Below are 72,089 nucleotides of genomic sequence, written 5' to 3'. Positions count from 1 at the left end.
AGCTACGGCTAGATCACAACATATCAACCTCAAACAAGCATGGCAAAAGTGCAAAAGATAACAGGATCACAGACTTGGTGAAAAACTGGACATGGCAGAAAACAGCATCAGGTAGCAATGTAAAAAGCATGAACTCAACATGCTATAGGAACTTAACATAGCAAAACAAGGCATGGCAGTGTTCTACTAAATGCATATAACAAAAGTCCCTTACTGACCATAAGCCAAAAAGGACCAGAAGATATGATGGCAAGCATGTAAACATAGCAAGTTTCGTTATCAGGTTTCAAACTTGGCAGAAAACAGAGCATGGCAGAAATAATAACATGTAGGCCTCTTTGTGAGCTTGATGCACTCACTACAGAGCAATGCATGACAAACCAAGCACATGTACAGCAAGATGACATGTTTATGAAGCTATCCATGGCAAGAACAATTGCATAGCATGTATGGATCAACTACAATAAGCTTGGCAAAATTGCATATCATGTTAAGAATCTGCCAGAAATATTTTATAGCAAAAGTAGAGCAAGATTGAGTCATGCTATGGCACTCCATAATTGCAAGCAAGGGCAGGAATGGATCAATTACAACTATAGCTACAAAACATCCTTACTGAACATCTCCAAAATATGCATGGATCTCTCTGTAGCATCAAGTTTACATGGCAACAAAATAACAGCAGACAAGGACTTAGAGAAATCACCGTGTCCCTGAAATCAGAAACATTACGGAGCCTACTTTGCATGCTTGTGCTAGTCACCAAAGAGATCACCAAAATACATGGCATACACCACTAGAAAGATGGCATGGCATACTTCAAAACACATGTAGAGCTCATGCCCATAAGATGCACAGAATAAATGATACAAAAATGACAAATCTCCAAGTTCTGATAAGAACCAGAGGATAACAGCAACTAGCCCTCTTCCAACAGAGATTTTGGCATCAAGATGACCTCTAATGAACATGGTGCAATTGAACAAAATGTAGAGCATCACGAGACGAACAATTTGAGATATTACACGCACGAATCGGAGCTACATGCAAGGAGTTATGGCATCACGAACATGGCAAGATGCTGTAAAAATGTCAAAGACTTCGAAAAACGGAGGGGGTCTCGGGTCAACCTTATCCTTTGACCAGATCGGGATCGAGGGCTGGCTCGGGCATGGGCTCGCGGTGGCCGGAGCTCTCGCCGGAGGCTTGCCGGAGGGGAGGAGGGAGCGGCGCCGGCGCGGTGGGGGAGAGGAACCGGCGGAGGGAGGCGACGGCGGCGGCGCACGGTCGCCGACGGGAGGAGCGGCGCGGGCGCGGCGGCGGTCGCCGGAGCTCCGGGCGGCGGCGGTCGGCAACACCGGCGGTCGGGCGCGGGAGGCGGCGGAGGCAGAGGGCGAGCGGCGGCGCGGGTGAGGAGGCTCGGGCCGCGGGGGCCCGCGGCGGGCCGGGCGGGCCGGCGCGGTGGAGGCGGCGGCGGCGACATGTGGCGCGTGCCGATTCGCCGGGCGGCGCGGGCGGACGTGTCCGGCGGCGCGAGGTGGACGGAGCTAGGGTTGGACTGAGATCGTTTTTCGGGGGAGATGCAAATATATAGGTAGAGGGAGCTAGGAGAGTCCAAATGAGGTGCAGTTTTCGCCCACACGATCGTGATCGAACGACCTAGAGCATGGAAGAGAGTTTGGTGGGTTTTGGGCTGGTTTTTGAGGGGTTTTTTGCTGGGCACTCAAATGGACTTTGCGGATGCCCGGTTAACCGTTGGAGTACCAAACGACCTCCAAATGGAAGGAAACTTGACCGGTGGTTTCCGGGTGGTATACTAGGGCCACTTGACAAGCCTCAGTCCATTCCGAGAAAGTTTGACACCCGCACACGAAAGAAAATGAAAGGGGTGCACCAGGGAAGATAGGAGCGCCGGATTGCAAAACGGACAACGGGGAAAATGCTCGGATGCATGAGACGAACACGTATGCAAATGCAATGCACATGATGACATGATATGAAATGCATGACATGAACAAAAGCAAAACGAGAAACAAAACCCGACCACGAAGGGAATATCATAGCACATAGCCGAAAATGGCAAGAGTCGGAGTTACAAATATGGGAAGTTACATCCGGGGTGTTACACCAGGAGAGGGGGCGTGCCCTGGTGGGTTGTGCCCACCCAGGTGCCCCTCTCCGGCAGGTCTTGGATCCAGAAATTCTTATTATTGATATAAAAAATCCTCGCAAAGTTTCGTTCCATTCCGACAACTTTTATTCTGGACAAAAACAACACCATGGTAGTTCTGCTGAAAACAGCGTCAGTCCGGGGTTAGTTTCATTCAAATCATGCAAATTAGAGTCCAAAACAAGAGGAAAAGCGTTCGGAAAAGTAGATACGTTGGAGACGTATCAACTCCCCCAAGCTTAAACCTTTGCTTGTCCTCAAGCAATTCAGTTGATAAACTGAAAGTGAAAAAGAAAAACTTTTACGAACTCTTTTGCTCTTGTTTGCATAAATAAGCTTAAACAACACCAAGGTTTTCAGCCAACATTATAACTAACCATGCCAACAATAACTCTCAAAGATTATAATGACTCATATCAATGACATAATCAGCTAGCGAGCAATAATAAGGTATCTCAAACGGCAACATGTTGTCAAAACAACCATGATATAATATGACAATAGTGGTATCTTGCTAGCCCTTTCTGAGACCACAAAACATAAATGCAGAGCACCTCCAAAGTTCAAGCAGCGACTAAACATTGTAATTCATGTTAGAAAAGATCCAGTCATGATGCACCCAACATTAGCTACACATAATGCATAAATCATGACAACTGTGCTCTCTCAGTTTCTGGCACTTGTTTTAAGAAGGTGATGACACAACATAGAAGTAAATAGATAGTCCCTTCGCAGACGGAAGCAGTGATTTGCAGAGGTGCAAGAGCTCAAGTTTTAAAATAGAGATAAATGATATTTTGAGACATGCACCCTTCTCATTTACTTCACGACCATCCGTTATCAACATCTTCCATGCTAAGCACGCTAGTGGCGGTTCCCAGGCGATAAAAGTAAAGGTTTTGACTCCATTGGGAGTTTTTGTTTGATTATTCAAGAGATTAACTCTTTTTCATGTTTGCAGTTTGGGTCTGGGCATCCCTATTACCACCCTTTTCTCATGCGATGGCGAGTGAATAAACACTCGACCTGAGAATAACCCACTTAACATGGAAGATATCGACCACCTCCTGTCGTTCCATGAACGATCCAGGCACACAAAAAGGATAATTTTTAGAAGTTTTTAGAGGTGGCACATGGAAATTTACTTAGGACGGTAGGGTAATACCGCATATAGGTAGGTATGGTGGACTCATCTGGAATAACTTTGGGTTCAAGGTTTTTGATGTACAAGCAGAATTCCCACTTAGTACAGGCGAAGGTCAGCAATTAGGTTGAGAAGCGGCCAGCTAGAGAGCAACAACGATCATAACCATGCATTATGCATAAGTAACATTGGACACTAGCATGCGTAGGATATGAACACCATGAACATAAATATCATAGAGGCTATGTTGGTTTTGATTCAACTACATGCATGAACATGTGCCAAGTCAAGCCACTTGAACATTCAGAGGAGGATACCATATCATCATACTACATCACAATCATTTTAATGCTATGTTGATATCCAAGATAAATCATTATCAACTCCCAACTACTTATGCATGGCATACTATAATCTCTACTTGTCATTGCAGACATGTTTAATCATAATGGGTTGAATCATGGATACTAGGTTAAACATATTTACACAAACAGAACAAGTCAAGTTCATACCAGTTTCTCTCTGCCACGGCCAGTTCATCAAATATCTTCATTATTGCCTTTCACTTGCACGACCGAACGATATGAAAATAATAATAGTTCAAGAGTGCCGTGGACTAAGCTGGAATCTGCAAACATTTTATTCAATAGGAGAAGACAAGGTAAAATGTGCTCTTTATTAGTTCAGCAATTATTCATATGAGAGCCACCCAACATTTTCATCGTGGTCTTCTCCTCGGTACAACTCGAATAAAAGGAAAAGAAATTCAAAGAAACACACTGAAATATTTTTGGAGTTTTTAGTTTTCTTGAACATGCAAATAAAAGAGAAAAGCAAAAACAAGAAAAACTATTTACACGGGAAAGCTCCCTTCAAGCAAAAGAAGAACAAGGAAATCTTTTTGGGTTTTTCTTTTTAGTGCTACTACTAAGCATGCATAGAACGTAAATTACTAAAACTAATTTTTTTGGTTTTTTCTAAAGTTTTTCAAACACACAAGAAGAAAGAAAGAAAATAAATCTAAGCATGGATGATACAATGAAAAAGTGTGAACACCGACAAATAGGATGATATGTAGACATGAATGTAATGTCGGTGAGAAACACGTACTCCCCCAAGCTTAGGCTTTTGGCCTAAGTTGGTAATCAATCAGTAGCCTAGAGGGTAGTAGTCGGCGTGGTAGCTCACTGAGGCTCTTGGTGCGGACGCCTCGGCCTGCCGTGCTGCCTCTACTGCTGCGGTGTGAGCTCGGGCCTCGCTCTCGAGAACAAAATATCTTCCTTTGTTGTGATAGTCAAAAAGAGCAGGCGCAGGCAAATATGTGTGCACAACAGAATTTTGGTTAAACAATAGATTATAAGTGAAGTTATCAACCTTTCCCTTGAGAATCTTATGTTCTTTTAAAGTGTCAAAATCTAAATATTGTGTGGGTAGGATAGGGTCAAAGGGCAAAGGTGAAACACCCAGCCCTCGTGCTAAACGCGTGGAATAAATTCCACCATAGAACCAGCCACTGTTAGCATTATGCTGAAGTCTACATGCAACAATAGCTCCAAGGTTATAGTCTCCTTCACCAGTGAGAGCGGTGCGTATGAGGCTCAAGTCTGGAGCACAAAGCGTACTACAGTCCTGCTTGCCTACTATACATTTCCCGTTGAACAATGCAAAGTACTAAATCGCGGGAAAATGAATGCTCTTTATTCTACCTTGTGCCACTCCCCTTCTTTCACCATAACAGAGACTAGTCAAAAATGTTTCGAACTCAGCCTTTGGTGGTTTGTCAAACGAACCCCAAAATGGAAGCTTGCAGTGATAAGCAAAATTCTCTAGTGAGATGGTAAATGGCCTATCATAAAGCATAAAGGACACTCTAGACTCACGGGGAAAGAATTTAAACTCTTTGACAAATGATTTAGTGAGAAGTTGGCGTTGTTCACACTTATCTGAAAGGTAGGGACCGAGACCGGCATTGTGAACATATTTCTCAAATTCCTCCTTAATGCCCACACGCATCATATATTGCAAGGCCATAAGCATGTTTTGGTGGTGGCATCTCGTGTGGAACTTTCACTTGGTTCAACATAAGATCGGCGAGCAGAACTGTCACTAGAGGATGCCCCCGAGGATCGTCTCCTCGAAGAACTCCTTCCAAATAGGTTCATCATGTCCGCGTACAATTTTCTGAAAATAAAATTTCGGGGTGACAAAAATTTATCAACAAAACTTCATAAAATTGATAGAAACTACTCATAGGGATACATAGAGGCCATAGCAAGCATTCAGCCTACTTAGAACACTAAGAATTCAACATGCAAGCCCATCTACAGCAGCACCAAGAGTAGCTAATTATTCCAAATATATACCACTAAAACAAAAACTAATTAGACAAACGGTGGAGTCACATACCAAGCAACAACCCCCCGAAACAGTTTCGGAAACAGAGCTTCGAGAAAAGAGATCGAAATCCACGGGTTTGAGAGCAAGAACACGGGAGAGAGAGCAATGGAGATTTTTTTTCTGGGGGTAAGTGATGATGTGGGATGAAGAGGTAAGTGAGGGCGCCCACATGGGGACCACAACCCACCAAGGAACGCCTGGGGGTCCTGGCGCGCCCAGGTGGGTTGTGCCCATCTGGTGCACCTCCCTCTGATATTATTTGCACCATAAATTCAGAAATATTCAGAAAAAATCGTATTAAATTTTCAGGGCATTCTGAGAACTTTTATTTTTGGGTCATTTTTTATTGCACTGGAAATTCAGAAAACAGATAAAACATGGCATTTTATTTTATTTTACTAGTAAAAACAGAAAACAAAAGGTAGGGACAGAAGGTAGTGCTTACTAAATTCATCAACTTCATACCTCTCAAAAATGATTCATTAATAAGGTTGATCAGGTCTTATTAACAACCACTTTCGATTAGCATGAAACCGAAGAACTTCCGTAAATCACTAAGTTACCTCAATGGGGATATGCATTTCCCCAACAATAAGTACTTCATATTTGTTTTTGACAGTAGGTAGAGGTATTTGAAAACTTCCAATAGTGATTGTCGCAGATTTTTCAATAACATTAATACCATTCACTTGGAATTGTTTCTTCGGAAAGTGCACCGTATGCTCATTACCATTAATATGAAAAGTGACCTTGCTTTTATTGCAATCAATAACAGCCCTTGCAGTATTCAAGAAGGGTCTACCAAGGATAATTGACATGTTGTCGTCCTCGGGCATCTCAAGTATAACAAAGTCAGTCAAAATAGTAACATTAGCAACAACAACGGGCACATCCTCACAAATACCGATAGGTATGGCAGTTGATTTGTCAGCCATTTGCACAGATATTTCAGTAGGTGTGAGTTTATTCAAATCAAGTCTTTTATATAAAGAGAAAGGCATAACATAACACCTGCTCCTAAATCACACAAAGCAGTTTTCACATAATTCTTTTTGATAGAGCAAGGTATAGTTGGTATTCCCGGATCTCCAAGTTTTTTAGGTACTCCATCTTTAAAAGTATAATTAGCAAGCATAGTGGAGATTTTAGCTTCCCGTATTTTTCTCTTATTAGTGATGATTTCTATCATATACTTTGCATAAGGAGGCATTTTAAGGATATCCGTCAAGCGAGTACGCAAAAAGACTGGCCTCAGCATTTCAGCAAAGCATTCAAATTCTTCATCATCTTTCTTTTTAGTTGACTTGGGTGGAAAAGGCATAGGTTTTTGAACCCACGGTTCTCTTTCTTTACCGTATTTTCTAGCAATGAAGTCTCTTTTGTCATATATTTTATTCTTAGGTTGTGGGTTATCAAGATCAGCAGGTGGTTCTATCTCAACATCATTGTCTGGTTCTTTATCATTAGTTGGTTGAGTGTCTTCATGAACCTCATCATTATATTTTTCATTATCACTAGGTGAGTGTTCATTACCAGACTGAGTTTCAGCATCAGAGATAGAAGTTTCATTTTCATTATCAGGAGGTTTTTCTATTTCACGTTCACTAGAAGCATGCAAAGTCCTATCATTTTTCTTTTTCTTTTTCTTTTTAGAAGGACTAGGTGCAGTGGTGTTATTTCTTTGTGAATCTTGTTCAATTATTTTTGGGTGTCCCTCGGGATAAAGTGGTTCCTGAGTCATTTTACCTCCTCTAGTTGCAGCTCTGACAGCAAAGTCATGCATATTATGATTCATTTCATCAAGCAATTCTCTTTGTGATTTAGCAACTTGTTCTAACTGAGTTTGAACCATAGAAGCATGTTTTCCAATACCTCTAACATCATTTGAGATTCTAAATAACAATTCACTCAAGCGAGCAATCATATCAGAATTATATTTCAATTGTTTCATAACACTTGCATTGAAGTGATCTTGTTTTCTAATGTAGTTTTCAAACTCATAAAGGCATTGGCTAGGATGCATATTGTGAGGATTGTCATTATCATTGAACTTCATAAGAGAATTTACCTCTACCACCTTAGGCACCGGTGGTGTATTAAGCCCATGTATTTCTTAAATAGGAGGTAAATTTTTAACATCTTCAGCTTTAATACCTTTTTCCTTCATAGATTTCTTTGCCTCTTGCATATCTTCGGGACTGAGATATAATATACCCCTCTTCTTCGGAGTGGGTTTAGGCGGTGGTTCAGGAAGAGTCCAATCATCATAATTTTTCAATATGTTATTCAATAATTCTTCAGCTTGTCCAACAGTTCGTTCCCTGAAAACACAACCAGCACAACTATCTAGGAAGTCCCTAGAAGCATCGGTTAGTCCATTATAGAAGATATCAAGTATTTCATTTTCTTAAGAGGATGATCAGGCAAAGCATTAAGTAACTGGCAAAGCCTCCCCCAAGCTTGTGGGAGACTCTCTTCTTTAGTTTGCACAAAGTTAAATATTTCCTGCAAGGCAGCTTGTTTCTTATGAGCAAGAAAATATTTTTCAGAGAAGTAATAAATCATATCCTGGGGACTACGCACACAACCAGGAGCAAGAGTATTGTACCAAGCTTTAGCATCACCCTTTAATGAGAAAGGAAATAATTTGAGAATAAAGTAATAACGAGTTTTCTCATCATGAGTAAAAAGGGTGGCTATGTCATTCAGCTTAGTGAGATGTGCCACAACAGTTTCAGTTTCATAACCATGGAAAGGATCAGATTCAACCAAAGTGATTAACTCTGGATCGACAGAGAATTCATAATCCTTATCATCAATAAAGATAGGTGAAGTAGCAAACTTAGGATCACATTTCATTCTAGCATTCAGAGACTTTTCTTTATACTTGCATAATAATTTCTCTAGTTCATCTCTATCTTTACAAGCAAGAATATCTCTAGTTGTCTCCTCATTCATAACATAACCTTCCAGTACCTTAGGCAATTCATATCTAGGAAGGCTAGTTCTAGCGGGCGTTTCAGAAGATTCAGTTTCAAGCTCATCATCAGATTCAACAACATCATGTTGTATTACTCTAGCAATTTGTGCATCAAGAAATTCACCAAGTGGCACGTCATCATTATCAAGCAAGGTACTAGCATCATCATAAGCATTATCCATAGCATAAGTAGCATCATCAATAACTTGCGACATATCAGAATTAATAGCATGTGGAGGTGTTGCAAGTTTACTCATAACAGAAGGTGAATCTAAAGCAGAACTGGATGGCAGTTCCTTACCTCCCCTCGTCCTTGAGGGAAATATCTTAGTCTTAGGATCCTTTAGATTATTCATAGTGATAAATTGATAATAATCCCAAGTGACTCAACAAATATAGCTATGCTCCTCGGCAACGGGGCCAGAAAAAGGTCTTGATAACCCACAAGTATAGGGGATCGCAACAGTTTTCGAGGGTAGAGTATTCAACCCAGATTTATAGATTCAACACAAGGGGAGCCAAAGAATATTTGACATTATTAGCAGCTGAGTTGTCAATTCAACCACACCTGGAGATTAATTATCTGCAGCAAGTAATCAGTAGCAAAGTAATGTGATAGTTTTTATAGTAGTAGCAGTAGTAACGGTAACGGTAACAGTGATAGCAGTAGTTTTGTAGCAAGTGTAACAGTGATGATAGCAGTAGTAACTTAGCAGAAACAATATAAGATAAATTCGTAGGCATTGGATCGGTGACTCGTTGGATGATATTCATCATGTGACAGTTATAACCTAGGGCGATACGGCACTAGCTCCAGTTCATCGATATAATGTAGGCATGTATTCCGTAAATAGTCATACGTGCTTTATTAAAAGAACTTGCATGACATCTTTTGTCCTACCCTCCCGTGGCAGCGGGGTCCATATTGGAAACTAAGGGATATTAACGCCTCCTTTTAATAGAGAACCGGAACAAGGCATTAAAACATAGTGAATACATGAACTCCTCAAACTACGGTCATCACCGGGAGTGGGCCCGGTTGTTGTCACTCCGGGGTTGCCGGATCATAACACGTAGTAGGTCACTATAACTTGTAAGATCAGATCTAAAACATGGATATAATGATGATAACATAAACGGTTCAGATCTGAGTTCATGGCACCCGGGCCCAAAGTGACAAGCATTAAGAATAGCAAAGTCATAGCAACATCAATCTAAGAACATAGTGGATACTAGGGATCAAGCCCTAACAAAACTAACTCGATTACATGATGAATCTCATCCAACTCCTCACCGACCAGCGAGCCTATGAAGGAATTACTCACTCCCGGTGGGGAGCATCATGGAATTGGCGATGGAGAAGGGTTGGTGATGACGAAGAACGAAGATCCCCCTCTTTGGAGCCCCAAACGAACTCCAGATCTGCGATCCCGAGGAAGAATAGGGCTTGGTGGCGGCTCCGTCTCGTGGAACGCGATAATTCTTTCTCCCTGATTTTTTCTAGAATAATGTGATTTTATAGCGTCGGAATCAGGGTCTGTGGGGCCACCAGGTGGGGACAACCCACCTGGGTGCGCCAGGAGAGGGGGCGCGCCCTGGTGGGTTGTGCCCACCCAGGTGCCACTCTTCGGCAGGTCTTGGCTCCAGAAATTCTTATTATTGATATAAAAAATCCTCGCAAAGTTTTGTTCCATTCCGAGAACTTTTATTTCTGCACAAAAACAACACCATGGTAGTTCTGCTGAAAACAGCGTTAGTCCGGGGTTAGTTTCATTCAAATCATGCAAATTAGAGTCCAAAACAAGAGGAAAAGCGTTAGGAAAAGTAGATACGTTGGAGTCGTATCAAATCCGCGAGGGGATCTTCCCTTGCGGGGTCGTGAATCCACTTGGGATCTTTTCCGCGGAGGCCTCGGTCTCCAATGGAGTATATGTCAAGTGGATGAGCAATGCTCTCTCTCTCTCTCTCTCTCAAATGAGCTAAACTATTGCTAACCCTAGAAAAGTGGAGGTGGAGTCATTTATATAGGCTAGAGGGACAAAAGGGTACATGGGCTTCGGCCCAAAACGCACACGCAGGTGGTTGTCCGGATGATTTGGATGGTGGCCCGGATGATCCAGGTGTAAGGGGTCCAGATGATCCGGGCGGCCATCCGGATCGTCTGGATGTGTCGCAGCCGTCGAGGGGGGTCCGGATGACCGGGAAATGGTCCGGACGTGTGAGTGGTTTTGGATGATCCAGGTGTCGGTCCGGCTTCGCGGGGAGGCTTGCTGGTCTCGGGTGCCACTTATCCGGATCATCCGGGCTGGGGCCGGATCATCCGGACAATGGTCCGGATCGTCCGGGCAAGTGCAGACTTGGCCCTTTTCTTCTCCATCTTCACGTTCCACTTCTCCCTTCGGTTGATCTTGCTCCTTAGCTTCTTCATGGCTAACTCCTTGGTACCTGAGTATGCAAAGTGTCTCCGTTTGAGGTAGTAGCCATGTCTCATGCGTTTCAAAGGAGAATTGTGAGAGGAGAGATGTCACCTCGGTTTCGAGAGCTCTTGCACGTGCACGAGTCATAGGTCCACTTGGCACTTGGTGAGACGATGATAGGTCCATGGGGATGACCTTGGGATGCTCTGCATCATCTCCCCCCCCCCCGGGGAAGATCCGACCTCGGGTCGAAATCCTCGTCACCATGGTAGGGAGAGAGATCCTTGATGTTGAAGATATCGCTCACATTGTACTTGTCGCGTGGGATGTCAATCTTGTAGGTGTTGTTGTTGTAGCATTGGAGCACCTTGAAGGGTCCATTGGCTCGAGGAAAAGCTTGGACTTGCGTTCGTTGGGAAAGCGGTCCTTGTGAAGGTGTAGCCACACAAGATCTCGAATGTGGAATACCATTGGTTGCTTGTTGATGTTGAGCTTGGTCGCGAGGCGTTGTACTTGGCGCTCGATGGTGTGCCTTGTATCTTCAAGCACCTTCTTGAGATAGCTCGCTCTAGCGCTCGCGTCCATGTTGATGCGCTCTTGTAGTGGTAGAGGTAGAATGTCCAATGGGGACAAAGGATTGAAGCCATAGACGACCTCAATGGGGGACTTGCAGGTAGTCGAATGTCTTGCACAGTTGTAGGCGTACTCGACGATGGGTAAGCACTCCTCCCACTCCTTGATGTTTTTCCTGATTAACACGCGTAGGAGAGTGGATAGTGTCCGGTTCGTGGCCTCCGTTTGGACGTCGGTTTGTGGATGGTATGCTGAGGGAAATATGAGCTTGATTCCGAGCTTGGCGCATACTGTCTTCCAAAAGTAGCTTAGGAATTTGACGTCGTAGTCCGACACGATAGTCTTGGGCACTCCATGTAGACGCAAGATTTCCCTACAAAAGACATTGGCAACATGTGAAGCATCGTCTATCTTGTTGCATGGAATAAAATGTGCCATCTTAGAAAAAGGTCCACAACAACAAACATGGAATCCTTTCCATTCTGTGTTCTAGGCAAACCAAGCACAAATTCCATACTAATATATTCTCATGGATGATACGGGATAGGAAGGGGCATATTGAGACCATGGGATTGAGCTTTAGACTTAGCTTTGCGACATGTAGAGCATCGGTTGGTGTAGCGAGAGACGTTATGGAACATCTTGGGCCAAAAGTAGTTCTTGGAGAGCGTAGTGAATGTCTTGTTGCGTCCAAAGTGACCCATAAGTCCTCCACCATGAGCCTCTTGCAAAAGCAACAAACGAAGAGAGGACTCGGGGATACATAGTTTGTTAGCTCTCATAAGATACTCATCATTGATGTAATATCGTTCCCAAGATGTATGCGTCAAACATTTGGCATATGGAATAGCAAAAGTAGGATCATGCGCATACAAGTCTTTTATGTGCTCAAAGCCAATAACATTCAATTCAACTTTAGTGACAAGCATGCATTTGCGGGAAAGAACATCTTCCACAACATTCTCTTTACCTTTAGTGTACTTGATGACATAAGGAAAAGACTCGATAAACTCACTCCATTTGGCATGTCGCTTATTCAATTTAGTTTGAGCCTTAAGGTATTTAAGCGTTTCATGGTCCATATGGATGACAAATTCATGAGGGCGAAGATAATGTTCCCACTCATGCAAGACTCGCACTAAAGCATATAGCTCTTTGTCATAGATGGGGTAATTGAGTTCGCTCCGGAAAGTCTTTCACTAAAATAAGCAATTGGGCGCTTCTCTTGCATTAACACACCTCCTATACCATTGCCACTAGCGTCGCAATGAACTTCAAAAGATTTATCAAAATTGGGCAAAGCAAGCAAAGGAGCATGTGTAAGCAAATTCTTAAGCTCATGAAATGCAGCATCTTGGGATGTTCCCCAAACAAATGGTGCATTCTTTTTACTCAAGGCATGCAAAGGGGATGCAATAGTGCTAAAGTCCTTAACGAATCTACGATAGAAACCGGCTAGGCCAAGAAACTACGCACTTGTTGCAAGTTAGTTGGTTGTGGCCATTTTTTAATAGCATCAATTTTAGCTTCATCTACATGAACACCCTTAGGTGACACAACAAAGCCCAAGAAAACAAGCTTATCAACACCAAAAAGGCATTTGTCCATATTAGCATAAAGGCGCTCTTTTCTTAGAGTTTGTAAAATGGTTCTAAGATGGGTGGCATGATCTTCTAGAGACATGCTAAACACACGAATATCATCAAAGTAGATCACAACAAATACACCAATGTAAGGCCGAAGAACATAATGCATCACAAGCATAAAAGTGTCGGGTGCTTCGGATAAGCCCATAGGCATAACTAGCCATTCATACAAGTCAAACTTGGTTTTGAAAGCGGTTTTCCATTCATCACCTTCTTGAATGCGGATTTGGTAATAGCCACTTTTAAGATCAATTTTAGAGAAGATGGTGGCTCCGCTAAGCTCATCTAGCATATCGTCAGGGCGAGGAATAGGATATCGATAACGAACGGTGATAGCATTGATGGGACGGCAATCGGAACACATGCGAAAAGTACCATCTTTCTTGGGCAGAAGAATAACCGGTACGGCATAAGAACTTAAGCTTTCACGTACATGCCCATTGTCAATGAGTTGTTGTACTTGCCGTTGTATTTCCTTAGTTTCTTCGGGGTTGACGCGGCAGGGTGCCTTGTTCAGTAGCGGTGCGCCGGGAATGAGGTCGATTCGGTGTCCGATGCCGCATAGTGGGGGTAGACCCCGAGGTAGCTCATCGGGGAATACGTCCTTGAATTCCTGCAATAGAGAAGACAACACTAAAGGTAGATGGTGAGAGGTGTTAGTCCTTGCCGCTTCATCCTTGCACACTAGGACATAGTGCATAACACTTGATGGGTTCTCACACACTTCTCTCATCTCACTTTTGGTGGCGCATAGCACTAAGTTTTTCTTGTCGCTCATCATGGAGGCACTCGATTTAGGCTTGTGGCGCTCACTCTCTTTTTGGTAGTTCACTCTCTCACTATTCTCTCCATGATGGGTGGTTGCTTGCTTATCGGCGATCACTTGGCTTGGTGACATAGGCTGTAGGACATACTCCTTCCCTTTAATCTTGAAGTTATAGTGATTGGTTCTTCCATTGTGGATGACACCGCGGTCGAATTGCCAAGGACATCCAAGTAGGAGGTGGCAAACAGACATAGGAACCACATCACACTCCAAAGTGTCTTCGTATGCACCAATCTTGAAGGAGACTTGAACGGTGTGCTCCACTTGGATGGTGTCGGAGTCGCTAAGCTATTAGACCTTGTAGGGAAGAGGATGTTTCATCTTGACCAATTGTAGCTTGGAACATAGCTCTTCACTTGCCAAATTGTGGCAACTTCCTCCGCCGATGATGACCTTCACAGAACGCCCCTTGATGCCAGCCTTGCTGTGGAAGATATGGCATCGTTGGTGTTCGTCTTGGTGATGTTGACGTGTCAAGACCTTGGAGACAACGAGAGCGGGGTCGAATCTGTTGGGAACCGGGGTACCCAGACTTGCCTACCTGCGGCCCACGGCGTGGCAACATCAGCGGCCTGGTACGGCCCATCTTCGGCATCAACAACACAAGACCCTCGCGAGGGGCCAAGCCTCGCAAGGCAGACGACGCCAAGACCTCCAGAGGGAGCGGCCGCCCTAGGCTGGCTCCTGAGGAGCGGAGATTCCTATGCAGACGCCCACCTTGTGAGGTTAAGGTGATGGAAGCCATGACGACCAAGGCCAGGCGGGCGCCAGCGGGCGCAGTACAACAGGTTTCCTCTTTGGTGCTAAAGAGGCAAGCGCACGCGCGGAGCCCCGAGGAATCAGGCAAAGGTTTCCATTTCCGTGCTACAAGACCAAGACCGCCAGGATGGCAGGACGGAGGTCATCGCCGAGCCCACCACGGCGTCACGGCCAGAAGCTTTGCACGCGAAGACCACCTTTCATCAGGATAAGATGTATTGTTTGTCTCCCTTCAAACTTGGCCATTGTGGGATCCCTTCCCGCCTTAATTTTGAGGGAAGAGGACCAAGGCCACTATAAATATAGCTTAGCCACCACCATAGAGGGGGACGGAGGGATCAGACCATCCGAACACCCACACCAGCTCACACCAAGAACACACCTCCTGAGGTTGTTCTTCCTCTGTACTAGTTCATCCTCAGCCCACTTTGATGCTAATCCACCACAAAGCAGGAGCAGGGTATTACACCGCAAGGTGGCCCGAACCTGGGTAAACTGTCGTGTCCCATTCCTTTCCAGTTCATCGAGTTAGGCCATGAGATCGACGAGTTGGCAGACTAAGGAGATTGAGTTCTTCGCACGCACCCCAGAGTTCGAATCTTTCTTGGGTCTGCGGAGCCCCGAATCTGACATTTGGCGCGCCAGGTAGGGTGCGTCAAAGATTCACCTCCTCGCCTACTGTGCCTCGCCCTCGCTATTTGGTTCCCAAGGCGGGCGTCGCTCCACTGGCCGGTCCGCCAAGTGTGTTTGGGAGCGCTGCGGGCCACCGGGATTTCTCCCCCACCTTGCGGCAGGTGCGTTGGCCGCCGAAGTTCAGGCCGGAGCTGCGGCCTCGATACGATGGCATGGCAGATCCGGCGGGGTTCCTCTAGGCGTATGCGGAGGCTGTCTGGGCGGCCGGCAGCGACGACAAGGCCATGGCGAATTGGCTCCCTATGGCCCTTGCGGATGAGCCACGGGCCTGGCTCCTCGGCTTGCCGGAATCCACAGTGGCCTCCTGGGAAGAGCTCTGCGGCCTCTTCATCGTGTGCTTCACGGCGCCGGCCCCCACGCCGCCGCGGCCATCCTCGGTGGGTCGCAGGCGCCGGCTTCGGACCGCCATGTCAAGTAGTTCTTCCCCAAGTGGGTGTCGCCCACGCGCAGCGGGGAGCCCCCCCCCCCCCAGGCTGGGTGGCGCCTAAAGTCGACCTCACCTTCGACTCAAGGGACCACCCCGAGACCACGGGCAGTGCCGGCGTGCTGCCTATGCTCTGCACCCCACCATCTGCAACACGACGGTCACCAGGACCCTCATCAACGGCGGCACCGGGCTCAACGTCCTCTCCGTCGAAGCGTTCGGCCTGCTTCATGTGCCCCACGGCCGGCTCCGCCCCACCAAGCCTTTCTCCGGGGTCGTTGAAGGATCCACCTGCCCCCTAGGGCAGATCCGCCTCCCCGTCACCTTTGGCACACGCGACAATTACCGCACCGAGCTCATCGACTTCTACATCGCCCGCGTTGGCCTCCCATACAATGCCATTCTCGGGTACCCGGCCCTGGCCAAGTTCATGGTGGCAACCCATCCTGGCTACAACCTCATGAAGATGCCGGGAAGCAGCAACGTCCTCACCGTGGCGGGGGATACGAAGGATGCGCTCCCGGCCCTCAAGCTCGCCTTCAGGGCCACGGCGGCCGTGCGGCCAAGCGGGGAGGGGGCTCCGGAGGGCCCGGGGGCTGCACCAGCAAAGAAGAAGCAGTTGTTCTCTCAAGATCGGGCCGAAATGAAGCAGGTGTCGGTTGATGAAGTCGGGGGATTGGGCTCTACCTTCACCATAGGCGCTGGCCTCCCTCCAGACTAGGAAGAGGCGCTGGTCAGCTTCCTCCGCGCGAACAAGGACGTGTTTGCATGAGAAGCGGCGGACCTGGTCGGGGTCCCGCGCGGGGTAATCGAGCACCACCTGATGGTGTGCCCCAACACACGCCCATTAAAGCAGAAGGCGCGGCGGCGAGCCCCGGAGAAGCAGTCGTTCGTCGTCCAGGAGACCCGCAAGCTGCAGGAGGCCGGCGTCATTTGAGAAGTGCGGCACCCAGATTGGCTCGCGAACCTATTTATCGTCCCCAAGAAGGGCGGGAAGGAGCGCATGTGCGTCGATTTCACCAACCTCAATAAGGCATGTCCTCAAGACCCTTTCCCTCTCCCGCGCATCGACCAGATCATCGACTCCACCGCCGTGTGCGATTTACTCTGCTTCCTAGACGCCTTCTCGGGCTATCACCAAATCAAGATGGCGGTGCAGGATGTTGAGAAGACGGCTTTTCTGACCCCGTGCGGGGTGTACTGCTACACCTGCATGCCGTTTGGGTTGTTTAATGCGGGAGCAACAATCCAACGGCTGATGCACATCGCCCTGGGTCAGCAGCTCGGGAGGAACGCTGAGGCATACGTCGATGACATAGTGGGGAAATCTCGGAAAGCAAGAACCCTTATCGAAGATCTGGAGGAGACGTTCGCTAGCCTGCGCAAAGTGAACCTGCGGCTCAACCCGGAAAAATGTGTGTTTGGCGTCCCGTCTGGCAAGCTGCTGGGTTTCCTGGTGTCGCACAGAGGGATCGAGGCCAACCCGGAGAAGGTCAAGGCCATAAAAAGGATGAGTCCGCCGCAAACCCTGTCGGCGTCCTAGGAACGGGGGTGCCCAGACTTGCCTGCCTGCGGCCCGTGGCGTGGCTCCATCAACGGCCCGGTATGGCCCAGCTTCAACTGCAACGACTCAAGACCCTCGCGAGGGGCCAAGCCTCGCGAGGCGGACGACACAAGACCTCCCTGGGGGCAGCCTCACTAGGCTGGCTCCCGAGGAGCGGAGATATCTATGCAAGGTGCACCTCGCGAGGTTCACATGAAGTGAGCCATGACGACCAAGGCCAGGTGAGCGCCAGCGGGCACAGTGTACCAGTTTCCTCTTTGGTGCTAAGGAGGCAAGCGCAGGCGCGTTGTCCCGAGGAATCAAGCAAAGGTTTCCATTCCGGTGCAACGAGACCAAGACCGCCAAGACGGCAGGACGGAGGTCATCGCGGAGCCCACTGCAGCGTCACCACCAGAGCCTTTTGCAGGCGAAGACTACTTTTGTCAGGATAGCTTGTACTAGTTGTCTCCCTTCAAATTTGGCCGCTGTCGGATCCCTTCCCGCCTACATTTTGGGAAGAGAACCAATGCCACTATAAATAGGACTAGCCACCACCATGGGGAGGGGATCCATTCCACCCTGACCACCTCACTAGCTCATCGAGCCCAAGAACACCTCACCTCCCGAGGCTGTTCCACCACTGTACTAGTTCATCCTCAGCCCCTCAAGGCAATCCACCACAAAGCTGGAGTAGGATATTACACCGCAAGGTGGCCCGAACCAGGATAAATCCCTGTGTCTCTTGTCCTTTGGGTTCATCGAGCTAGGCCATGGGATCGTTGAGCGGGCAGACTGGGAACAGAGAGTTCTTCGTATGCACCCTAGAGTGCGAACCTCTCAAGGTTCTGCGGAACCCCGAATCCGACATTTGGCGCCCCAGGTAGGGGTGCGCCGAAGCCTCTTTTCCGTCAGTCGACGCACCACCGCTCCATTGCTTCCATGGCTATTGCCCGTCGAGCCCGTGCTGAGCGTCGAGTCGCTCTCGCCGCTCGCGTCGCCCAGACGGCGCCCGTCGGCGGGCCTCCCCGTCGTTCTCCATCACCCGCTGCCAACGCCGCCACCGGCCCGGCGGGGCACGAGCAGCAAGCTTCGTCTCTGCACCCCTCCGTCGGAGGGACGGACGCACCGCCACCCCGTCGCTGACTTCGGCAGGATCGTCATCTCACACTCGACGCGGGCCGGCGGACGCGCAGGCCACGCTGCTCATAGCGCGCGAGCTCCTACGCTACCGCCATGTCGACGACCTCTACGAAGACTGGCTGGACCGCATCGCCGAGCTCGTCAGCGCCGCTGGGGGCTCTCCTGCACCGTCCCTCTCGCTACCTCGCCCGCCTCCCGCCGCGGGCGACATAGCCCATGGATCGCCTCCACCACCTACCCGTCAAGACGTCGTCCTCAGGCCGAGGCGCGCGGCCCCGCGGTGCGACCTACCGCACAGGGCGCCCGCACACGAAGAAGAAAGCTGCCAGGAGGTTCAGCGGCCGCAAGAAGGTGCTCCAGCGCTCCCTGCACCACCGCGTCAAGACCGCGCGCCACTTGTGGTGGTGGCGCGCGAGTACCAAGGCCAGGCTCCGCCTCCATGACGGGCTCCAGTGACCACCGCGGGCTGCCGTGCCTTCACCCCTGAGCTACGCAGCGTCGTCTGGCTGGGCAAGTTCAAGCCCGACCTGCCTCCACGCTACGATGGCACCCCCGAACCTGCGGAGTTCCTGCAGCTCTACGAGCTGAGCATCATGGCGGCCAGCAGCGACGAGAAGGTCATGCCGAACTAGTTCCCCATGGCCCTCAAGGATGGCGCGCGTTCGTGGCTCCTGAACCTGCCTGCGGGATCGATCTCCTCCTGGGGCGAGATGTGTGAGTGTTTTGTCGCCGACTTCCTGGGGACGCGCGACCACCCGCCTACCGCGGGTGACCTGCGGCGCATCAAGTAGCAGCCAGGGGAGACCCTGCAGAAGTACATCCAGCGCTTCAACAGCGTTCACCTCAAGATCCCCAAGGTCTCAGACGAGGCCATCATCTCGGCGTTCTCCGATGGTGTCCGCGATGTCAAGATGAAGGAGGAGCTCGCCATCCACGAGGACCTGTGCACGGCTCTGGAGATGTTCAACATGGCAACCAAGTGCGCGAGAGCTGAGGAGGGGCGCCTCTCCCTCCTTGAGCTCCTCGCGGCCGACCAGAAGACAAGAAGGCCAAGGTCAAGGACATGAAGCGCAAGGGGGATGTCGTGCTCGCGGCAGAGCTAGACATGAAGCGCAGCTGCGACCACCCAGAATCATCCAAGGGCAGCCGTCCTTTCTGTGTCTTCCACAACGTGCACAGCCACAACACCAATGACTGTCAAGAGGTCAGGGCCATACGTGACGGACGCCTTGGTCGACGCCCTGAGCGCAATGATCGAGGCTACGGCCGTGGAGGAGGTCGAAGTGGAGGACGCTCGGACGACCGCGGCCCCCGCCAGGAGTGGCGCGACCAGCCTCGTGAGGACCGCTGGCAAGGCCAGCCCCGTGAGGGCGCTTGGAGAGACCAGCCTCGTGAGGACCGTCCTCAGGGCAATGCCGGCCTCCCTCCGCTGCCACCACCACCAAGAAGGAACGACGACCACCACCAGGATGAGGGGGCTAGAGGCTTTCAGGAGCCGCGCGCCATCACCTGCATCTTGGGCGGCGCTCAGGCCCCAGCCTCCCAGCGCATCTTCAAGCAGTTTGCTCGCGAGGTGAACGCGGCCCTCCCCAGGCTCGAGGCCACGCGTCATCTCAGGTGGTCCAAGTGCACCATAACCTTCAGCTCGTCCAACCAGCTCAAGTGCGCGGCAACTGCCGGCGCCCTCCCGATGCTCTGCTCGCCCATCATTAGCAATGTCCTTGTCACCAAGACCCTCATCGATGGCGGAGCGGGGCTCAATGTTCTTTCCATCGAGACGTTCAACCGCCTCCAAGTGCCATATGATCAGCTGCAGCCCACCAAGCCCTTCTCAGGAGTGACCGACGGCTCCACCACTCCGATAGGGCAAATTCGCCTCCCTGTCACCTTCGGCCAGCGCGACAACTACCGCACCGAGCTCATCGACTTCGACGTCGCCCACATACACCATCCGTACAACGCCATCCTTGGATATCTGGCCCTGGCCATGTTCATGGCGGCGACCCACCACGGCTACAACGTCCTCAAGATGCCAGGGAACCACGACATCATCACGATCGCTTGCGAGGAGAAGGACGCGGTGTGCTCCCTCGAGCGCGCCTACCAGGCTACGGCAATCGAAGACCCAGACCACGAAGGCGCCGTCTACCCCCCTGAGGCTGTCCCCAAGAAGAAGCAGCTGCCCCGCCAAGAACCTCAGGAGAGCGGTGTCTCCAACCACACCACCTCAGGACCTGCGCCCATGGATGGGGCGCCTCCAATCTCGCATAGGAAGGCGCGCCCAGCGCCCTCCTCGGGCTGGGCTCGGGGGCTCTCTTTTGGAGGGCCTCTGACTTAGCCAACATCACGAGGGAGGCGCTCGGGCACCACATGGAGGCATGCTTCATCGCACGCTTCCCTCATGAGGGCACGAGACACGGGGTGTCCGGTGCTCAGGAGTTCATCACCAGGACGACCGAGGAGCTTCAAGAGACGAGAGCCATGCGCGGCGACCGCCGCCTGCCACCTAACGCAGCTCCTTGTCCCGGCGAGGACAATGAGCTGCGCGTCTGCGTCAACATTCCAGGGCTCAACAGGGCCGCGTCCCAGGAACGTTTCTGGCCCTCGCACGCTGGCCGGTGTGAGGGTCCACCTCATAGCTATGTTCGCATGCCATTCGGCTTGCCAAACGCGGCTGTTACCTTCCAGCGTCGCCTGCGGAGCGTTTGGGCGGCTCAGGAGGCCAGGCACCACGCGGTCCTGGCGGAGATGGCGACGGTTCTTCATGAGCCTCCCGAGCCCCCAGAGCCTCCGAGGTTCAGGACCCAGGCGGCTCGTGAGGAGCAACTTCTTCGACACGCGTCTTCGGCTGCTCCAACATCTCTCCAGCAACGGTGCCTGGTGACATTTTCTGGTTCATTCAGTTGGGGGCGCCCCTCGGGCTGCATTATCCCCAGGTCGCATGGGCCTGTCCCTGCAACATATATCCTTTGCATCTTTAATTTACTCCATTGGGGGCGCCCCTCGGGCTGCATCATCCCCAGGCCGCATGGGTCCGTCCCTGCGGCGTGTATCGTTCTTGCATTTATCTGAACTAGCGTTACATCTATGATTATCTCTTACTTGCATGTTGCCCTTCGTGGCCTCCCGCATTGCTGACCGGCCTCCTACTCACCCCGCAACGGGAGCTACACATGTTGGCATGGCGCTTGTGCTCGGATCCGTCCCTGCAACGCTGACAAACCTGAGAGATCGAGCTCTGGCTCGCGGCCCGCCCCGCGCACGTCACCTCACCAGATCTTCAGTGCCTTCATCTTCTTGCGGAAAGATCAGCGACAGGACAACAAAAGTGATTATGAGCTATATTCTCTTCTCGAACTAACCTGCAGGAATCTCCGGATCTCAGCTACGGGTGGCCCCGCCGGCTGCCCCCTTTTCATGCGATTCGCTTGCGCGTTAAAGGGGGGCTCCCGAGCATCGCGCCTCAGGAGCCCCTACTGACTCTCCAGCCCTCACCCCCTGGCCTTGACCACGGCATCGCGACCTGGCATACCAGCGGTGGTTGAGCCTCGCTCGAGGGTCAGGACCCGAGGACGCAGATCATTTAGACGAGTAAGGAAGGGGGAAGTCGGCGTGAGCCTTACCTAGTAACACCGCCACCGAAGCACAAATCAGGCGCTGCGCAGGGAATCACCTCGGGCTCGTTAAGATAAGTCACATGTTCATGTTAGCGTGACGCCGCAGTTTGGAACTTTCGACTCTCGCAACCTTGCTCCGGCAATGCCACCTTCCTTTTCTGCCTTCAGGGAGCTTCTTGCACGCCAAAGGGGACCTCTTGAGCATCGCACCTCAGGAGCTCTTACCGGACCTTGGGCTGCTCACCTCCTGGCCTTGACCACGGCATCGCGACCTGGCATACCAACAACGGCTGAAGCTTGCCTGGGGACTGGGACCAGCCGGCGTAGAGTGCTAAGCTACCGCGAGGATGAAAAGGGGAGACAATGCCGACGCAAGATGCACAACCACAATCTTATAGTTGGAATAATAAGCATTGGAGCAAAAGCATTACGGGTTCTTTACACACCCCCACGGGGTTCGTCTCGATTCCTCACAGGGAACAAAAGAAGAAAAACCTCAAGGAGCCCTGACTACGGACGTTGCCCCCGACGCCATCATCAATAGTGGGCCACGAGAGGCCGACGCCAACCCCATCCAGGTCATCGACGATGATGGGCAGATGCCGCTGCCGCGCTCAGGGCACGGCGAGAGCTCGGTTGCGCGTAGCTGTCGTCGCTCGTCTCCGGAGAGTCGCTGGACTCCCAGGAGTCGTGCTGCTACTGTAGGAGCTGGCGGCTGGCCCGGTAGCGGGCCCGGCACCCGCAACCCCGCCACGCGGGCCGCTGCCTCTAGGGCAGCACTCCAGGCGGCGGCCCTCCTCGTCAAAAACCTTGAAGGACAGCACGGAGGTGCCATCGTACTCAAAGTGGATCACAAGGACTCCCTCCGCGCGGCAGGCGCGGGCGACCTCGCCCCATCCACGGGTCATGAAGATCTTGCCCGGGGGGACGACCTCGACCTCCACCCCCGTGGCCGGAGTGCAGCACCCGGCATGCTGCAACCACAGCTCAAGCGGCCCTCTCGGCGGCATCTCCTCGGCAAAAAACCGCGGGAGCTGGATCCACGTGCGCGGTGGCATCGCCGCCCACACCACGAACTCGCATGTGGAGCCCTCGGCGTGGGTTCGTGGGCCGGCGGCTCGTGCAACCTCAGCCTGGCCGCCACGGCCATGGCTTGCGCGGTGCGGGGCGCTTCCGCCTTCTCCGGACCCTTGCGCTTGGGCATACAGAGGGACCGGATAGCCAGGTGAAGGCCGCTCGTACCAAGGCCGCGTCACCTCCAGCCTCACGCCAGCGTCGCGGGGACGGCTGAACCTCTTCTTCGGCGGAAGTGGCCCCTGCTCCTTGCGAGGGTTTTTTCCTTCCTCCATGGCGGAGAACCTCCTAATCGGCGCCATGAGTATCGCGGCAACATGGCGAGGCAAGGAGAAAGAAGAAGGAGCAGGCGGTGAGAAGAATGAGATGAGCGAAGGGGGCTCCGCCCCTCTCCTCATTTATAGCAAAGAGGAGGCCAACCGATGGCCTCCACGATCGCACGTAATGATGAGTTTCCTCTCCATGCAGCAGAGTCTCGTCAAGTCGAATGGTTGCTGAGGCAGTGTGGAGAAGCGGAGGCGCCCACGTCCCATCAATCGCCATGCGTCGACTGAGGCCGCAGGCAGTTGGGGCCCGCGGCGCTCCACACTTGCCCTTTTGCTTCGCCTCGAAGCCAAGTTCGAGCGCGCCTTGGGCCCGGGGGCTACTGTCGGCGTCCTGGGAATGCGGGTGCCCAGACTTGCCTGCCTGCGGCCTGTGGCATGGCTCCATCAACGGCCCGGTAAGGCCCAGCTTCAGCTGCAACAACTCAAGACCCTCGCGAGGTGGACGACACCAAGACCTCCCTGGGGGCAGCCTCACTAGGCTGGCTTCCGAAGAGCGGAGATATCTATGCAAGGTGCACCTCGCGAGGTTCACATGACGTGAGCCATGACGACCAAGGTCGGGCGGGCGCCAGCGAGCGCGGTGTGCCAGTTTCCTCTTTGGTGCTAAGGAGGCAACCGCAGGCGCGGAGTCCCAAGGAATCAAGCAAAGGTTTCCATTCCGGTGCAACAAGACCAAGACCGCCAAGACGGCAGGATGGAGGTCATCGCGGAGCCCACTGCAGCGTCACCACCAGAGCCTTTTGCAGGCGAAGACTACTTTTGTCAGGATAGCTTGTACTAGTTGTCTCCCTTCAAATTTGGCCATTGTGGGATACCTTCCTGCCTACATTTTGGGAAGAGGACCAACGCCACTATAAATAGGACTAGCCACCACCATAGGGAGGGGATCCATTCCACCCTGACCACCTCACTAGCTCATCGAGCCCAAGAACACCTCACCTCCCGAGGCTGTTCCACCACTGTACTAGTTCATCCTCAGCCCCTCGAGGCAATCCACCACAAAGCTGGAGTAGGGTATTACACCGCAAGGTGGAATCCCTGTGTCTCTTGTCCTTTGGGTTCGTCGAGCTAGGCCGTGGGATCGTTCAGTGGGCAGACTGGGAAGAGAGAGTTCTTCGTACGCACCCGAGAGTTCGAACCTCTCAAGGGTCTGCGGAACCCCGAATCCGACAAACCCTCAAGGAGATGCAGAAGCTGGCGGGTTGCGTAACCTCGCTCAGGCATTTCGTCTCCAAGCTAGGAGAGCGCGCCCTCCCCTTCTTCAAGCTGATGAAAAAGAAGGGCCCGTTCGAGTGGACTCCGGAGGCTGACGTGGCCTTCCAAGACCTCAAGAGGTACCTCACCAGCCCACCGATGATGGTAGCACCACGCCCCCTTGAACCTTTGGTGCTTTACCTGGCCGCCACGCCTTACTCTGCCAGCACAGCGTCGGTGGCAGTCCGGGAGAAGCGTCTGGCCAAGGGCTCATGAAGCAGCACCTCGCACCCGGTCGAGACGCCACGGCCTCAGGACGGCGCTCCTGAGGCCTCGGCCGCCCCACCGGTCAGCGGGGCTCCTGAGGATGGCACCCCCGAGGCCATGACTGCCCCAACAGATGAGCAAGCTCCTAAGGTCCCCTAGTCTCAGGAGGTATAGGACCCCGTCGATGCCTCCACCCTCGTCGAACACCCAGTGTACTTCGTCAGCACGGTGCTGCGCGATGCGCGGGCGCTCTATCCCATGCCGCAAAAGCTTTTGCTCGCACTCCTCGTCGCCTCCCGAAAGCTGTGTCACTACTTCCAAGGCCACTCCATCAAGGTTGTCTCAGCTTACCCCTTGGAGAGGGTGCTCCGGAGCCCTAACGCCGCGGGAAGGGTCGCCGAATGGAACATTGAACTACAGGCGTTCCAGCTGGAGTTCAGCACCACCAGGATCTTCAAGGGTGCGGCCCTTGCCGATTTCGTGGCGGAATGGACTGACTTCCCCGACCGAGAAGTGGGCAAGGACCGTTCCCTAGCGCCCGGAAATGAAGCACCGAATGGTTGGGTCATGTACTTCGACGGTGCATTCGCGCGTAAGGGCGAGGGGGCTGGAGCCGTGCTCAACTCGCCCACCCAGGACAAGCTCTACTAAGTCGTGCAGCTCTGCTTCCAGCATGGCGAGAAGGTCTCCAACAACATCGCGAAATACGAAGGCCTAATCGCCGGCCTCAAGGCTGCGGCGGCTTTGGGGGTGAGTCGCCTCACCATAAGTGGCGACTCCCAGCTCGTTGTCAACTTCTCCAACAAGGCGTGCAAGCCAAAGGACGAGCACATGGAGGCATACCTCAAGGAGGTACGCAAAATTGAGAAACGATTATTGGGCTTGGAATTGCATCATGTGCCGCGTGGCATGAACAAAGAGGCAAACAACATCGCCAAGAGGGCATCCCGGAGTCTACCTCAGGAGCCTGGTGTCTTTGAGGAGCGGCTTTTCAAGCCGTCGGCAGCTCCTCCCGCCGTGGGACCAACATCGCTTCAAGAGGAGCTTCCCCCGGCACCCCTCTCAGGCGCCCTAGCTTGTGGCCAGACCTCGGGAGACTGCCTGCTCCTTGCGCTCGAGCCTCAGGAGGGGTGCTGGACCGAGGAGTTCAAGGCGTACCTACTCCAAGGCACCTTGTCGGAGAAGGAGGAAGACGCAAAGCGTGTGGCCCGCCAGGCCACTGCATACTGCATCCAGGACGGTGAGCTCTACCGAAAGCGGCCAAACAATGTTTCTCTATGATGCATCTCCAGGGAGCAGGGATGCGAGCTGTTGGCCGACATACACGATGAGGACTGCTGGCATCACTCCTCATCGCGCACCCTCGTGGGCAAGGCGTTCCGCAGCGGGTTCTACTGGCCCACGGTGCTCAATGATGCCACCGAGCTGGTAAGATCCCGTGACGCCTGTCGGTTCCATGCCAAGTAGATCCACCAGCCCGCTCAGGGCCTCTAGACCATCCCGCTCTCATGGCCGTTCGCGGTTTGGGGGCTGGACATCCTGGGCCCGTTACCTCGAGCGCCCGGGGGCTACCACTACCTCTACGTCGCCATAGACAAGTTCACCAAGTGGGCGGAGGTGGAGGCCATCCGCACCATCCCGGTCGGCTTGGCCGTCAAGTTCATCAAGGGCCTCGTGAGCCGCCTCGGGGTTCCTAACCGCATCATCACCGACAATGGCTCGCGGTTCACCAGCAACCTTTTCAAAACATATTGTGCAAACCTTGGAACGCAGATATGCTATGCTTCGGTGGCACACCCTCGGAGCAATGGCCAGGTTGAGCGCGCCAACGCAGAGGTCCTGAGAGGCCTCAAGGCGAGGACCTTCAAGAAGAAGCTCGAGGCCTGCGGTAGGGGCTGGCTCGATGAGCTCCAGTCTATGCTGTGGTCCATCCACACCATCACGACCAAGCCGACGGGCGAGACTCCATTATTCCTCGTCTACGGAGCCGAAGCGGTTCTCCCTCACGAGGTCAGGCATCGCTCCGCACGGGTCTTGGCGTTTGACGAGGCACGCCAGGACGCCTCGCGGGGGATGGACCTCGTGCTGGGGGAGGAACGCCGTCGCCAAGCCTCGCTCCGAGCAGCGAGGTATCAGCAGGCGTTGCGACGGTATCACTGTCGCAGCGTCCGCTCCAGGACGCTCGAGGTGGGTGATCTCGTCCTGAGGCGGGTGCTCTCCATGTGGGAGGGCCCGTTCAAGATCGCCTGTCTCTAGGCCTGGTGTCGCGTGCTTGGAGACGCAGGATGGGGTCCCCATCCAAAACGCTTGGAAGATCCAGCACCTCCGGAAGTTCTACCCATAAAGAAGGGCCCGCGCCTGTGAAGGTCTCCGCTCGTGACACTCTCACGTAATAATGAGTTGGGGCTGTACACGCCCCGGAGTCTCCTGAGTGCCGCCCCTGGGCCTCACAGGGGCTCCCACCCACATCCTAGTGGAGGCCCCATGCTCCGCGCTGGTGGGAAGACAAGAAGACTAGTCTAGGTGCCAGACGCGGCTATTCTTTTGCTTGCTTTCTGTAGCTAGTTTGCAACTTCTTGACTGAAATTTGGAGCTTTCGTGTCTTTCGTTTGCAAGGGTTGGAAAATTTCTCTCTTTTTGTTCGCTTTTCCAACCTTGTCTCAGGGAGAGCGGCAGTTGCCCGTCACTCTTCCTCGCGCGTCCCGCGCGCGGGGGCTAGGTACGGTGTGTACGCCTGGGCTCGACCGCGACCACACCTCGCCGAAACCTTGCCGCCCCAGCTTTGGCGCCCTTAATCCTCGCGAGACGCTCTCGAACGAGCTCACGAGCATGCGCGCCCTCTTAAGTCCGTGCCTCTGGGCATCGCGACATGGTGTACTAGCCACAACCAACCCACGCTCGGGGGCTCGCGCGAGGTAGGACGAGACGCCTCATGAGGCCTTCTAACCCTGCAGCTACACGACGCCTCCTGAGGCTCAGCGACTCTCGAGTCTTCAGGAAGGAGGCCCTTGGAAGATGCCCCTGGAAAGGCATGCCCTCGTGACATGGGAGTCTACCGCGAGCACATCGAGCTAAGTTACCCTAACCGCACCTAGTAGAGACACGGATATCATGGCATAATATAAAAATAAGCATAGCATAATGGCGCAAGCGCCATGGTTCATTACACGCCCCAACAGGGTGTTGGGGAACGTAGTAATTTCAAAAAAATTCCTACGCACACGCAAGATCATGGTGATGCATAGCAACGAGAGGGGAGAGTGTTGTCCACGTACCCTCGTAGACCGACAGCGGAAGCGTTATTGCAACGCGGTTGATGTAGTCGTACGTCTTCACGATCCGACCGATCAAGTACCGAACGTACGGCACCTCCGAGTTCTACACACGTTCAGCTCGATGACGTCCCTCGAACTCCGATCCAGCCGAGTGTTGAGGGAGAGTTTCGTCTGCACGACGGCGTGGTGACGATGATGATGTTCCACCGACACAGGGCTTCGCCTAAGCTCCGCAACGGTATTATCGAGGTGTAATTTGGTGGAGGGGGACACCGCACACGGCTAAGAGATCAATAGATCAATTGTTGTGTCTATGGGGTGCCCCCCTGCCCCCGTATATATAAAGGAGCAAGGGAGGAGGAGGCCGGCCCTAGGAGGGGGCGCACCAAGTGTGGAGTCCTACTAGGACTCCCTAGTCCTAGTAGGATTCCACCTCCCATATGGAATAGGAAAAGAGGAAGGGAAAAAGAGAAGGAAGGAAGGGGGCGCCCCCCTTCCCTAGTCCAATTCGGACCAGACCAAGGGGAGGGGTGCGGCCACCCTTGAGGCCCTTTTCCTTCTTTCCCGTATGGCCCAATAAGGCCCAATACGTATTCCCGTAACTCTCCGGTACTCCGAAAAATACCTGAATCACTCGGAACCTTTTCGAAGTCCGAATATAGTCGTCCAATATATCAATCTTTACGTCTCGACCATTTCGAGACTCCTCGTCATATCCCCGATCTCATCCAGGACTCCGAACTCCTTCGGTACATCAAAACTCAATAAAACTGTCATCGTAACGTTAAGCGTGCGGACCCTACGGGTTCGAGAACTATGTAGACATGACCGAGACACCTCTCCGGTCAATAACCAATAGCGGGACCTGGATGCCCATATTGGCTCCCACATATTCTACGAAGATCTTTATCGGTCAGACCGCATAACAACATACGTTGTTCCCTTTGTCATCGGTATGTTACTTGCCCGAGATTCGATCGTCGGTATCTCGATACCTAGTTCAATCTCGTTACCGGCAAGTCTCTTTACTCGTTCCGTAATACATCATCCCGCAACTAACTCATTAGTCACAATGCTTGCAAGGCTTATAGTGATGTGCATTACCGAGTGGGCCCAGAGATACCTCTCCGACAATCGGAGTGACAAATCCTAATCTCGAAATACGCCAACCCAACAAGTACCTTTGGAGACACCTGTAGAGCACCTTTATAATCACCCATTTACGTTGTGACGTTTGGTAGCACACAAAGTGTTCCTCCGGTAAACGGGAGTTGCATAATCTCATAGTCATAGGAACATGTATAAGTCATGAAGAAAGCAATAGCAACATACTAAACGATCGAGTGCTAAGCTAACGGAATGGGTCAAGTCAATCACGTCATTCTCCTAATGAGGTGATCCCGTTAATCAAATGACAACTCATGTCTATGGCTAGGAAACATAACCATCTTTGATTAACGAGCTAGTCAAGTAGAGGCATACTAGTGACACTCTGTTTGTCTATGTATTCACACATGTATTATGTTTCCGGTTAATACAATTCTAGCATGAATAATAAACATTTATCATGATATAAGGAAATATATAATACTTTATTATTGCCTCTAGGGCATATTTCTTCAGTCTCCCACTTGCACTAGAGTCAATAATCTAGTTCACATCGCCATGTGATTTAACATCAATAATTCACATCACCATGTGATTAACACCCATAGTTCACATCTCTATGTGACCAACACTCAAAGGGTTTACTAGAGTCAAGTTCACATCGCTATGTGATTAACACCCAAAGAGTACTAAGGTGTGATCATGTTTTGATTGTGAGATAATTTTAGTCAACGGGTCTGTCACATTCAGATCCGTAAGTATTTTGCAAATTTCTATGTTTACAATGCTCTGCACGGAGCTACTCTTAGCTAATTGCTCCCACTTTCAATATGTATCTAGACCGAGACTTAGAGTCATCTAGATTAGTGTCAAAACTTGCATCGACGTAACCCTTTACGACGAACCTTTTGTCACTTCCATAATCGAGAAACATATCCTTATTCCACTAAGGATAATTTTGACCGCTGTCCAGTGATCTACTCCTAGATCACTATTGTACTCCCTTGCCTAAATCAGTGTAGGGTATACAATAGATCTGGTACACAACATGGCATACTTTATAAAACCTATGGCCAAGGCATAGGGAATGACTTTCATTCTCTTTCTATCTTTTGCCGTGGTCGGGCTTTGAGTCTTTACTCAATTTCACACCTTGTAACACAGGCAAGAACTCTTTCTTTGACTGTTCTATTTTGAACTACTTCAAAATCTTGTTAAGGTATGTACTCATTGAAAAACTTATCAAGCGTCTTCATCTATCTCTATAGATCTTGAGGCTCAATATGTAAGCAGCTTCACCGAGGTCTTTCTTTGAAAAACTCCTTTCAAACACTCCTTTATGCTTTGCAGAATAATTCTACATTATTTCTGATCAACAATATGTCATTCACATATACTTATCAGAAATGTTGTAGTGCTCCCACTCACTTTCTTGTAAATACAGGCTTCACCGCAAGTCTGTATAAAACTATATCCTTTGATCAACTTATCAAAGCGTATTCCTACTCCGAGATGCTTGCACCAGTCCATAGATGGATCGCTGGAGCTTGCATATTTTGTTAGCACCTTTAGGATTGACAAAACCTTCTGGTTGTATCATATACAACTCTTCTTTAATAAATCCATTAAGGAATGCAATTTTGTTTATCCATTTGCCAGATTTCTTAAAATGCAGCAATTGCTAACATGATTCAGACAGACTTTAAGCATAGATACGAGTGAGAAACTCTCTCATCGTAGTCAACACCTTGAACTTGTCGAAAACCTTTTGCGACAATTCTAGCTTTGTAGATAGTAACACTACTATCAGCGTCTGTCTTCCTCTTGAAGATCCATTAATCTCAATGGCTCGCCGATCATCGGGCAAGTCAACCAAAGTCCATACTTTGTTCTTCATACATGGATCTTATCTCAGATTCCATGGCCTCAAGCCATTTTGCGGAATCTGGGCTCATCATCGCTTCCTCATAGTTCGTAGGTTCGTCATGGTCTCGTAATATAACCTCCAGAACAGGATTACCGTACCACTCTGGTGCGGATCTTACTCTGATTTACCTACGAGGTTTGGTAGTAACTTGATCTGAAGTTACATGATCATCATCATTAACTTCCTCACTAATTGGTGTAGGAGTCACAGGAACAGATTTCTGTGATGAACTACTTTCCAATAAGGGAGCAGGTACAGTTACCTCATCAAGTTCTACTTTCCTCCTACTCACTTCTTTCGAGAGAAAACTCATTCTCTAGAAAGGATCCATTCTTAGCAACGAATGTCTTGCCTTCGGATCTGTGATAGAAGTTGTACCCAACTGTCTCCTTTGGGTATCCTATGAAGACACATTTCTCCGATTTGGGTTTGAGCTTTATTAGGATGAAACTTTTTCATATGAGCATCGTAACCCCAAACTTTAAGAAACAACAACTTTGGTTTCTTGCCAAACCACAGTTCATAAGGCGTCGTCTCAACGGATTTTGATGGTGCCCTATTTAACGTGAATGCAGCTGTCTCTAATGCATAACCCCAAAAACGATAGTGGTAGATCGGTAAGAGACATCATATATCGCACCATATCTAATAAAGTACGGTTACGATGTTCGGACACACCATTACACCGTGGTGTTCCAGGTGGCGTGAGTAGTGAAACTATTTCACATTGTTTTAACTGAAGGCCAAACTCGTAATTCAAATACTCTTCTCCACGATCAGATCGTAGAAACTTTATTTTCTTGTTACGATGATTTTCCGCTTCACTCTGAAATTATATGAACTTTTCAAATGTTTCAGACTTCTGTTTCATTAAGCAGATATACCCATATATGCTCAAATCATCTGTGAAGATCAAAAAATAATGATACCTGCTACGAGCCTCAATATTCATCGGACCACATACATCTGTATGTATGATTTCCAACAAATCTGTTGCTCTCTCCATAGTTCTGGAGAACGGCGTTTTAGTCATCTTGCCCATGAGGCACAGTTCGCAAGCATCAAGTGATTCCAAAATCCCATCAGTATGGAGTTTCTTCATGCGCTTTACACCAATATGACCTAAACGGCAGTGCCACAAATAAGTTGCACTATCATTATTAACTTTGCATCTTTTGGCTTCAATATTATGAATATGTGTATCACTACGATCGAGATCCAACAAACCATTTTCGTTGGTGTGTATGACCATAGAAGGTTTTATTCATGGAAACAGAACAACAATTGTTCTCTAACTTAAATGAATAACCATATTGCAATAAACATGATCAAATCATATTCATGCTCAACGCAAACACCAAATAACACTTATTTAGTTTCAACACTAATCCCGAAAGTATAGGGAGTGTGCGATGATGATCATATCAATCTTGGAACTACTTCCAACACACATCGTCACCTCGCCTTTTACTAGTCTCTGTTTATTCTGCAACTCCCTGATTTGAGTTACTAATCTTTAGCAACTGAACCAGTATCAAATACTGAGGGGTTGCTATAAACACTAGTAAGTACACATCAATAACATGTATATCCAATATACCTTTGTTCACTTTGCCATCTTTCTTATCCACCAAATACTTGGGGTAGTTCCGCTTCCAGTGACCAGTCCCTTTGCAGTAGAAGCACTTAGTCTCAGGCTTAGGACCAGACTTAGGCTTCTTCACTTGAGCAGCAACTTGCTTGCCGTTCTTCTTGAAGTTCCCCTTCTTCCCTTTGCCCTTTTCTTGAAACTAGTGGTCTCGTCAACCATCAACACTTGATGTTTTTCTTGATTTCTACCTTCGTCGATTTCAGCATCACGAAGAGCTCGGGAATTACTTTCGTCATCCCTTGCATACTATAGTTCATCACGAAGTTCTACTAACTTGGTGATGGTGACTAGAGAATTCTGTCAATCACTATTTTATCTGGAAGATTAACTCCCACTTGATTCAAGCGATTGTAGTACCCAGACAATCTGAGCACATGCTCACTAGTTGAGCGATTCTCCTCCATTTTTTAGCTATAGAACTTGTTGGAGACTTCATATCTCTCAACTCAGGTATTTGCTTGAAATATTAACTTCAACTCCTGGAACATCTCATATGGTCCATGACGTTGAAAACGTCTTTGAAGTCCCGATTCTAAGCCGTTAAGCATGGTGCACTAAACTATCAAGTAGTCATCATATTGAGCTAGCCAAACGTTCATAACGTCTGCATCTGCACGAGTTTATCAGCACCGATACCCCCACGCATCGTGGCCGGTTCCCTCGGGGGTAGAAACTTAGCTTGGAGAAAGATCCCGTTGATCTTCGGGCTGGCCCTTGCCTATTGAAAGTATGGTGTCTCATAAATGCTTTGTTAATGCCTCTTATTCGTAGGATCGGTCCAAAGCGCGGCTGAGTCCTGCAATAGGTCTGTCACCTAGCGGTGCATCAAGGACATAATTCTTCTGTGCAGCAATGAGGATAATCCTCAGATCACGGATCCAATCCGCATCTTTGCTACTAACATCTTTCAACATAATTTTCTCTAGGAACATATCAAAATAATCATAGGGAAGCAACAACGCGAGCTATTGATCTACAACATAATTTGCAAAATACTATCAGGACTAAGTTCATGATAAATTCAAGTTCAATTAATCATATTACTTAAGAACTCCCACTTAGATAGATATCCCTCTAATCCTCTAAGTGATCACGTGATCCATATCAACTAAACCATGTCCGATCATCACGTGAGATGGAGTAGTTTCAATGGTGAACATCACTATGTTGATCATATCTACTATATGATTCACGCTCGACCTTTCGGTCTCCGTGTTCCGAGGCCATATCTGTTATATGCTAGGCTCGTCAAGTTTAACCTGAGTATTCCGCGTGTGCAACTGTTTTGCACCCGTTGTATTTGAACGTAGAGCCTATCACACCCGATCATCACGTGGTGTCTCAGCACGAAGAACTTTTGCAACGGTGCATACTCAGGGAGAACACTTATACTTTGATAATTTAGTGAATGATCATCTTATAATGCTACCGTCAAACAAAGCAAGATAAGATGCATAAAGGATTAACATCACATGCAATCAATATAAGTGATATGATATGGCCATCATCATCTTGTGCTTGTGATCTCCATCTCCGAAGCACCGTCATGATCACCATCGTCACCGGCGCGACACCTTGATCTCCATCATAGCATCGTTGTTGTCTCGCCAACTTATTGCTTTTACGACTATCGCTACCGCTTAGTGATAAAGTAAAACTATTACATGGCGATTGCATCTCATACAATAAAGCGACAACCATATGGCTCCTGCCAGTTGCCGATAACTCGGTTACAAAACATGATCATCTCATACAACACATTATATCACATCATGTCTTGACCATATCACATCACAACATGCCCTGCAAAAACAAGTTAGACGTCCTCTACTTTGTTGTTGCATATTTTACGTGGCTGCTACGGGCTTAGCAAGAACCGTTCTTACCTACGAATCAAAACCACAACGATAGTTTGTCAAGTTGGTGCTGTTTTAACCTTCGCAAGGACCGGGCGTAGCCACACTCTGTTCAACTAAAGTGAGAGAGACAGACACCCGCCGGTCACCTTTAAGCAACGAGTGCTCGCAACGGTGAAACCAGTCTCGCGTAAGCGTACGCGTAATGTCGGTCCGGGCCGCTTCATCTCACAATACCGCTGAACCAAAGTATGACATGCTGGTAAGCAGTATGACTTATATCGCCCACAACTCACTTGTGTTCTACTCGTGCATAGCATCAACGCATAAAACCAGGCTCTGATACAATTGTTGGGGAACATAGTAATTTCAAAAAAATTCCTACGCACACGCAAGATCATGGTGATGCATAGCAACGAGAGGGGAGAGTGTTGTCCACGTACCCTCGTAGACCGACAGCGGAAGCGTTATTGCAACGCGGTTGATGTAGTCGTACGTCTTCACGATCCGACCGATCAAGTACCGAACGTACGGCACCTCCGAGTTCTACACACGTTCAGCTCGATGACGTCCCTCGAACTCCGATCCAGCCGAGTGTTGAGGGAGAGTTTCGTCTGCACGACGGCGTGGTGACGATGATGATGTTCCACCGACACAGGGCTTCGCCTAAGCTCCGCAACGGTATTATCGAGGTGTAATTTGGTGGAGGGGGACACCGCACACGGCTAAGATATCAATAGATCAATTGTTGTGTCTATGGGGTGCCCCCCTGCCCCCGTATATATAAAGGAGCAAGGGAGGAGGAGGCCGGCCCTAGGAGGGGGCGCACCAAGTGTGGAGTCCTACTAGGACTCCCTAGTCCTAGTAGGATTCCACCTCCCATATGGAATAGGAAAAGAGGAAGGGAAAAAGAGAAGGAAGGAAGGGGGCGCCCCCCTTCCCTAGTCCAATTCGGACCAGACCAAGGGGAGGGGTGCGGCCACCCTTGAGGCCCTTTTCCTTCTTTCCCGTATGGCCCAATAAGGCCCAATACGTATTCCCGTAACTCTCCGGTACTCCGAAAAATACCTGAATCACTCGGAACCTTTTCGAAGTCCGAATATAGTCGTCCAATATATCAATCTTTACGTCTCGACCATTTCGAGACTCCTCGTCATATCCCCGATCTCATCCAGGACTCCGAACTCCTTCGGTACATCAAAACTCAATAAAACTGTCATCGTAACGTTAAGCGTGCGGACCCTACGGGTTCGAGAACTATGTAGACATGACCGAGACACCTCTCCGGTCAATAACCAATAGCGGGACCTGGATGCCCATATTGGCTCCCACATATTCTACGAAGATCTTTATCGGTCAGACCGCATAACAACATACGTTGTTCCCTTTGTCATCGGTATGTTACTTGCCCGAGATTCGATCGTCGGTATCTCGATACCTAGTTCAATCTCGTTACCGGCAAGTCTCTTTACTCGTTCCGTAATACATCATCCCGCAACTAACTCATTAGTCACAATGCTTGCAAGGCTTATAGTGATGTGCATTACCGAGTGGGCCCAGAGATACCTCTCCGACAATCGGAGTGACAAATCCTAATCTCGAAATACGCCAACCCAACAAGTACCTTTGGAGACACCTGTAGAGCACCTTTATAATCACCCATTTACGTTGTGACGTTTGGTAGCACACAAAGTGTTCCTCCGGTAAACGGGAGTTGCATAATCTCATAGTCATAGGAACATGTATAAGTCATGAAGAAAGCAATAGCAACATACTAAACGATCGAGTGCTAAGCTAACGGAATGGGTCAAGTCAATCACGTCATTCTCCTAATGAGGTGATCCCGTTAATCAAATGACAACTCATGTCTATGGCTAGGAAACATAACCATCTTTGATTAACGAGCTAGTCAAGTAGAGGCATACTAGTGACACTCTGTTTGTCTATGTATTCACACATGTATTATGTTTCCGGTTAATACAATTCTAGCATGAATAATAAACATTTATCATGATATAAGGAAATATATAATACTTTATTATTGCCTCTAGGGCATATTTCCTTCACAGGGCCCTCTACTTTTTTTGATGCAGGAGAAAAGAAAAAAAGCAAAAGCAAGTCGCGCGACTACAGTGGCTCCTAAGGCCCGGCTCTAGCAGCGCCCGAGCTCAGTCGGAGTCTTCCTTCTGCTTCACCGGGGCGCGTCGGCGATGCAGCTCGTCGCCCTCCCCGGTCCGAGCCCGGCGGCGTGGCGGCTCGTCGTCCTCGTCGTCGCCCGTGCTCTGCCCAGAAGAGGAGCCCCCGCTACTGGAGGCGGTGCGGCAGTCGCCAAGGGCAAGCTCACCACCAGCGACGGCGCCGTCGCCGTCGTCCTCGTCATCACTGTAGCTCTTTGGGCAGCACCCCAGGAGCCGGCCGCCTTCTCCGAAGACCCTGACATAGAGGGTCGTGACGCCGTCATACCTGAAGTGGAGGGTACAACTCCCATGCCGGCCGCGCGCGCGGGAAACGGCTGCCACCCCCGGTTCAAGAACACATTGCCAGCGGCGGTGACTTCAACATCCACCCATGAGGCCTGGCTGCAGCAACCGTCGTCCTGCAACCATAGGACACCAGGCCCTCTGGCTAGCAGCGCGCTCGCGAAGGAACGCGGAAGCTGGAGCCAGATGCCCGCTGGCCTCTCCGACTCACGACGAACTCTGGAGGCGTGTCAGCTGAGTGGGAGCGTGGTCGTGGCGGCCGGACGATCGCCACGTGCCTCCCCTCATCGCCGAGGTCACCCCATCCGCGGCAGCCCCTGCGGCGGGAAGAAGCTCTGCCGCGGCTGCCGGAGGCAGCGCCGGCCGTCGAAGGAGTGTGCCCGCACCCCCGAGGGGCCGCCGCCGGAGTCGCCGCGTGCTTTCGGGGCCGCCCACGGCCTCTCTTGGGCGGCGGCGAGCCTGGCCCCTCCTTGGGGGCCTTCCGCGCGGAAAACCTCCTCATTGGCGCCATGGGTGCTGCGATGAGACGGCGAGACAAGAAGGAGGAAGAGGGAACAAGCAGCGAGAAGATGGAGATGGGAAGGGGGCTCTGCCCCCCCCCCATTTATAGTCGGAGGGAGGCTAACCGCCGGCCTCCACGATCCCCAGTAATGATGATCTTTTTTGCATGCAGCAGGCTATTGTCAAGTGAAACGGTTGCCGAGGCAGCATGGGGAAGCGGAGACGCCCACGTCCCATCAAGCGCCATGCATCGACCGGGTCCGCAGGCGGTTGGGGCCTGCGGCGCTTCTCCCTTGCCCTTTGGCTTCGCCTTGAAGCCAAGTCCGAGCATGCCTTGGACCCGGGGGCTACTGTCGGCGTTCTGGGAACCGGGGTACCCAGACTTGCCTGCCTGCGGCCCACGGCGTGGCTCCATCAGCGGCCTGGTACGGCCCATCTTCGGCATCAACAACACAAGACCCTCGCGAGGGGCCAAGCCTCGCGAGGCGAACGACGCCAAGACCTCCGGAGGGAGCGGCCTCCCTAGGCTGGCTCCTGAGGAGCGAAGATTCCTATGCAGACGCCCACCTCATGAGGTTAAGGTGACGCAAGCCATGACGACCAAGGCCGGGCGGGCGCCAACAGGCGCAGTACAACAGGTTTCCTCTTTGGTGCTAAACAGGCAAGCGCAGGCGCGGAGTCCTGAGGAATCAGCCAATGGTTTCCATTTCCTTGCTACAAGACCAAGACCGCCAGGACGGCAGGACGGAGGTCATCACCGAGCCCACCACGACGTCACGGCCAGAAGCTTTGCACGCGAAGACCACCTTTCATCAGGATAAGATGTATTGTTTGCCTTCCTTCAAACTTGGCAGTTGTGAGATCCCTTCCCGCCTTCATTTTGAGGGAAGAGGACCAAGGCCACTATAAATATAGCTTAGCCAGCACCATAGAGGGGGACGGAGGGATCAGACCATCCGAACACCCACACCAGCTCACACCAAGAACACACCTCATGAGGCTGTTCTTCCTCTGTACTAGTTCATCCTTGGCCCACTTCGAGGCTAATCCACCACAAAGCAGGAGTAGGGTATTACACCGCAAGGTGGCCCGAACCTGGATAAACTGTCGTGTCCCATTCCTTTCCAGTTCATCGAGCTAGGCCGTGATATCGACGAGTTGGCAGACTGGGGAGATTGAGTTCTTCACACGCACCCCAGAGTTCGAATCTTTCTTGGGTCTGCGGAGCCCCGGATCCGACAGAATCATTGTCACAAAAGACTTGGTTATCTTCATCTTCATTCACTTGCCGGTGCATTGCCACATGCTCAAGGGCTTCCATTTCCTCTTCACTCATGGAGTCGAAGGTACCATCGTCGTTGGCGATCATGGTGTGCCGGTTGGTGCACTCAAAAGTCTTGTGGCCTCGGCCTCCACATGTGAAGCATTTGATGGAACTCGTCTTGATGGTCTCATCGGTTGGAGTAGATGATGATGAAGCTCTCGGCTTGAAGTTTCTTGTTGTAGGAGGACGACTTGAAGATGTCGAAGTTTTCTTGTAGCTTGACTTGTCGCCGTTGCTTGTAGAAGGTTTTGTCGCGGAAGGAGGCATCATGGTCGTGGAAGCTTGATTGTGGGAGCCGTATGACTTGGAAAACAACTTGGCATACTTGTAGTCATCTTGCACTTGTCTCTCTGCCTTGGTAGCTTGATGCACTAGCTCGATGAGGTTTGAGTAAGGTTGGAAGTCGGCAGTCTTCTTGATAGGATGATTGAGTCCATTCACGAAATGTGCCATAGTTTGCTCGTCATCTTCCGTGACATTAGCTCGAATCATGGCAATCTCCATTTCCTTGTAATACTCTTCAACGGTCTTTTGTAAATTCTTGAAGAGGTCGTGGTTATAGTATGTTGGCACAAAGCGCGCTCGTGTGACATCCTTCATTTGATTCCATGTTGTGATGGGTGGTTCACCCCTTGCCGCACGACGCTCGATGACTTGCTCCCACCAAATGAGGACGTAGTCTTGGAACTCAAGGGATGCCATGGCGATATTCTTCTCTTCCTCATAGTTGTGCAAGCGAAAGATCTTGTCGACCTTCAATGCCCATGAAAGGTACTCTTCGGGGTCGTTGCTTCCGGAGAACTTGGGCATGGTGAACTTGAGCTTGTCGTAGCAGTGCTCTTCATTGTGTTGGAGTAGATGGTGATGATGAGGACGCTCTTGCCTTGGAGGAGGATCTTGAGCCGCTTCCTCCTCATGCTCCGCTTGATTGTTTTGTCGTTGAGGTTGAGGAAACACGAGGGGAATCACAAGGGGAAACACTCAAATCAACGAGAACAATCACACATGTGCTAGATCCATGAACACAAAGAGTGATACAAGATTCAAACGCAACAAAGGACGATACAAGAGGCGGTAGTTCTTCCTGATCCGGAGACGAGGTCTTGAATCCACGAGGGGATCTTCCCTTGCGGGGTCTTGAATCCACTTGGGATCTTCTCCGCGGAGGCCTTGGTCTCCAATGAAGTATATGTCAAGTGGATGAGCAATGTTCTCTCTCTCAAATGAGCTAAACTATTGCTAACCCTAGAAAAGTGGAGGAGTCGTTTATATAGGCTAGAGGGAAAAAAGGGTACATGGGCTTCGGCCCAAAACGCACACGCAGGTGGTTGCCTGGATGATCCGGAAACGCACACGCACGTGGTTGTCTAGATGATCTGGGCGGCCGTCCGGATCATGCGGATCGTCCGGATGTGTCGCAACTGTCGAGGGGGGTCCGGATGACCGGGAGATTGTCCGGACATCCGGGTGGTTCCAGATGATCCGAGCGTCGGTCCGGATCGTCCGGCTTCGCGGGGAGGCTTGCTGGTCTCGGGTGCCACTTATCTGGATCGTGCGAGCCGGGGGCCAGATCATCCGGACGACGGTCCGGGTCGTCCGGGCAAGTGCAGACTTGGCCCTTTTCTTCTCCATCTTCACGTTCCTCTTCTCCCTTCGGTTGATCTTGCTATTTGGCTTCTCCATGGCTAACTCCTTGGTGCCTGAGTATGCAAAGTGTCTCCGTTTGAGGTAGTAGCCATGTCTCATGTGTTTTAAAGGAGAATTGTGAGAGGAGAGATGTCACCTTAGTTTCAAGAGCTCTTGCACGTGCAAGACATAGGTCCCATTGACACTTGGTGAGACGATGATAGGTCCATGAAGATGACCTTGGGATGCTCCGCATGAGAAAGGAATGGGAAGGGGAAATGGGAGCATGCGGTGGTGGTTTCACCATGGTGGGCGCCAAACTGCTCAGGGGAGTGGGGCAGGAGTTCGGGCCGAGTTGCCGTTACCCCAAACAGCGGTGGCCGTCCTACATGGCAGCAACCATTCTCAAGATTCGTGCAAAGAAAACGTACGCCGCTCAGCACGTTCGGCCTGAGATGGCTCAAACATGGACGTTCGGCAATTATTGATACTGCTATTTATAAAGCAGGGCAAAAACCTGTTTAGAGAGTGTGCGTCAGTTAATTAGGATCCGATTAGATGAGCTAAATTTTGTAGAGACTAGCTAGATCTTCCAGCGCATGCTTGTGCATAAATGATCTAAATCTTGTAGAGCAGTTACTTCCACGGTCCACAGATAGAGATAGCGGTTAGCAGATGTTATTGGGGTATTAGGGAGAGTAGAACACCTAACAGCATTCCAGAGGCATACACACGATCGTCGTCTGGTTATGTACAGTCAGCAACATCGATGACGAAGAATTACCAGGAACTTCAGAGTCGGTCACCACTCGCTATCCAATATCAACTCTGCGGCAACACCCATTGCCTCCGGTCCACCCCTGCAAAGGATGGCCACGGCAAGCTCCTTCTCTTTCCACTGCCGGAGCCCAATGCTAAGCTTCTTGAGCACCTTGAGGTCGACCTCATGCAACAAGCAGGGGGCGCGGTCCACTACCAGCCCCAGGAAGCCTGAAACGTAGGCTCGCCACAGGGACATGTTGCAGCCTAGAGAGATCTTTCCGTCCAATGCGCTTGCTAGGAACTCCAGGTGCGACCGCATAACCCTCTCTCGACGCCGGGACACTGGTGTCGGGTCGATGCCCCATGCGAACATCCCAGAGTACACTGCAAAGTAGGCAAGTGCATGGCCACCCAACTTGTATACCGTTCCTCCACTGGCTCCTCCTCGGTCCAGATCCTGCGCAGAAAGGAACCAAGAGGGCAACATCTCTTGAAACAGAGACTGGACAAGGGTAGTACCGCCTGATAACCACACGAGTGTCGCTCCAAGTGATGCCGCCACCTTAACTTGTGTCATTGCAGTAGCAAGAGAGATCTTTCCATGTCCCATTGCATACTTGGTCCTCTTTAGCTTGTCCGATCCATGCCTGGACACTGTTGTCTCAGCTATGTCTTTCACCGAAAGCATCAGCAGAGAAAGTATATCTTCTGCAAGTATAGAGCAGTCCTTGATGCACCGGAATATCCGGAGGTAGAGAATTCCTGGTGCAACTGGTGAGAGACCACCAGAGCAATGAGAGCCAAACCCGTGACCCAGAAGGCTAGCAACACCTCCGCAACAGCATAATGATGTTGACGACATGCCAAGAATAGAAGTGAAGCAGCTTCGGAGGAGCTGGACAACTGCATCATTGTTATGGTGGAAGACCGTGCGTGATGCTGAAAAGACTAGAAAATCACTCCATCGCTTGACCTTTTGAGTCCACAGTGCTGCGACAATTGCCATGCTTGGCCAAGGGCAGCTAGCAGCAAGATTCTCTAAAGCTGGACCAGCTAGGTTAAGGAAACGTTCGGATGCCTTGTCAAGCTTGTATGTGATGGTGAGGCTCACAAAAGCAGCCAGTGGCAATGGAAGTCTACCCAAAGTAGTTCCTCCTGTGAAGTGATACAAAACCAGATTAATACTCTCTGCAAACTTACATGTAGCACGATGCATGGTAGGAACACTCCTAGTATGGCATAAATGCATAAGAATTCACTTGAACTGACAGAAATAATAACCTGTGGCAAGTCTTGGAACATCAACGCCAGTAGCAGCTACAATTTTCTTGATATGTTCTTCAACCATGGATAAATTGGCAGCCGGGCTAGGCCAATCTGTTCCATTCATGAATGCAGGTTTCCAAACACCACGTGTCACTTCAGCTGAAAAGTAGCTTACGATTGTTGCAGTAGATGCAGGCAGAAAATCAGCTAGATCTTTGAGACCTGGAAATAAAAAAAGGTAGCATTCAAAAACTGAGATGACCCGATAGGCCATAATAAATAGTGATTATTAAATACTGAAGCTCAACCCGTCACTCTATTTCTCAAACCTGATTGAGAAAGTTGTTGACCTCAGCTGAAAACAACAAACCTGTAGCCAGTTCACGCGGAAATAGTCTTCCATGGGAGCAAGCAGTTAGAGCAGCATCAACCACAAATGGAACAGCTTCTAGTATTTCCCAAGCAGGTAACTGAGGCCAAAGATGTGAACCGTCATCACCAGGACCAGAGGAGTTACTTATGCTGCTACTACCAGATACAGAGCCAATAGATGTACTTCCTTTGTTGGCCTTTCTGAACATCAAGTTGAGAAGGCTGTCTACAATGTTATGTACAGGTGTTCCATGAGCAAGTCCAGAGAGAGGCGAGGCCAGACAAGCTTGGTGCTGCCGGTACCACAATTTCAACTTCGGAAAAGAATCCATAAAAATAGGGTTCTGAGATGATCGACTTGAAGTAACAGGTAATTGCTTCTGGCTGCTTCTACTTTTGGATGAACTGCTGGCAGAAAGAACTTGGGAGTTCCTCAATAACAGAAGATACTCAGGAGTTAGTTGTGAGCCAACTGGAGCACCATCTCCCATTATACAATATTCAAGTGGTGGATGATTAAACTTCCATAGTCTTAACAGAAGAATGAACGCATTTGAGAAGACCGTGTGAGCAGATATTTCCTCCCCTGCTCCCAGCGTCCATGAAACACTTGGGGAAAGACACCCAAAAACTTCACATATCGCCATGAGCACAGTAGCCAGTTCTGGAACCTATTGATTGTTTGGAGCATAAATATATTTCACAATAAAAACGTAAACATAAACTGGCAGCTGGAAGCATCGAAGTCATGGTAAGTAGTCGTATTGATCATACCAAACCATGGAATGAGAAGATTGGAGCATAGTCTACGGGTGATATTCCAGTTAGAATAACATTAAGCATTGGACCATGCTTTATTAACTGGCTCTCTCTACCAGAATAATCAGCAGGATCAGAATGTGAGAGCAATTTAACGACTAAGCGAACTGTATGCTCCTACAAGATAATCACAATGTCAGAAAATTCATAAGTTAAAACAACCATAGGTTTAGTAAGCTAGTCATCATGACTAGGACCAACAAGTCATAGTATGGAAGTGCACAATTACTAACCTGAAAATTCCAACCTCGTAACAAGGTTGCTCCACAGAGAACAGTAGCAGCAGACACCTTATCATCATCTGATCCGTTGACTGCAACTTCAAATAACTTTTCGAGCTCTGCTAAGCTTCCATCAAGTTTATGAGCTTCATTCAGTGATTTATTACTAACAGGAACAGTTTATGAGTCATTGTTTATAAGGCATCCCGCCTTGGACGCTTAGGCGCCTTGCAGTTATGCAGTTTTAGGCGCTTAGGCGGCAAGGCAGTTGGTTGCTTCAGGCGCTTAGGGGCCTTAGGTCACCTTACCGCTTTATAAATAATGTTAAGAGTATCAACTAAATGACATGATTTAATCATACATAGTAATACAATTTACAGCAACACAGAAACAACATAAAGAGCAGCTATTAGCATAGTACATCCAAATAATGAAACCATGCGTCATACTGTTGTTGTAAAACTGGCTAACTTCTTATCTCAAAAAAGAAAAATAAATTGTATTGAACAACACATAAACGATGATCTTGAGTTGTTAAATGTAGCTTTCTTTTTAATGTAACTAGATGATGCCCCGCACATTGTTGCGGGAATGTTTTGCATATATTTTAGTGAGTTTTAGTTGTATGGAACATGAATATTTGGATAATAATATGATAGCTAAAGCTAAAAATACATATGATTTACTGTGTTTGATTATTGTATAGTTGTAAAATATTTATCAAGTATAAATAGCATAATAGAATGCATGTTTCAATGTTGAGGTGGGGTTTTTCTGTGCATGATTGAATGTTGAGGTGGGCCTTCTCCCATGCATGTTGCATGCCAAGGTGGCATGCTTGCATGTGGACAGAAATAGGTTAGTGGGGGCTAGCTATTTAGATATAGAAGATTGGTGACATCTCTTGTGGAAGATGCCATCCAAATGCATGAAACGTTACGTTCGTTTCTTTTCATTAGAGAAGAAGTGCACACCTTGAAGCAGGACTTGAGACCAACACACTAACCAGTGACTGAGTTAATGGTGTACCCTTCATGAAGGCCGCCCACCCAGCAAGTTGGCTAGGAATTGCATGAGACATGGAGTTGACATGACCATTAATATAACCAGGCCAATAGTAAGCTGACGTATCCAATAAGTTTCTTGAGATACATGACTCCACAATCAAGTGCCTCATGTTTCCAGCTGATCAAAATTAAAATAAGTTTGCCAATTACTTAAAATATATGTATTTGAATAAAAAAAGAGTAACCAAGTACAATAATTTAGCATACTTTCATTGATACTTTCCATGTAGCCGCTGCTACTGTTAATTCCTGAAACAAGCATTGCAGCTTTGGAAGCAGCCTGATTAGCTGCCGAGATGATACATGGAGGAGGAACAAGCAGACTTTCGTAATCACCAAGAGCCTGTAAGCTTAACATCAATTCCTTACGCAGATCATCAGTTGCTGTTTTTTGTTTCCAGTGACTGCTGAGGTCAGTTTCACCACAACGTGAATCTGCTTCTTCAATTATGTCAGCAACTGCAAGTGTTGCAATAGACAAAAGCATGCATAGTCGTGTTTCAAGGTGAGGCACAGGACCTTCAATCGGTTCTCGTTCCTGTTTGTTTTACAGGATCAAATATTAGAATATGAAAGGTTGTTTCAATGATTAAACAAGATGAAGAGTGAAGACTCGCCCTTTGTACAAGGCGAACTGATGCTATCCAAAGGGCCATGAATGCATCATGCCAGCTGGATCTATTGACTGCTTGAAGTGCCTTGACCAAACCTGCAAACCACTATTAAATTATAAAAGTAGCAGTGAAAAGCAAAATTATGAGAAGAAAGTTACGATTCAATACAACCAAGGATTTCATAATTTAATGTATTTACCACTTAAAATCTCAATGGAATTTGTGGCAGCAATTGAGCCATCAAGGCAATCCTCAAGATACATATCGATAGGAGTCCATAGTGCAGAATAACTACCACCAAGGCAATGTCCATTTGGAGAAGATAGAGGGTTAGAAGCCACCATGGGGTGGAATTTTTTGTGCAAACTATGTTTATTTTCGCCATGGACATTGTGGTCATCTAGAATCAACTGCTGAAATGCTACCAAGGACATCGTCGAAGCTTGTAAGGTGGATGAGTTTGCCACAAGTAATCGTAACCGATAAGTGAATAGTCCCCACTGAGTTTGCCTGAAACATTAAATTTTTGTCAACAATGATATGTAACACAACTTGCTACTCCCTCTGTCTCATAATATAAGAACGTTTTTGACACTAGTGTAGTGTCAAAAACGTTCTTATAGTATGGGACGGAGGGAGTACATTATTGCAAAAACAGTAGGTTCGACTGGTTGTTTTGTGTAAGTAAGAACAATTTACATAAACAATGAATGCTTCTATACAAGCCTGCATAGGGATAATGGCTCACCTTAGCTTATTCTACAGACTAATTCTAAACATCTGAGCAACTCCAACTGAAACACTAAATGTTATTCTGAAGTCTGAACAATCAACTCCAACTGCGATACTAAATGTTTGCATGCACCCATACTGTTTACACCAGACTCTTCGCCGTTACTGAAGGTACAGCCAAAGTTGCTAATGCATAGAATCCCAATGATTCTAGAGCATTAGCTCAATGTTACGATGGCAATATTGAAAAAAAAAACTAATACATTCCATGAATACTTTTATATTTTAGCTGTCTATTGCACAAGGTTGTGCTGGTTTAGAAGGCGAGTCTAGCCCACTTGGTTCGGATAATGGATTTACAAATCCACCACCTAGGTTTTAAGTTCAAACAGATGTGTATTTAGGTTCCTATTCATATGGCTGGGATTTCCCTTACAGTTTTCTTACAAAAAGAAAAAAAAGGTGTGCAGAAACTTCACTTTGAGAGCTTCAGACCATTAGAATTAACTATTTGGATTGCAGATGCATTTAAGATAGCCAGGTTATTAATTGGAACGGAAGTGGTTTTCAATTGATCACTCAAACCAAGAAAAAAAGTTTACAGTCTCTTGGTGATAGGGAAAAAATAGCTGAAATAACTCAGTAAAAGAGCACGTAAAGTTCAAAAGCCATACATGTTTTCGCGTGCCAATGAGAGGATGCGAGTAATTACTTTATTGTGAAGAAGATGTCCAATAAGCTCTATAGTTATCACACTATTCATCCTCTGTAATTTCTCAATTTTCTCTGGCTTTTGTTCCGAAAAAGAAACTTCAAATGCACTAATATCTTGAGGCCTAGTTGGCCATTGAGCTTTCTTTTCTGGGGTTAACTCTAGCAGACTCTCATCATCTAATGCGGTATCAACCAATTGCCATAAAATGCAAAGGACAAATTCAACAATAAAGACTCCTGGTTCACATGCTGAAAAGCCAAATATCTGGGAGAGGTTAAGGTTATCATCTATTAACTGCCTGATCCTGCAAAATAACGGAGAAAGCATTAACAAACTTCCCTTATATTGCCCCCGCAACTGTTTTCCCTTAAAGACGGGATTTATTTACCACAGAGGTATATGATACGGCTACAGGAATAAATTGAGTAATATAGGTACATGCAAGGCATAAACATAGAATACTAAGTTGCTAACAGACTATATGCATCACCAGACAGACTTACAAACAATATGAAAAAACTATATACATTGAACAAACAACACAAAGAATAACTGAAGAATACAATAACAAAGGAAACTTGTGGAGCACCAATTCTGAAGGAAATGGCACTTAACCAATTTAACAGAATAGATTATGTTTGTAGTAATGGCTCCGACCCTACTCGAGGTCCCACCCCCTATCCAACATGGCATGCCACATGGGCGGTCAGCAAAAGTCAAGGCCAGTCAACCCAAGTCAAGGAGCTCAACAATAGTCCAAGCAAGCCACCCCGATCAGCGAAAATCGAATCAAGTCTTCGTGGTCAACAAGTCAAAGGAAGAAGAGCTCATAAAAGAACAAGTCAAAGATGGAAGCAAAGGAGTAAAGAGGCCCAAGCCCAAGCAAGAGGGGCCCCTCGCCACTAGTTGAGAAGGTCTAGTAGCTTTTTGCTTGGGATTTGTTTAGTTAAAAGTTAGCCTTTGCAACTTCGTGTACTTCGTCTGTGTCCAACGATCAGGCCAAGACCGCTTACGGATCCCCACCTTTATCAATACTTCATATGTATTCGCAATATTCAGATTGCTTTATCATATTCTTGCTTGTGGTCAGGCTGATCGTGCTTCTAGCATCGTCAATAACCTCAGAAGATTGGTTTAGCGATTGCTAAGGCGCAACGCCGTGCACGTTTGTAGTCGGATCGTCAAAGTCGACTCCACCAAATCGATAGTTATCATCTCATCGAAAGATCGGGACACCCTCGCCCCTCGCCTCTATCACTAGTGCAGCCCTACTAGTGTGCTATCCACGCCACTGGTATGCCGGGTCAAGCGGTGTGACCAGGGAAAAGTTACTAGTGGCACTAATAACAACAAACACCACTAGTACTTAACTTAGTAGTGGAGTTTGCCTCTTAACTCAACGCCACCAGTAACGTGAGTCGGGCCTGCTTCGAGGAGCCCCTTAATAGTGGCATCGGGAAAAAGGGCCGCACCACTAGTATGCAGAACAGTAGTGGCGCGTGCATTTAGACCAAGCGCCACTACAGCATTTAGGTCCCCCTTGGTTGTTGAGCTTCTGGGTCCCGCTTGCTAGTGGCGTGAGATCTACTTCCTGTCCGCATTCTTATGGCACATCTGTTGGTCCATGTCAATGATATCATCAACCTGGGACCGGTATACCTGCACAACATGTTCCCTCTCGAAAGGATGAATGGGTTCGTCAAGGGATACGTTCGTAACAGGGCCCATCTAGATGGAAGCATCATGCAGGCCAAGGAGTGTGTGCGTTCTTTGGTGTCAACAAATCTATTGGTTTGCCTGTAAATAAGCACGCTGACAGGCTCGAAGGATTCGATCACCCACTTCTAAGGGATTTGCATATGTACCCTGATAACCGACACGAAGACTACATCAGAATGCATACAGTGCGTTACAACATATAAAAGTGGTCAATGGTTGGTTGGGCTCGCACAAAAGCACAATAAGGAAAAAGTACGATAACCTTGGGCAGCCAAAGAATGAGGACCAAATTATAAGAGAAAACTTCACCTTCGCGGCTTGGTTCAAAGACTGCATTAGGAACAAGCCATTGCCAGCGAGTGATGCAAGAACAAAGATCATCTTCGCCTTGGCACATGGCCCCACATGCAATATCATGACCTATCAAGCATATGATATCAACGGATACACATTCTATATGGAAGCCAAAGACAAGGATAGTGAAGACTTGGGGGTGACGATGGAGTCCTTTACCGGTAATGTAAGAGGAGATCTGGGAACTTGACTAGTCGGGAGAGTACAAGGTCCCCATGTTCCATGTCAAATGGGCGAAGAGTGCCCTGCACAAAGACCGCTATTCTCTACTTCCCATTGGAGTGTACATATATTAGATATGGGATAGGTCTGTTCTGATCAACCTGCAGCAGGAAAGCTAGCACATTTACCTCAATCTATTTCCCTTGTGGATCACGTTGCACTACCAATAAGTTTGATGACCTACCTTTTGTTTGGAGTAAGGCCAAGTGGTAAGGCATCAATTTTTGGTATCGGCATGCAAAGGTTCGAATCCTTTTACTCTAGATTATGAATATACCCCCAGCGGAGCCTATTGAGACAAATGTGAAAGGAATCACCGTCCAAAATGAGCCATGGGTATTAGCTAAGGATGTGGCTCGATGCTTCTACATAACCGACCCGATAAGGCCGAGCTATGTTGTCATGAGGAGAGGCAAAAGGAGCATTATCGGAATGGATGGGGTTAGTCAGGAGGAAGACTTTGACCAATTTGACAACCTAGCGGAAGAAGGCGATGGTACAAAATGGATCCCTAGGAGGAGTAGAACTACGTTACCTTAGACTGGTGGTCCCTTCAAAAGAAAGGGTCAGAACACGGGGCTAAAGTACACAAAAGACCAAGATTGAGAAGATTGTCAAGCGACGTTAAGAAACTATATTATCACACTATTGTATCCCTTTGTATCCGGACTTAACTAAACATATTTGTATCAGATCAATCTTGGTATACATACTGTTGAGAAGATTGTCAAACGGTGTGTGTCCCTTTAAATTTGTATTCAGACGTAAACGTATATTTGCATCCGATCGATCTTGGTATGCATATATACATCAAGTTGTATCTTTTTTTGAAATCCAAATACGTAGAAATACATTTAATGACCGACAAATAGGAAAACTAACCCTAAATAGTACAAAAGTTCTAAAGGATACCAATGGCGCGCCAATTGATGACGAATGTTACTAACAAGTGTACTTGTGGTGTTGAATATAAAGGGCACACAAATGATGTGTTTATTGCATTTATTTCTAAAGAAATAGTAAACCTACCCTAAATTTTCCCAAATTTCTATATGCAACTTAAAATGGTGCATATTCCATGTAAACAGAAATTCAAAGTCAAATGAGAAGCAAATCTATCGGCTCTCTCTAAAACCTGACATTTTCACTTGAAAACAACAATTCTTTCCCAGATATCCATCGGTTTCTAAGCAACTGAGATCAAAACTTATATGTAACTCTCAAAAATTTATCACAGCATCTATAAGTCATATAATGACACCATACGAAGTTTCAGATTTTTAAACACCAATAATATCCTAAATACACTAAAACACCAATAGCTTACTAGTGGCGCGAGCTTACTTGTTACTAGTGGCGTTGTCCCTCTTTCCCTAGCAACTAGTAAATTACCTCATATATGAACCAATGCACACGGGACTTAGGTGAAAAATCACTAAATCGACCGCACGGTCCCCAAATACGTGTGTGTTAGCTCCGCCGCCAGCTGTGGATCCGACCATACTCCCTCACCACCGGCTATGGTTTTAATATGATGTGATATTAAACCAGACATCGAACCGACGTTCTACATGCTTTGTGTGTGATTTTTAAGCGATCGAGCCAAGGCAACAATTTGTTGCTCGCGATGAATTTCACGCTATGTCTTTTCAGAGAATATATATGAGTGCCGACGTTAAGTGTTTTGTCAAATTTTTGGCACATCATATGGCCAACTTTTTGCAAAGGTCAGTGCCAAAATTTCTATTGAATTTTATAGCTATTTTTAAGTAATTCTTTTGATTTCCTACATATTTTAAAGTAATTATATGGATTCTATATAGAATTAACGTTTTCCCAACGATTTAACATGTAGGTTGAAAATCTCCGAAGACAGCCGTCGCCACGGCCTCTTCTTCGTGAATGACACATACGAACGACAAAGACATAGCTCCGTCGTCACGTAATGATGGTCTAGACAACCTGAGCCCATTTACGGATTGGCAGGAATACAGAACTAGTGGTCATGGTAGGTCCGGCGCCAGAACTAATGATCATGATGGGTTCCACGCCGACACCAATTGTCCTAAAGATGCGACCAATCACAACGAAGGGACCAGCCAGGGGGACCATGTTGGACAACCCAAGAGGCAGCGGCCTAGGTCCCGAAACAAACTTGGCACTGATAGGATTGTGGTCACTAAAGTGGAGATTAAGGGTCTTCTTAGTAGTCCCCAAAAGGCCACACGCCATTACACCAATGCCCTAGGTTGCATCCTACGCAAAATCATGAGCATCAACGAATTCAACCTCGGGTCGAAAGCCAATGAGGGTGTGCGGAATCTCCTCATATCGAAGTTGCACACCGGATTCAAATTCCCGGACGAGTATCTAGTGTATAACACTAATAAACAATGAAGCCATCAGAAAGTTTTTGCACATGTTGAATAATTGGAAATCAGTGGTCAAAAGGCCAGTCAACACAAGTCAACGAGGGCAATGGTAGTTCAATGGGTCAAAGCAAACCACCCCGGTCAGCGAAAAACCAAGAAAGTATGTGTGGTCAACAAGTCAACGGAAGAAGAGCTCATAAAAGAATAGGTCAAAGATGGAGGCGAAGGAGCGAAGAGGCACAAGCCCAAGCAAGAAGGCATTCATATAGTGGAGGGAATCACCCCCTAGTGGACCTCCATCCTCCTCCCCCTCCTAACCCAACTAGAGGAACATGGGCCAAAGGACAGAAGATTACCTTAGTTCTACCCTCCCACCTTCTCTTTTCAAGGGTAGCCTTGATCATTTGTCAATGACCCCTAGGCTAGATAATGCCCCACATGGGCATGTAAATCACTCACTGCCAGCTTGAATGAATTCAAGAGGGTCACTCTCTCTTCTCCCCTTCTAGCTCTCCCCGGCGAGCTAGCAAGGCTGAGAATAGAGGTTTGAGGAACCTAGTAAGGCTCGGACTAGTTGGGACTCCAAAAGTGGAGACACTTCGAGTGTTTGGTGTGGTGCGGAGCACCCCATGGACATCACCATGGATTCTACACCAACACCTACACCTCCAAGTGGACCTTTGACAAGAGCTTGTGCACGTGCTATTGAATCCGAGGTAAACTCACTCCTCTTTGAAATCCCTTTACATTCAAATGAGACATGGTTACTACCTAAAGTCGGAATGCTAAATGCCATTAGGTGTGACGAAATCAAGCATGGAGAAGCCTGGAATGAAGGCCAGGCTATCATGGAGAAGGAAAGAGTCTCAAGGGAGAATGAGCAACACATGGAGGCAAGGCTGGCTAAAACTGCCAGGTCAGACAATGGGTAGGAATACCCGACCCAACCTTCAACCTAGCATCCGACCCTTGACATACGTTATGTCTTCGGGTCAGATGCTCCAACATAATCTACGACCCTATGTCTGACCCATGGAGGCAAGGCTGGCTAAAACTGCCAGGTCAAACAATGGGTCGGAATACCCGACCCAACCTTCAACCTAGCATCCGACCCTTGACATACGTTATGTCTTCGGGTCAGATGCTCCAACATAATCTACGACCCTATGTCTGACCCATGTCGAAACATCCAACCTGCCTGCGCGCAGAATGGTGGGGCTAATGACCCTTGTACCCCTAGCCCGTCCCTTACCTCCTGCCACCTATATATTTTGTACCTCTTGCATGTTTTAGGGTTAGCAAAGTATATTAGACAAACTAAAAGAAGGCTCCGCTCATCTATCCTCTCCATTGGAGATCAAGACCTCCAGTGGAGAAGAATCCCAAGGGATTATCAAGACATCCATCTTCCCCTTGTAGATTTGGAGAAGACTACCCCCAACACCTCATCTCCCCTAATGGATTTGGGAATAACTTACCTTGTTACTTGTTTCCCTTCTTGCTTATGGATCTAGTGGTATTACTTGTATGGTTTGCCTAGAGAGTGGATGTGTGATTGGGATCTTCTCTCGAGTGTTCTTCCTTGTGTTCATCTTCCTCCACCTCCAAGTTATGAAAGATTAGGCCACAAGGGCTTTGCCCTCCATCACCGTGCGTCGGGCACTACCCTTACCACTTTAGTGAGTCGTCGGACTCCGGAAATGGTGGCACTCAAGTGTCGCATGCCCCGGGCACCACTCTCGACAACCTTCCTCATAGGACGTAGGTCGCGCTCCAACGAGGCGACTAAACCTATTTAAAAAAACTTTGTTGTGGCACTTTATCAAATGTACGGCAACCTTCATTGTAAGGCCGTTGTACACACCCTCACCAACTCATACTAACTGTTATGGATGCAACTTATCTCTACTGCATAGCCCATAGGGCATATATATTACACAAGACTTGGGGTACAAGGAAACGAAACATAGCCTAATAGGACTCCTAGACCTAATACTCCTTAACAACGCCCCCCCCCCCCCCGGCGCGCAAATGTGAAGCGTGTGCAATAGCATTGCATTCGGAGAAGTGTGTCACTACAAAAAAAATCCAAACTCCGTGTCTTGAGTGTCGTCGTAGCATGTAGAGTCTTCAGAACCTGTCAGGTCAAGCGAAAGGAGATAACAAAGAAGATGGCGCACCAAAAGAAGAAATCACATCAATACAAGATACAAGGCAAGTATCAGAAGATGGGTTGTCAAAAGAAGATGACACGTCAAGAGAATGGAGCATTGCGCAAAAAAGCATAGCCCAAGAAAACCGGTGGTGAAAGAAACTCGGCGTCAAGAGAATGGGCGCATATCAATAATGCAAAAGAGGTCACCAAAATCCTATAGAAAGGACAGGGACCAGAAAAAGGGCTAACGGACAAAGGTATGGTGGAGGGCAAGGAACCTGCGGGGTGGCGGGCGGGAAGCAGCGGGCAGATGGACACAACGCGGATCACACAGGCAGCTAAGTGGACGCGCGGTTATCACATAGGCACAGGCCGCGCAAATTGAGTGATGCGGGCGGGCGGGGTGAGAGAGCAGCGGCAGCCGACGGGATAGAAGAAAACAATGAATCCGGCGAAGAAGACAACAACGGCGGCGGCGCAACAGACTGGATTAGGAGCATGAGTTGCACGTGCGGAAAAAAACTAGGGCTCTAATACCATGTTATGGATGCAACTTGTCTCTATTGCATAGCTAGTGCGGAGCACCCCATGGACATCACCACGGATACTACACCAACACCTACACCACAAAGTGGACCCTTGACAAGAGCTCGCGCACGTGCCACCGAAAGCAAGGTGAACTCACTCCTCTTCGAGCTCCATATGCAATTAGATGAGACTTGGCTACTACTCCCTCTGTAAAGAAATAAAGTGATCTAAACGCTCTTATATTTCTTTATGGATGGGGAACCTCACAAAGAGACTATGTCATTAGGTACATTGATGAACATCACAAAGAAGCGAGGAAGGTGCACCAAGTCCATGAAGAGGAGCAAGAAGAACGCACGGAAGACGGCGCCTAGCAGCTGAACAAGATGAGCTGCTCTCTGGACACCCTGTGCCAACAGGCCCCCATACCCCTTGCACACGGGGCATCCAGAAGCTCTCTGGACACCCCGTGCCCATGAGTTCTTGGACCCCATGCGCACAGGGCACCACTACAACCACTGGACACCCGTGCGCACGGGCCTTGTACCGTGCCCACGGGACCCGTGGGCACAGGCCCTTTACCACATGGACACGGGCCCTGCATGCGTGTAGTGATGGGAATTGACCCTTGTACCCCTCATCTAATCCCCTACCTCCAGCCACCTATATATTTCATATCTCTCTCACAATTTAGGGTTAGTAAAGTATACCCAAGGATATTGAGAGAGCTTTGCTCCTTGTACCCCTCCTAGAGGAACAAGACCTCCATCTAGGAGAAGGATCTCTCTAGATCTCAAGACCTCCATCTTGGAGAAGGATTTCATCATAGATCATCAAGACCTCCTAAGGGAGAAGGAATCTCTCTAGATCATCAAGCCCCCACCTTCACTTGTGGGTTTGGGAAGAACTACCCTAGCTAAACTCTCTTAGTTGATTGTGGATCTTGTTACCTTGTGTGGATTTGTGGAAAGAGTGCATGTGTGAGTGTTTGTTTCCCTTGTGTTCTTGTTATTCTCTTGGTCCACCTTGTTTCCCTTGTGTTCTTGTTATTCTCTTGGTCCACCTCCAAGTGTGGAAGACCGGGCCACCTAGGGCTTTGCCCTACATCGATAGCCCATGGGGCGTATATATATTACATAGACTTGGAAAGGAAACATAGCCTAATAGGCCTCATAGACCTAATACTAATAATCCTTAACACTAACCACCTTACAAGAGGCACCCCCTTTCAATATTTGATTCCATAACATCAACAGATTATACGCATTTTGAAGAACACATTCTTGCAAATCCTCAAGGACATGCTCAGTCTGGATGTGTACAGTATAATGCATAAAGGTTGAAGACTGGTATACATTCAAATTATAAGTACTTCATACCCAAATATACATATGCTTCTGGTGTAATTTCAAAACTTACTAACACAAAATTGTATTAACTAAATATAGCATGCAGTGACTGTGGGATAAGGTTACTTGTTGGAATTTGCCGCTTTCATCTGAAAACATAATTTGAATCCATGTCTCCGCAAGAGCTCCAAATAAAGTCGATACGCTGTTGGCCTTGCCACCCGTTGAGGAATGACCCTTCAAGGAGGAGGAACACAGTGAACCCATCAATATAATACTTGCAAACAGTCTATTTCTGTCATTCAACATTCGCTGGCAAAATTGGAGAAATTAACACGTGCTTGATTTTGCTCCTTTTATCTAAGTACTCAGAACTTTAGCAAAAAAAAGTGAGTGCTCTGAAACACAAGTTATTTTCTGGTATAATTCAGCTAATATGAACTTGAACGGTGAGTATTGATTAGAGAGGCAAGACAGTACATCTGCCTCTACTCATCCACAGATGTACCCTGTGCATTTTCGTCGCACGGCAAAAAAAAATCTACTCCCTCCAATCTGAATTAAATGACGCAACCTCTATACAATGTCCATTTTCATTGTATATATGGTCAATTAATTTGGATCGGAGGGGGTAACATTTTTGGGGAACGATATCACCTGCCTACAATAAGTACGGCAAATAAAGTTTTCTTCCATTTCCACGTCTAACTCCAGCCATTCGGATGTCCAAGAGAAATTCCTAGATCCGAACTAGCATTGTTTCGGTCGCGATTCGCAAAATGGCAGATTCCATCAGACACCACGCAGGGACCACAAGCGCATTCGCCTCTCCTACCACCCTGCACTGTATGTACCTTGAGGAGAGGAGCGTGAGGAGGAGCGCCGGTGACGCGAGGCGCGCGGCGAGGGCAGCCTCGGCGTACTTCCACGCCGCGGCGGGGGCGGCGCCGCTGCTTTCCCCAGAGAGGACCACGCGCGCCAGCATTTCGGCCAGCCCCGCCGAAAACTGTACGTCCCCTCTTTCCCCCGCGGCTGCCGCCGCTGTGGCCACCCGCGCCGCCCACTCATTCGGCGGGAGCGCCTCCGCTTGCGCCGCCTTGGTGTACTCCCCGGCCCATTCAACCCACGGCGAGGACAACGACGCCATGTTGAACGGCGGGCCCCGCCTCCTCGCCCTCGGCTGCGGCGAAGCGGCTTATTCTCGCCGGGGTGGTGGCTTCGTTCGCCGTCGCCAATGTAGTAGGCGCGGTGATAGCAGAAAAGGGGTATACGTGGAATGTTGGCCGTGGTGTTTGTTTGTTGGTGTACCCACTTCGCCCACCGCACCTCGAATGAGTCTACTTTAATATGTAATTGTCCGTGCGATTGCTACGGATCCCCTTTATTTATTTTTGACTAGTAGTAATAACGCAATGCATGTTAAAATTATGTAGGATATTAGTTGCACGTTATATTAGGTAAGATAGCACATATGTCCGTACGTTGCAACGGGAGAATTAATTGATGTGTCCACCGAAATAACCATACTAATGGCCCAACAACATCTGGTGCCAGCGAAAATTCATATAAGTAGTACTACATTAAGAAGCATGCTACACATACAATACTTTTGGTGTGGTTTTTGTACGACGATTTTGATCTTAAAGAACCTGATTTTCAATTTTTCATACAAAGCCATTATTTTTTAAGTTGAAGCAATGCTTGAAATTTGCATCAAGTTGTAAAAAAATCTTAATAAAAGGGTTTTGTTGAACGTGTTTTGGGCCATCTCTTCGTACGCTTGAAGATCAATAAAAGAATGTCTACGCCTGAGCGAAACGACCCTAATTTGTTGCATGCCAAAAAAACGAAGCCGAATGATGGACGTCTTTTTCTTTTCTGTTTTTATTCTTTACGTATGAAAAAACGGGAGTAAGAAACGTACGTTATATATATATATAGGTATAGAAAAGAAAAGTACTAAGTAAGTGTGCACCATAAACACAATTTAAAAAATTACTAACATGTGAGATAATATCATATTTAGAATCTACACATTTTTTTGAGCGATTTTCATATATAAAATGCTAGATTTGGAGTTAGCGTTTGAAAGATAGGAATATTTCAAAAAATACTTGAATCTATAAAAAAATGAGCTGGGGAAAGGCAGAAAAATGGGACAAAGCTAGGGATCAAACCCAAGTCTCCCCGCTGGGAGAGGTGTGCCCTAGCCAGTCGGGTGGTTGTGTGGTTTTTAGCAATATGAGGGCCTAGCTGTATATAAAAGCAACCAGCGGCCACCTAATAAAACGAATCGTTTTTGCCACTTAAGGGTGGCATTGGTGGATAATTCTTGCCAACTTCGAGGGTAGTTTTTATGACGTACGACCAGACACCCAATTTGCTTTATTATTAGGTAGAGATATACTGGTATTTGGTAAGATATCAATTACTTTTTCGCAGAAATGGTAGGATATTAATTATATGGCAGATTTCAAGGGATAGCGTTGAGTCAAAACATGTTTATAACCAATGGCAGTGGTGGGTAATTAGAGCGTTAAACGTGTTTGGTGCTCAACACTGAAGCGATTTGAACCGCTAGATAACATGATTTGACGGTCAAGATGATTTGGATCTGCCCACTTGAGTCTTTTTATATTGGTATAGACGGTGCCATTGTGGTATTATCACGTGATTATTGCAACGGGTGAAAAAGAAAAAAAAAACACCCCCGCGTCGCCCTCCTCTGGCGACACGGGGGCGACTCCTCCAGCGCCGCCGCCAGGTCCTCTCCCTCCCCCCTTCTCGTCTCGCCGCCGCCGGAGGCGCCACCGGCGAAGCCCAGGCGGGCTCCAGTGAGGGCGGCGGCGGGGCGGCTTCCTGGGCAACCTCCACCCCTCTCCTCCTCTTCTCGTTGGGGCGCGGCGGCGCGCGCCAAATCCGCGAGGCCCAGTGGCTGGGAGCGGCGGCGGTCCACGGTGGGCGGCGGGCAGGGCTCTGCGGCGGCGTGGAGGCCCATGCGTTGGTGGGGATGAGGCGGTGTCGGCCGGGGCTGACGGGCCAGATCTGGGCGCCGCGAGCCTGCGGGATGTTGTCGTGTTCATCTTCGCCGCGGGTGGTGCAACACCCGCTGCTCGTGGCGGGTGTGGCGGTGGTGGACGGGGTTCCCGGCGGTCTTCCGGCGGTGGCGTCGATCCGAGTGGCCTTCGATCTCTCTCATCGTCGTCTTGGCGCTATTTCCGTCGAAGAGTTGGCCTCTCCCAGTTGCAGACCATCGTTGTCTCGCGCCCAGTGCAGCAGGACCGAGCTCGTCTCGCGCCCGGTGCAGCAGGACCGAGCTCGTCTCGTGCTCGTGCAGCAGGACCGAGCTCGCCTCACGATCGGTGCGGCAGGGCAGACGATGGAGGCCAGTTTTGGCTGACCTATTGGTTCTCGGCGCTGGGGGGCGGCCAGGGGTGCGAAAGACGGGGCCTTTCCGCTTGTCTCTTTGGTTGGGGTAGCGGCGAGTTTCGTGTGAGGGGGTGTCAAGGTCTTGGTTGCCGGGGCGGCGGCCATGGTGGTGGTAGCGCGGTGCTCATGGGCAGAGCCCGTGGCTCGGTGCTGCCCGGTGGCCATGGCCGTGTGGGCGGTGTGGCTGCCGGGGTGTGGCGTTCGGTGGCGGTGAGTGTTGGCCGGGGTAAAAACTTGTTCTATCTTCAGACGGACCGGCGGCGACGAAGCTCGTTCCCTTCTTGAAGGCGTCGTCGCGACTCTCATTGCCCGTCGTGATGCTCCGGAGGAAACTCTGTGTGACGCCCCCGATTCGACCGTACACTAATCATGCACGCAAATGTGTACGATCAAGATCAGGGACTCACAGGAAGATATCACAACACAACTCTACAATATAAATAAGTCATACAAGCATCATAATACAAGCCAGGGGCCTCGAGGGCTCGAATACAAGTGCTCGATCATAGACGAGTCAGCGGAAGCAACAATAGCTGAGTACAGACATAAGTTAAACAAGTTTGCCTTAAGAAGGCTAGCACAAAAGTAGCAACGATCGAAAAGGCAAGGCCTCCTGCCTGGGACCTCCTAACTACTCCTCGAAGCCGAACTCCATGTAGAATCATCCTCGGGATCTCTAGCTCCTGGACTCCAGCATCTGGTTGCGACAACCAGGTATAGAAAGGGGAAAAGAGGGAGAAAAGCAACCGTGAGTACTCATCCAAAGTACTCGCAAGCAAGGAGCTACACTACATATGCATGGGTATATGTGTAAAGGGCCATATCAGTGGACTGAACTGCAGAATGCCAGAATAAGAGGGGGATAGCTAATCCTGTCGAAGACTACGCTTCTGGCCACCTCCGTCTTGCAACATGTAAAAGAGAGTAGATGGTAAGTTCACCAAGTAGCATCGCATAGCATAATCCTACCCGGCGATCCCCTCCTCGTCGCCCTGTTAGAGAGCGATCACCGGGTTATACTGGCACTTGGAAGGGTGTGTTTTATTAAGTATCCAGTTCTAGTTGTCATAAGGTCAAGGTACAACTCCGGGTCGTCCTTTTACCGAGGGACACAGCTATTCGAATAGATAAACTTCCCTGCAGGGGTGCACCACATAACTCAACGCGCTCGATCCCATTTGGCCGGACACACTTTTCTGGGTCATGCCCGGCCGCGGAAGATCAACACGTCGCGGCCCCACCTAGGCTCAACAGAGAGGTCAACACGCTGGTCTAAATCCTATGCGCGCAGGGGTCTGGGCCCATCACCCATTGCACACCTGCATGTTGCGTACGCGGCCGGAAGCAGACCTAGCCTAGCAGGCGTTCCAGTCCAATCCGGCGCACGCCGCTCCGTCGCTGACGTCAAGAAGAGCTTCGGCTGATACCACGACGTCGAGTGCCCATAACTGTTCCCGCGTAGTTGGTTAGTGCGTATAGACCAAATGGCCAGACTCAGATCAAATACCAAGATCTCGTTAAGCGTGTTAAGTATCCGCGAATGCCGACCAGGGCCAGGCCCACCTCTCTCCTAGGTGGTCTCAACCTGCCCTGTCGCTCTGCCATAAAGTAACAGTCGGGGGCCGTCAGGAACCCAGGCCCACCTCTACCGGGATGGAGCCACCTGTCATTTCAGCCCCCTCATCAGAATCACTTGCGGGTACTCAACGAGCCGACCCGACTTTAGTCACCACATGTGTCAGGTATATAAGTATATAGTATATACCCGTGATCACCTCCCGAAGTGATCACGGCCCAGTAGTATAGCATGGCAGACGGACAAGAGTGTAGGGCCACTGATGGAACACTAGCATCCTATACTAAGCAGTAGGATAGCAGGTAAGGGTAACAACTGTAGCAACAATGACAGGCTATGCATCAGGATAGGATTAACAGAAAGTAGTAACATGCTACACTACTCTAATGCAAGCAGTATAGAGAAGAATAGGCGATATCTGATGATCAAGGGGGGCGGGGCTTGCTTGGAAGCTCTGTTGTACAGGAAGAAGGGTCGTCGGTGATGTAGTCGTACTCGGTGGCATCAACACCGGTCTCGGGGTCTACCGGAGAAGAAGAGGGGGAAGAAACAGTAAATACGGAGCAAACAAAGCATCACAAAACATAACGAGGCAATACACGGTGCTAGGTATGCCCTAACGCGGTAGTAGGTGATACCGGCGAAGGGGGAAAACATCCGGGAAAGTATTCCCGGTGTTTGACGTTTTCGGACAGACGGACCGGAGGGGAAAAGTTCCATGTTCGCTATGCTAGGGACGTGTGGCTGACAAACAGACTACGTATTCGGATTCGTCTCGTTGTTCTGAGCAACTTTCATGTAGAAAGTATTTTTATCCGAGTTACAGATTATTTTATATGATTTTCTAAATATTTAATCATTTTTTGGAATTACTTAAATTAACAGAAATGGAATTATGACATCAGCATGACTAGAGGATGACGTCAGCAGCCAGTTGGTCGGCTGACCAGGTCAAACCTGACCTGTGGGTCCAGCGGGACCCACTGGTCAGTGAGAGTGGCTATAACAGTGAATTAACTAATCGAACTAAACTAATTAGGGGTGTGGGCCCCATATGTCAGTGAGACATTTGACTAATCTAACTACTAATTAAACTTTTAATTTCAAATTAGATTAATTACGCGCGGGACCCACACGTTAGTGGCCCATGGGTACCCAGCCAACAGTTGACTGGGTCAACCTAGTCATCTGGGGCCCGTGGGGCCCGCGTTTAGTGGCTGTGAGGTGGGGCCCGGAGGGCCACGTCGGCGGGCGGCGTCGGAGACACGCCGGCGGCCATTTCCACGGCGGAGCATCGCCGGACTTTGCCGGAAAAACGCTACGGGGCACGGGGAGAGGTGCGGCTAGGCGCGTTCGATCGAGCGTCCGACGCCGCATCAATCTACGTCGGTCCCGTGGGCTAACTCGGCCGGAGTGGTGCGCTACATCGACGGCGGTGTCGACCGTGGCGGACGCTGGTGTTCTGGTGTCATCGCGAACAACGACAGAGGCTGCGACATGCCCAAAAGAGGGGTCCTACGGGGTCCTAGAGGTGCCCGGAGCACGACTACGAGCTCGGTTGAGCACTTTATCGTCGGTAGCGACGGCGACGAGCACCGCGGAGGAGTAAAGCTCAGGTGAAAATGGAACTGGCGGCTACGGGCATCTACGAGCAGTGAGAGAGGGGAAAGGAGAGACTGCTCACCGGGGAGGCACACGGAGGCCATGGTGGTGGCTTAGGAGCAGCAGGGCGTCGGCAATCGGCGAAGGAGCGCCGGCGACCGTAGGCGCGGAAGAACTCGATTCCGGGGCTGTGGTGGCGCCGAGCTCGAACCCTTGGTCAAAGATGGAGTAGAGGAAGCAGGCGGAGCTGTTGGACTCGTCGGCGAGGCACGGGGAGCATGGTGGTCGCGTCAATGGCGAACGGCGGCGACGATGGTGTTCAGGCGAGATGGAAAAGCGAGGGAGAGGAGAAGGCGGGGGAGAAAGATCTCGAGGGTTGTCGACGAGGCCTAGGGGACTCGTCCTTATCCCCTCAGCGATGTGGCGGCGTGGGGCGGCGAGCAGGTCAGGCGGGGACGGCGAGGGGCGTGCGCCCTCGGTCGGTTGAACAGAAGAGGAGGGGGAAGACGACAAAGGGAGGGGGAGGTGCTGGACCGATTCGGCCGGCTAAGGCCCAAGGGCAGGGGTGGATCTCTCTCTCTCTCACCTCTTCTTTTACATTTTTCTTAACTTTTCTGTTTTCTTTTATTTTCAGAAAGCAAAATAGTTTTATAAAAACTAATCTTGCACCTAAAATACCAATTTAACTTAGGCCTCTACTATAATTAACTTGGCACCAAAATAAAGTAGTTTAGTATTTTTACCAATTAGAAAGGCAATTAAATTATCGGCTAGGACATTGTTTTATCTAGTTTAGGGCAGTGAAACACCTTATAAAAAATGTTGGTTCACCACCAATAGTAACAAATGATTATTAGCCACATGATGAACATTTTAGATTTCATGTTTGTGAAATTTTGAATTTCACTTAGTAATTGAATTTGAATTCAAGTGGAATTTTGAAAAGAGATAGGATCAAAGATGATCATGCATTGTTTAACAAAAGATTAGATTAAACCCAGGGGGTTACTGTAGCATGATACTCGGGGTGTTACAAATCTCCTCTACTACAAGAAATCTCGTCCCGAGATTTAAGAGGGGGAGTAAGGGGGAAAGTTCTGGTTACGAAATTCTAACGAATCTTCTTGGTCTGGGATGCTCTTCCCAAAGTAGTTGATCCTTTTCATTGATGTCTTTATTTCTCTGCTCCAGGTCATCATGATGAAGTCGGCATCCTTTCTTCGGGAACTCCATCGTACTTACGAAAAGGATAAGGGGTAGCTTCGGAAGAACGAAACTCTACAAGGTTGCTATCCGGTTTATAACTCAGGGAATGTGGTAGAAAGTAACTCTCGAGTTGAAACTTAAGAAAATATCGAGAACAAAGTAAGGAGGTATCATGAGAAGTTTCAAACGGATAGGCAAGCGTTCGATGCCTAATCCGAAGGTGAAAGGGGTTCAGAGCAACGAGAACAAGTATTGCGTCCGATACCCAAATAGATCACTTGGCAGGTGGCGCGCGAGTTACATAAGAAGTCAAGCGCGAGGAATAACTTTGGAAACCGGGGGTGTACAGGAGAGTCAGGTTTCGATCCTGTGGAACTGTGGGTTATGGGCCCACCATGTGGGTTAAGTAGGAAGGGTGGTGACGTATTGCATGATCGCATAAGAAAGACATGTCAGAGCATAGCCTGTCAGTTATGTTGGCAACAATGTCGGTACCAAGGGCGAGGGACGAAGAGAACCATTTTCCTGCTCGTTGAACGAGGCGGACCAATAGGCAAAGTTCTCGTCCATCGGTGGCTACCGGAATGTCATCAATTATAGTAATAGGGTCTTACTGGCAGAGTTGTACCACAAGGTGCTTACCTAAGCAGGGAATTACCACTGCTCAGTTAAGTAGATTATAAGAAAGTTTGGACAAAACAACGGAAAGGAAAATGTGTTTAAACACATATATCAGGGGTATATCCTTCCCTAGGACAAGCAGAGCATGATATCCACGACGGGATAGAAAGTAGAAAACCATTTAGGTAAGGGGAGAGGAATTTCATGACATTACCCAAACAACGGTGTTTGGATAATTGATAAAGAAAAATTTTCCATTGTGCTTCAAATGTTCTTATTGAAAATCGGAGTACCACAGACATGCTTCGAGATAGCATTGGCAGGGTCTTCAAGCAAAGGTCGGACTTTCGATACACAAGGGATCCATCAGGAACAACTTGTAAAGTAAGTCTTACGATTTCCTCATGGAAGAATCACTAAGCTTGCTAAAAGGAAACTATAACAATAGGTCCTCCGGCCAGGTGTGCTAGGCATGACATAACCTTACCGGGTCATATAAAGACCAACATTATAACTCTTGGAAATATGTTCCAACCATCATATCTGACCGAGATTCAGATCTGATTGGTGTCACGATACCTCAGACTTAGGATGCCTGAGAAGAAAAGGTGCGGCACAATTTGACGAGATGACATTGTAAGATTCTCGGGAAATGAACTATGGAAGCGAGTTCCGAAACAAGAGTTCATCAGTAAACCAACGAGAGGATGAGGAGGTGGCTGATGGAATCAGCGACAATTCATCGAGATTAACAAAAGATGGATTTCCACAACTATGTGAACAAGGGGATAACATTTGTCAGATCAAATGGTATAATGATGTATGCTCGAGGAAAACATACACAATTAAACATTGGTTGAAAGGTGCACCCGAAATATGGGCTGGGTTGCACGACCAACGTCCGAATGGTGATTTAATAATCAATAGTCTAAGAATGAACGGCCGACCATTAACTTCAAAGCAATAGGGTTGCTAGAAGGGCAGAATCCAAACAGCACGGCTCACTTGTTGGTACCCCGGTTGGAACCAACACGAGGACCCAAGAAAGAATGGTGATGGTGAAAGGTATCACCATAGCAAGAGTTCTTAAGAGGTGGTGAAATTTCCACGACATTCTTGACATAAAATGTGGTAATATTTCAAGGTAAAGAAGAACAATGTTGTCACGACCGGATTTTCGGGATAATAATTCTCCAGAAAATGGCCGTTGTGCTCACCAGCCCCAGGATTACTGTTAGCTGATGAGGCACCAACTTGATACAAGAAAATCCAAGCAAGTACAAAAATATGTAGTACAAGACCATTTAGGCTTAGGAGTACAACGCTTGGTTACTAGTGGTTGAGGGCGGAAGCGGTTGGTTACATCTGCGTCTCTGGGGCTCCATTTCCCACAAGAACAGCTGACCAGGATAATCTCCTATCTTCGCGAGGCTGCAAATGTCAACACGCAGGTTCCGAGGTTGTCACCGCGATGCTTATCTCCGCGCAAGGAATCTGGCCAAGACAATAGCCAGGGACAAGCCAGTGAGTACGTTTGAATGTACTCGCAAACATTAAGAACACGGGTATAATATATCAAACATGCTCCGGATTAATATGCGATCACACGTCTGTCACGAAAGATACGAAAACCATGATGCACACATGCGGTTAAAATAATCCAAAGTAAAATACTGGGTGCCAAGCGAGGGTCTGAATGACTCCTTGAGAGGAAACTGCAAGAATAGTAATACTGGTGCCAAACGAGGGTCTGAATGACTCCTCGAGAGGAAACTGCAAGAATAATAATACTGGTGCCAAGCGAGGGTCTGAATGACTCCTCGAGAGGAAACTGCAAGAATAATAATACTGGTGCCAAGCGAGGGTCTGAATGACTCCTCGAGAGGAAACTGCAAGAATAATAATACTGGTGCCAAACGAGGGTCTGAATGACTCCTCGAGAGGAAACTGCAAAAATAGTAATAATGCCGCAGTCGGGCGTCGGGGCGACACCACATAAAGGGCTTATAAAAGATAAATGAACAACAAGCATGCCGCAGTCGGGCGTCTGAGCGACACCACAGAAAGGGCTTATAAGAGAATAATCACAGTGAATATCCAGGAGGTAGAACCATCCCAGGGATACTCAATAATATACGTAATGTAAATGGTTAGTCCAAAATAAAGAAGATCACAATCCATATGTGCCACAATCATAAATAATTTTTAGTACAGTCGTTTCTCCATCCGAAAACCGATAATTTGGTCAAGCCGTATCTCCATCCGAATACCGTTACTACGATCCAGTTAGCCGTGTCTCCATCCGAATACCGTTACTGAGCTCTAGCTAAATCGTTCTCCATCCGAAAACCGTTACTAGACTCAACTCAGACTGTGGTCTTTACTCAAGAACATGACTATCCAACAGGATATATCCTCTGCAGAGGGAGTACCATTTTCCACGAGTAACGGGTTTACTTAGTCCATCGGGACTAATTCCGTCTACGGTCTTTTAATTGAAAACACGCCTGACCTGCACACACCAGCTTAACTCACCGGTGTCTGGAATCACCCACGACACCTGCCAAGCAAAACTCTAAGTGGGGAGGCTACAACCTCGACTTAGCATGGGATCAAATTTCTATTCGCGCGCTCTAAGGGGGTGCCCCCCCTCTCGGTCCCAACCGGAAACACCCATGCCCCCGGACCGAATGACAGGCTTTAATCCGTGGCCACGGGACCTTCATCACGGCCTCTCTGTACGGTGTGTGCTAGGACGGGGTTGACAACTTACTGAACCGTACCCTGTCCCCTGCAGGGACAAGTGGTGGTACCAACAAATAAGGAAGCTATTGATCAAGACTCGGTCTACAACCGACTCAGGTGGTCCAAGTATCCTCCAACAATATTACCACTAGTGAAATAAATCACCACTCCTCGAGCCTCACCATGCCATACCGGGCATACTCGTCTCGACGAGGGACTAGGGACAAGCTCGTGTCTACCCAAGACCACGACTTTCCCGGCTTCCTACCGGTATGCATGAGAAGCTCACGAGGATGATCCAAGTCATTAGTGTATCCATTGCTGACCACAAAACAACTCCAAAGTGTGCTCATGCACGAGACTATATCGATACATAAAGCTATCACATACTCCAAGTCAAAAGGTGCTGTAACCATATCAAAACACCACACAAAATATTATGCCAGAGTTCAGAAATGCTTGCCTTCAAGAGTATGCAAAGGATGCATTTTTTTTGGAAGCTTTCCCTTTCTCCAAAGTCCTATTTTGCAAAACATACAAATAACAATTAATTCAAACACAGTACCAAAAGTTGTCTCAAATATTTTTGAAATAAATCTTAAAATAAACTAGATGAAAATTGAGAGAGGTAGGAAAAAGAATCAACTCATTTGGAGTTTTATTTTAAAAGTTATAGCTGGTCAAAGTCTAGTCAAACTCTGTTTTTAAATAAAACCAGAAAAGAAAACGATTTAGAAGAAAAATACGCTTTCGCAGTCGAGGAGACGCACTCGGGAGTTTGCGCCTTCACTTAAACAGAGAGAAAACGGCCGCGCGGGTCACTGACAGTGGGTCCAGAGGGCCCACTGGTCAGGTTTGACCGTTCTTCCCTCCTTCTCCTCTCTTCTGCCCGACGGGAGCGAGGCTCCGGCGATCGCCGTCGACGAACGGTAGCACCTCACGGGCATCCAAGGGCGGGGATGGAACGGCTAGACCGAGGCGGTCCTCTGGGTGGTTGTTGGGTTGTCGGAGGTGGAAGGAGTCGCCGGCGGCGAGCTCCGCGGCGGAGAGGGCTACGGTGGCGAAGTGACTTTTGTGCTCCGGTGGCCTGCGACCGAAGTTGGGTAGCTGGGCAGCTCCGCAAGAACTATTGGAAGCTACTGGTGGCGTTGGTTGGGCGAAAGGGTGGCCGGCTGCGACGAATCGCACCGGAGCTTAGCGGCGGCCGAACTGGCCGGAGTTGAGGAGGATGGCCACTACGGGTCGATCCACTGCTTGGGAGGCTCTACGGGGAGGGTCTGATGTCGTCTGAAGCCTTGAACGAGCTCGGGGACTCTTTATATAGACGCTCGAGGCTGGCTCCCGCGGTGGCCGAGGATAAGATCGCCGGCGACCACTTTCCTGTAGTTGCAGGGCATCGTGGCGGCGACGAAAGCGTGCCGACGAGCGGGAGGATAAGCACGGCCTGTGCTCTGGGGCAGCTGGCGTGCGCTGGCGGTTTGGGCGGCGCCGTCCGCGGCGGAATCCGCTGCCGACGCCGGCGTGCTGCCAAGGCGGCGCTGCAGGGTGCCAGGGAGAGCTTGGAGGGTACTGGAGAGAGGGCGAGTGCATGGCGTGGTTCGGAAGGCGAGCAGGGGGTCAGAGATGGGACGCGACGAGGGCGGTAGTGCGGCGTGTCGGCGTAGTGCGCGCGCGTGCAAAACGTGCGCTCTGGGCGCGCCCAGAGCACGCACGGTAGGTGCTCGACGGAATGCCAGTGTGGTCTAGGGCGCGAGGGTGGAGTTGGCACTGCACAGGATGGAGGTAGGGGTAGCAAAGCGCTCAGTGGACATGGTTGCTGGGTCATTGGAGCAAGTCCACAGTGCAAGCAAAGAACTCATGTCAAAGCAGGCTGTGCACACCAGGTGTTCGGCAGAATGCCAAGTGCACTTGGGCAACTCTTGGAGTGGCCAAAGTCTCCAGATCAGGGTCTCTTTAGATGCAGGAGATGGTGGTAAGATTAGTTTGGCAAAAACAGAAAGTTGATAGTGCAAGTTTTTGAGAAAACCAGTTTTGGGCAGAAACTAAAGGCTATCATTGCATGCACCAAAAATATGCCAATGGGTCCAATCTCCTGGATTTAAGAGTTTGGTAGGGAGGACTATAGGTAGGAGAAAGCTCAAAGGTATTAGAGCAAAATAAAATGGGGTTGCAGTACAAATCACCAAACTGGACCAGAATGGAAATGAAGATGATTCACTCAAATTTCCAAAGAACAACACTGGGTTTTTGCTTGAAGATGAATTGTATGCATCCACTGACATCTCCAAACACTTGGAAGAATTTTTAGAAGAATATTTAAATAGGTTGTAGTGCAAAATACCCACTGGACCAGATTTGAAAAATTGATGTGGAGCTCAAAATCTCCAATGACCAAAAGATGTTTTTGCATAAAAGTGATGGGGAAACCTCACATGACATCCCCAAATTTTGGTGGAAATTTTGAATGCATTTGTCAAAAGGTTGCAGTGCAAAACAGGCTCCAAATGCAAAAGAAATCATTTTAAAGGAAGAAAGCTTTGAGGAAATAAATCTTGCAACATTTGAATCCACTGATAAATAATTGTTTTATTATAGAGAGCAATCAAGTCCAACAATACCTTTGAAGGTTTTTTCCCACTTGAAGCAAAAATCCAGAATCAAAAAAGGTAAAACTTGACAAATGAAAAAGTTTTATTTCCTGGCAACTTTTTAATAAATAAAACAAGGCCAAAAATTTTGGGTGTCACAAATGTTGGGTAGCAAGGAACTCAAGGTACAACACAAAATACGAACAAGTTTGTGTTGGAGGGAAGGCAATAAAGTGGCCGATGATAACACAACTCTTCGAGGGCAAGGATGGTATTTCTCTTCATGAATCCGATTGATATCCATGACGAGCTCATAAGGTTGATGATGACCACGACACATTTGTCGAGAGATTTCAAGAAGATGTAATCAATTAGCGACGACATCAAGTCAAAGGAATGATGAAGCGAAAGGTTATTGGAACCATGGGTACGACACAAACTCGAAATCAAGGTTGTTGTTCAAGGTGAAATGATATGACGAGAAAGATCGACATAAGCTTAGCTCATCGTGGAAAATTGTGCTTCGGGAATAAGGACCAGGTAGCACAGTTAAAATCGGCACGATAAGGATATAGACAAGCAGGCTAGGAATGACGTGATTGAGTTCAAACTCGTAAATAATGAAGGTTACCAAGAGTTGCTTAATCGCGATGCGGACTCGAGTCAGTTATCGGTGTCTTTGAGTGTTTAATAACTCACCCGTGAAAAAATGGAATCAGTGAGAAGGTAATACTTGATGAAGAACTCATAAGAGGTTATGCAGTTCCATGATAATCTCGAGATACCAGGGGGGTAATGCTCGACGACAGATCAAAGTAGAGGTTGGACTAGGGTATTGCTCTGCAGAAGACAAGTGCTTAAACTTGCTCGAGAAATGGGATCAAAGGAGAACAATATGTTCGGAACCATAGCTGCAAGGGATCCAATTTAATGACACCGGAAGAATTGCCCAAATGATTAAATATTTTGCAAGAAGCTTCCATGATAAGTTCCACATCGGGTCCATGGGCATGAACACAAAGTTCAAGGTCAACTCCCACTTCTTTAATGCGCAACCTTTCATTCACTTCTCGTCTTCGAAGAAGTTGTAGTGTTGAAATTTTATCTGGCGAAGCACAAGAAGAGTATGACTCGTGAAAACTTTCGGGTTCACACAGATTATGAAAGGCATTGGTTCAACCCATCGGGGCATCTTAGGAACAAATACACAAATTTCAAGAATAAATAACACAAACTCGATAGTAGAGCATGCTTGAGAAAGCAGAGGATACAATTTACCAAAGGCATTATGTATCCGAGGAAAGGCTCACAAGCTTATTGAATATGAAGGACGTTGTCGGATAAAATCCGACAAAGGGTCTGGTGGTCAACAAGGGATCTGATGTGAGCATCGGCACACAACCAGAGGAAGAAAGAATGCAAGGAGATCCGATTAGAGAACAACTGACTAATTCAAAGCTCAATTGCAAAGGAATTTATGATTTCCAAATCAAGGGATCAGAAGAAATCGTTCTGATCAAAAATGAATAAGTTCAATAGACTTTAAAAGCACAACACTGATCAAGGCATTGATTGGTCAAGAACCAGCTCATATCCAAATGACGTCTGAGCCGAAAGGATAATCCTAGGATTCGACTGATGATTGTGAACATTCACAACTTATTGAATCAATGGACTCAAGAATGATAGTGACAAGGGATGCCAATAGGATTACTATACTTATGGGATTAACCATAATGCAAGCAAGCAAGAATTTCAAAAGCAATAAGCTGCTAAGGATTTTTGGAAGATCGAATATTATTTTGAAGAACTTAGTGAAACACACAAACAACTAGGGATGGGCGGATACTCGGTAAGTGCGACAAATTATCCGTAGGGGTGTTTATGTGGATAATGAACTGCAAGGCAGTAGGCACAAAGTATTCTTGGAACAATAGAGAGAATTTCTGAGGTATCTTGTAATAACAAGATCAATGGGATTGAAATGGCAAGTGTATGTAGTTATCCATAATGATATAACAATGGTAGGGAATTTTGCAAAGGCGATGGGCGCAAGTGTCTCGAGAGAACATCGGAGATTATCTTCGGAATCTTCTAGTGCCAGGCGATCATCTGTAA

The 72,089-nt window shown here is 48.6% G+C and overlaps 2 protein-coding genes across 3 annotated transcripts; one reads left to right on the top strand and one right to left on the bottom strand.

Moving 5' to 3' along the window:
- The first annotated feature begins 26,021 nt into the window (after positions 1 to 26,021).
- LOC109768670 (uncharacterized) lies at positions 26,022 to 26,471 on the top strand. The gene has a single exon (XM_020327416.1). The coding sequence runs from the start codon at positions 26,022 to 26,024 to the stop codon at positions 26,469 to 26,471; it is 450 nt and encodes a 149-aa protein (XP_020183005.1).
- Positions 26,472 to 41,410: 14,939 nt separating this feature from the next.
- Positions 41,411 to 57,514, bottom strand: LOC109768668 (mediator of RNA polymerase II transcription subunit 33A). 2 transcript variants are annotated; one of them, XM_040398831.3, is made up of 12 exons: positions 57,059 to 57,514; positions 56,331 to 56,441; positions 47,465 to 47,809; positions 46,258 to 46,568; positions 46,062 to 46,153; positions 45,652 to 45,982; positions 45,352 to 45,562; positions 44,390 to 44,543; positions 44,112 to 44,273; positions 43,336 to 44,008; positions 42,981 to 43,187; positions 41,411 to 42,854 (listed from the first exon to the last, which is right to left on the bottom strand). In XM_040398831.3, the coding sequence occupies exons 1-12, from the start codon at positions 57,349 to 57,351 to the stop codon at positions 41,740 to 41,742; spliced, it is 4,005 nt and encodes a 1,334-aa protein (XP_040254765.1). In that variant the 5' UTR covers positions 57,352 to 57,514; the 3' UTR covers positions 41,411 to 41,739. The 2 variants fall into 2 exon arrangements, with proteins under 2 accessions (XP_040254765.1, XP_020183004.1); XM_020327415.4 differs by having other exon boundaries at positions 44,390 to 44,504.
- Between the last annotated feature and the right edge of the window lie 14,575 nt (positions 57,515 to 72,089).

The sequence above is a fragment of the Aegilops tauschii genome, chromosome 2 (genome assembly GCF_002575655.3).
Source record: "Aegilops tauschii subsp. strangulata cultivar AL8/78 chromosome 2, Aet v6.0, whole genome shotgun sequence".
Lineage (NCBI taxonomy): Eukaryota > Viridiplantae > Streptophyta > Magnoliopsida > Poales > Poaceae > Aegilops > Aegilops tauschii.
The sequence above is the reverse complement of the archived record's forward strand: the minus strand, read 5'-3'. Positions and strand labels throughout refer to the sequence as shown.

Excerpts from the sequence above, each read along its gene's own strand:
- LOC109768668 (XM_040398831.3), bottom strand. The coding sequence starts at position 57,351 with ATGGCGTCGTTGTCCTCGCCGTGGGTTGAATGGGCCGGGGAGTACACC. Across the intron at positions 56,442-57,058 it reads CTCACGCTCCTCTCCTCAAG|GGTCATTCCTCAACGGGTGG; the intron begins GTACATACAGTG and ends TCCTCCTTGAAG. Across the intron at positions 44,274-44,389 it reads TACGAGGTTGGAATTTTCAG|GAGCATACAGTTCGCTTAGT; the intron begins GTTAGTAATTGT and ends ATTATCTTGTAG.
- LOC109768670 (XM_020327416.1), top strand. The coding sequence starts at position 26,022 with ATGGAGGCATACCTCAAGGAGGTACGCAAAATTGAGAAACGATTATTG.